Raw genomic sequence first — 72,089 nt, 5'->3', positions numbered from 1 at the left:
CCCACAGACTAATATAAAATAAAATGCTCTAAGATGAATTAATGAATTCAGTTTTTGAGAATGTGAGGTCTGGGATTGAAGTTACTACTGTATTTTGGGGCAAATGGCTTAAGCAGGTGATGATATGATTGGCAGGGGGAGTCATGGAGAAGCCTTGTAAGGGACCAGCGAACGACGGGTGGAAAAGACCATCAAGAGACTGACTCATGCAACAGCCAAAGGGGACTTATTGCAGATCCAGTGTGCTGGGGCTCAGTGCTCACTCAAGAAGGGAGAGCGGCCCAGAGCCCCGAGCAGGGGTTAAGCAGTTCTTAAGTACACTTTTTGTGGAGGGCGGGGGCTTTGCATACATCAGAGCAAATCATCATGAGGCGCGGGAAAAAACAAACAACAACTCTCAAACATGATTAATACATTCATTGGCGGGAACAGGTCGAGCGGGGGTGATAGGTCAGTCCTAAAGCGGGGTGTACATTCAAACTGATTGGTTTAGGCCCCAGAGTGTGTATCTGCTGAGCTGCTCGGAGTACAGGTTATTAAGCAACTAGGTAGTCAAGGGGGGAATCTGACACACATCTAATGGGCAGTTCTGGGAATTGTCTTAACTGCCACAGGAATTTCAGGTTTTGAGTGTAGCTTAGAAACTTTACAATACCTGGTCCTTTACATTTTAACTCAGGCTTTGCAGCTTAGAAGCAGCTTTACAATGCCTGGTCCTTTACATTGTAACTTCAGTTTCTTTTATCCTTTCAGCCTCTGCTAAGCTCTAACCAGGAAGGAAGGCAGAGTCAGGGGTACTAACTCCTAGAGTCATTGGGCAGAGATACACAAACATGACCTGAGCCTGCCATCTGCAACTGCATTTTGACTAGCTAGGTGAACAGGCCTTTTCCTGTAATCCTAGTGTACACAATATAATCACATAATTTGGTCATCATCACTTCCCAGAATAACCCACAACACACTTAGAATATTTTATAAGCATGCACCACCTTTCCTGTTGGTAAAATACGATTACTGACAATTTCTAATATCTCTAGCTGTTTCATTTTCATTTTTGTTTGATGACTGTGATACTAAAATACCGAATCTAATTTTGTGAGAGATATTATAGAGGCAGAGCTCTGTTCTAGGTAATCACCAATAACTTTCCCAGAGGTTCACTCAAGGACCTAAAGGAGCTTTATTAATTTTCAGGTGCACATTTGGAGGAGGTGGAAATATCCTTGGGAACCTTCTAGTAGCACTCTTCTTATTCCCTCTCACAAGTTCCCTTGTCTCCAGGGATGCCTCATTTCCTCAGGCTACACTCTGCTCATTCAGGATCCAAACACCAACTTCATGAACAGAATCATCCCTGCAGGCCATGTGGCACAAACCCTACTCCCCATCAATACATACTTCCCAAAGGAATTTGTGTTTTAAAAGACAATAACCTTTTAAAAAATATTGTATTCAGCATTAGGAGGTGTCACGAGGGGGTAAAATTATAATATATGCAGCCCACGTGCTTCTTCCCCTTTCAATGTTTTATTCACTCAAATTACTCTATACAATTTCACTCTATAGATTCTTAATCAAGAAATTGAAAATCGTTAATGCTAGGCACTGCAATAGACATAATCAATTCACAGCAAACAATTCTAGATTAATTCTAAGCATTGCAAAACACACTTAATCATGATAGGCTGATGACAGACATTTCCTCTGTGTGCTAAGTTCAAAAGTCTTAAGCCTTAGACTTTAAATCCAAGGAAGATGCACACTCACTCATACCACAGTTATCAGATCCCGAACCAAAGAAGGCTTTTCCTGGCATGGAGTGGACGACCGGTTGAGGAGAGGGTCCCAGGGAGGACTTGAGGCTCTCACCAAGGTCCAGAGGAGGAGTAGAGTTTGAGTGGTGAGGATCACACAGAGGCTCAGGGAACAATGACAAGTGATGAAATGTCAGCTCCTCATCAGGCTCTCCAGCCCGAGTGCATCCTTGTTTTGGCTGGCTGAATCCCTGTTCATTTGCTCTATCATTTATACTAAATTTGAGTTTTTTTGACCCCCCTTTCAATCCTTCTCAGCTACCAATGGATTTCTCAGTGACATCATTTACCCTGGGCTCAGAAACATCTGGTCTGATGGTCTCTACCCTTATGTTCTTGCCCTTCCCTCTTATCAGAGGAGGACAGCCTGCCAGAGGCTTCACTCTCTTTATCAGGGTGAGGGGAAATAACTTGTCTGAGGCCATACTGCAGGGATCTGAGGGTGTGCCTGGTAAAATTGCAGGTTTCATTGTTCCCTGAGTCTCTGTGTGATCCTCACTGCTCTCAAACTCTACTCTCTCCTCTGGACCTTGGTGAGAGCCTCAACTCCTCCGTAGGACCCTCTCCTCAACTGGTCGTCCACTCCATGCCAGGAAAAGCCTGACTTGGTTCCAGACCTGATCACCATGATCTGAGTGAGTCATGATTAAGTGTGTTTTACAGCGCTTAGTATTAATCTAGAATTGTTTCCTGTGAATTTATTATGTCTATTGCAGTGCCTAGCATTAAGGATTGTCGTTTTCTTGATTAAGAGCCTGTAGAGGGCTGCGGCTGTGACTCAGCGGCAGTGCACGTGACTAGCATGTGTGAGGCACTGAGTTCAATTCTCAGCACTACATATAAATAAATAAAGTCTATCAACAAGTGAAAAAAGATATATATAAGAAGAACCTATAGGGTGAAATTGCATTGAGTGATTTAAGTGAATAAAGCATTGGCGGAGGCAGAAGCACATGGACATTCTCTGTTTCTCCCCCTGGACTGCATAAGTCGCACCTTTTGCCATCGCAATAGGGCTCTGACTAAAGCTGGTACAAAAATTGATGGTTAATTTTTCGTGATTTAAAAATTGATATTGAAGTGGAATCATTCACAATGTGTTTCTTATGCCTGTGTTCTTTAACTTTCCTACTAGAGTCCTCCTTATATTTGGTTATGTGTAGTGATGGTACATTTTCATTAATATGCAGCATCCTAATAAATAGAGACAACTTGTTATTTGTCAAAGTGCAAATAATAAGACTGATCATTCTGCCTAAATTTTGGGTATATCTATATATATGTATGTATACACACAAACACACATATTCATATCTCCATTAAGTTCAATTTTTACAAAAGAAGGTGTAATGCCAGATTCTGGGGACCCCAATAGACCTCCAGGAGCCGAATTCAATGCAATCACATAAGAGTCTTTATTGCAAGTGAGCCTGGACTCACAACCATTTCCAATGCAGTGGTCCTGAGGACTGAGTTGTGTCCTTTGTTTAGTGAGATTTTATAGGTTTTGGGGGATACTCTATGTGACACAACAACATTTCATACTGTGGGAAAATCAAACAACAACTCTTATCATTGATTAGCACATTGACTGGTGGGAACAAGTTGGGTAGGTTTGATTGGATATTTCAAGAGGTGAATACATTTGAACTGATTGGTTTAGGCCATGAGGGGTTGCAAGAGGTATATGCTAAACTGCAGGGTTTCCTAGTCATATTATCAATCATGAAACTACTGGGAGGTCAACTGACATTTCAGGTATTTTCCTTGGCTCACGCTGATTGGTGGTTGCTAGGGGGTTGCTATGGGTCTTCAGGCTCTTTACAAGAACTAGCATAACTAAGTCTGGGACACCTGGTGCCTGCAGATCTCTGCTGTTATCTACAGACAAACAACTCAACAGAGTGGCTATGTGGTTTTTTCCAAAGACAAGGGTCACGCCCCCTCCCTTTGGAAAGGCCTTGAGGTAAAAGCTGATTTTTCAAAAATGAAGTCACATTAGTTTCTCAAAGGAATAGTACTTTGGGGATATAAGGTATGTATATGTCCAGCTATAGAAGAGATTGCCAAATAGTCTTCCAGTGAAAACCCAATTCTGACTTCTACTTCCAGTGTGTTAGATTTGAAGTTGTTACATATCCACACTAGTATATTGATATACTTAATAATGTTAACAATTTTTACTTAATAATGTTAACAATTTTTCTTTTGGTCATTTTACTGTACGAAGTTTTAACTTTTACTGAACTGAATACTCATAGTTTTATAACCAGTTCTTTGCTGTGTCTATTATAATCCAAATGCAGAATGGCAGGCCAATTAGAGGTTATATTTAAAAGTATGTGGTCTTTCACAACACAAGTGGTCTAGCTGACACCACCATCGATGCCATTTCAGACCAAATCAATTCAGAGACACAACACAGTTCTTTTGTACAATGATTAAGGCCTTCATTGTTTTATTTATTTATGTCTTCAATATCTCCAATAGTGTGAACAGGAAAAATTGATAGTAGAATTATAGGTATAATAATGGAGAAAATGCCAACTGGAAAGAACCTTACAGATAATCTAATTTGAGCTCTTTTACAGAGGAGGACTTATGTCAAATGAGGAAGAGTGAGGATGTCCTACATAGCACTGACTTCGAGTTTCTTTGGGTATTTATTCCCTAGCATGCTTCTAGAGAGAGAGATGTTCCAGGAGTTAAAAGCTGCTGTCTTGAACAGGTAACTTCTCATTTCCTTGGTTACTGATCATGATTACTGCTATTTTCTAACAAATGCAGTTATACAGCCAATCCCCAGTACCAATCTGTGCTTTTACTAGGTTATACAGACATCAAACCTACCATTAAGTGCTATTGTTATGTTCAGGTATTTTTGTGTTAAGGCTGAAGAAAATAAAGGGAGATAGAGAAACATTCCTGTACTTTGAACTCCAGTGACACAGTTATTGGCAATATCATATGTGACAATACAATTTTCCATTAGTCACTGCTGATCTATGAGGAAGATGTGATGTGGAGGGATGGGCAGTGAAGGGCCTGTTAGGGATTGAAGTGGACAGGCCAGAATGAATTAAAGACCTTTAATACAGGTTCCCCCATTAGCGTAGAATCCCAAGATGTATCAATAACTCAAGGCTATGTGCCTAAATTCTTACTGAATTCATGCATATTCTAAGAAATATTCAGAGTAAGTGATTTTTTAAAATATTAGTTTAACAAATTCAGGGAGATGAAAACGATAACTTATGAATTGGTTTTCTTATACCTTTAGACATGTATCTTTGAGCATAAGATGCACACTTGTGCAGTTAGACTTTTCTTCTGGTTATTTCATACTTTCTACTTATGATTAAAGGAACCAACTAGCAGATCAAATCAATCCTTCCATGATCTAACTGCAGAATGTCATGCAGAGGAAAATGAAATGTGTTTACACACTTCAGTTCATGAATCTTCTAATTTATTTGAACTGTCATAGTGTTTCAAGTAGAGTTTTCTCAGTGCTGCTGCTCATAAGAAAGATGTATAAGAGACTATGTGTAAACTGAGAATATATGGCACAAGCAGAAACCCTTAAGCCTGTTTTTGGAAAGCAACACTGCCTACATTCTTTCCTGTGTGTTTTTTTTCCATTACTATACTTTAATACAACCTATCATAGGGTCCCACTAACACCACTTTGAAAAGCATAGGTGCCTTCTGAGCTCTACTTATTTTTTGGGGAATTCTCATACAGGACATTTATAATGACAGCTACAAAAACTACAATTTTTTAATTCTTTAAGCTTGTACTGTTTTAATGGATAATTTAGAATTTCATAGAGTTGTATGATCCTTCTAACAGATGACCATGTTTGCATTTTCTCAACAAGATTCTTTTAGTGTTTGGACATCATAAACTTGAGCAGAGCCAGATGCAGCAGCTGAGTTGTCTTCTAATTACTTGGAGGAATGCTTTCACTTAATTTGCACACTTTTGTTTATTCACTTAGAATATACAACCATTTTATATGTTTTTGAAAGCTGTAAAACATTCCAAATACATTGCATTTCCTCAATTCACTATAATTTTATATCTAATGAGCATTAAAATGTTATTCTATGGATATAGCTCAGTTGGTAGAGTGCTTGCCTCATATGCATAAGGCCCTGGGTTCAATCCCCAGTAACACACACACACACACACACACACACACACACATACACACACACAAATGTTACTCTATGGATTGATTTTTGTTATTTATTGATTTTTCCATTTTGTTTCTCAGTCCCAATATTGTGAAAGAATCAAAAGCATAAGACATGCTTTCTTCAGCAAAGAATGCCACAGTTTCTCATTGAAGTTGATGATTTATTAAACTGAACAATTGAAAGAATAATGCCTTCAGATGAGTATTATTTGTGAATCACAAAGGTACCCACTTAACCAGAACTGATAATGGGAAGAATGCAAGACAAGCTGAGTGGAAGTGACAGAGTTGAGAATTTCATTACAAGGTTGACTTCATTTATGTCCTTCATTTACAATTCTTTTTTTCATTTCATTGTATTGTTAATTTGTAGTGGTACCTTGTCCTCCACAGAAAATCTTAACTAAACATTTCCAGAAATTCACACTATAAGACCATCAGCAAAAAAAAAAAAAAAAAAAAAAAAAAAAAAAAAAAAAATCTCTGTAAAAAAGTTTAAATAGTTAAGTTTCCCATTTCCTGTTGCTCTCCCTTACTTGTCCATGGGCCTGAAAGAGATCAGCACTCCAGAAGCTGAACGCCCCTTTATTAGCTTTTCACAACATTTATGGACTGTGTAGTATTGTAAAGGTGTATAATAATTTGTAAAATTTTTCAAGTGGGAAGTGTGTTTGCAAATGCAAACTGTGATAAGGAAGACCAAAAGTTTTACCAAGTTCTCTGACATTGGGCCAGGGAGATTCAAAGAGTCATTTACTTTCCAAAGATAAGAGAAGGTGTTGCAATTGGGCTCCATCGTAATAGCTGGCAGGGGGAGGGAAGAAAGTGGAGAAGCAGCTCTCTGTTTCTCAGGGAGAGACTTCATTAATACTAAGCTCAGTAGAATACCAAATTTATTTCTCCCTTGGTACTCAATCAACTCAGTAGAAAAAAAAATGAAAACAAACAAGAACTTGAATAAAAAGTTTTAGAGAAGATTAAGTAGATATTTATTTAAAGAAGACATACAAATTACCAAGCATATTATAAAATTTCAACTTCAACTATCATTACTGGAATGCTAATCAAAAGCACTTGGCTCCATATTCCCTATATTTGCACTTTATTTTATCTACAGACATTTTCTTGCCCATTTCTGGATCTCTAATTCCCATCTCTATCTGGAATTCTTTATTCTCCCAACCAACTTCCACTGTATCTCTACTCATTGCATTAATCTAAAACTAAAAACCTCCATTACAAGAAATCTTTTCTTCACTGAAGTCTATATTTAGAAACTTGCTTTTAAATAGAATATCTAGCTTTTTGAGTTCATGGTGTGCTAAAATTCAATGTGATTTACTTTTAAGTTAAATTAATTACTGTTTCTAATTTCCCATAAAAATATAGCTTACTTACATTGAAATTATTTTGCTAGGAAAATCACGGCACACACTAATGCAAAAGGCCCACACTAAAAAACCAAGAACTCTTAAGATAATTGAATGAATAAATCTACACAAAATGAATGACACTTTACTACACTGAGATACAAAATGAAGAGTTTTCCAAAACTAGAGTATCACATTTAAATTGAAGACAAATAGTGAAGCATAGAATGTTGAATCATCTAAAATATTTGGCATGTGAAAATTCAATAAAATCAAAATTATGTTAAGATACTAGTGATGACTTAATATTATAATATGTGTTTTGAAGAGAACAACATGATCATGAATTTATTTTATAATATGTATTTGTAGGAAATTAATTAGAATAAAACTTTATTTTTCAGTTTTTTCATGCTCACTTTCACATCTTTGTTCTGTAGGCTATAAATCAGAGGATTCAGCATGGGAGTCACAAGGGTGTAGAACAGTGAGGTCATTTTGTCTTCATCTAGAGAGTAGGCAGAACTCGGTCGGAAATTCATGAAGAGCAAAATGCCCTGGAGAATTATAACTACAGTTAAGTGGGAGGTACAGGTGGAGAAAGCTTTGAGCCTCCCCTCCACAGAGCGGATCTTTAAGACTGATGAGATGATGTAGCCATAAGAGACAAGGACTATGGAAATGGTACTCAGTTCAATGAATCCAAAAATGGTGAACAGTACCAGCTCATTGATTTGTATACCAGAACAGGAAAGGAGGAAAAGTGCAGGTAAATCACAGAAGAAATGATTAATCTCCTTAGACCCACAGAAACATAAGCGGAATGTTAATGTAGTGTGTATCAAAGTATCTGCCAGGCCTACAAGGTAAACGCCAGCCATGAGCAGTGAATACACCTTAGTGGACATGTCTACTGCATATCGAAACGGGTTGCTGATGGCTTTATACCTATCAAAGGCCATCACTGCCAGCAACAGACATTCAGAATCAGCAAAGATACAGAAGGTCAAGAACTGCAGAGCACATGCAAAGAATGGAACTGATTTGTTCTTGTCAAATATGTCGACCAGCATCTTGGGTCCAACTGCTGTGGAATAGCAGAGGTCACAGAAAGAGAGGTGGCTGAGGAAAAAGTACATTGGTTTGTGAAGCTGGGGATCCACTCTGATTAAGAAGATCATCCCAAGGTTTGCCAGAAGATTAATGAGGTAAACCACAAGAAACATGATGAAAAGGGTCACTTTGAGGTCAGCATTACTAGTAATTCCCAAGAAAATGAATTCATCCATTCAAGGATGAACAATTTTTCCTGTCCATTCTTCTCCTCTCTTGTCTAAATGCTCAAAACATAATAAATATATATTTGATTCATTTTTTCTTCCAGAATATAATAGGACAGAACATATCTTATAATAGTATTTTTTATCCTAAAAAAATCAAGTCATGTGTTCTTCTCTACAAAAAGACATTGTATTCTTTTTTCTCATTTTTTAATTTTTTTATTGTTGATGAATCTTTTATTTATTTATTTATATGCAGTGCTAAGAATAAAACTCAGTGCTTCATAAATGCTGGGCAAGCACTCTACCACTGAGCCACAGCCCCAACCCCTATTGTGTGCTTTTGACGAAAGACATGAATAGATAGTTGAAGAGAAACTGTGTAATTCATGAGGTATATGACTTTCTACATCATTTATATCTCTGGAACTTTCACTTTTTTATAAAATAATATTTGATACACTCACATTTCAGTAAGTCTTTAAAATAATATTTAATAAACAGTCTTAGATTTCTTAAACACTGATATAAATGATTAAGTATTTGCTATGTTTGAAAACATCCATTTAGATGTAAAAAATAAAATGCATTTTTTCAAGATCAATACTTGTGATTGGTTTTAAAGACCACTGTGTGAGTTGTAGAAACAATGAGTACTATACTTGATCTATGTGGTCTTTTATATTTGATGACACACAATGTAAGTTTTTTTTTTTCTTTCCAAAAAATATATTGGATTGACATAAGGCTCACTGGCTATTTGTAAATATCTTCTTAACAGAGAGGGTAAGTTTTCCTGATCATTGAAAAAATAATGGTCAAACAGAAATTATAAACTCCTCAATATTTGACACATAATCTTTCATTATATCATATAATACATATACGATATATATTTTTAGAAGCACATATTTATTTAGAAAGTGAAAACAGATGAGGGCCAATTATTCATCCATACATATATAAATTTCCTTTCTTTAAGTGTATTATATTTATTAATATGTAATCTTTGTGCATGTGTGTATGATTCTTAATTGTACTAAGATACCGTGAGAATGCATATGTGTATATTTTTCTTTGTATGCTTTCTTATTACTGTGGTGCTTCTACAATCAATTAAATCATCCTTAAAATTTTAAAAAACCTTGCAATCCTATATATCCCTAGTCAATGATAAAATAAGTAAAGGCTTGGATATCATCCTAAATATAAATAAAATAATGTATTTTGTGAATACTGTCATGTTCACTTAGAGTTTTAGATTCTGAAACGAATACAGTATTTTTGATCATTAAACTTTAGAATTCATAAAACTACATTAGAAGGTAAAACTTGATTCATTTACAAAATTCCCATTTGTTTTCTAAAGTGATATATATCTTTTTTAATCTTACAGTTTTAAATCTAGAAACTCAGGAGCTTACCAGAGATGAGCCATTCATTGATAACTGAGCACTGAGCAGATACCATTGTATTTTAACAGGCAGCATTTGGGAGTTAAACTCTCTGAAGCCACTTCCCTCAGGCTTTGAAATCATTCAAACATGTAATTACATTTCTGGTTCTGTATTGTCCCCTGTGAATACATGAACATCTTTAGTAAATGTTGAACTGAAATCAGAAGTCACTGAATAGTGTCTGTAAGAAAGAAAACTGCAAATTAATTTGTCCTATAGAAGAAATAGAATGTGTGCATTTTTTTTTTTTTTTACAACACAATGCCTTTATTTTTATGTGGTGCTGAGGATGGAACCCGGGTCCTGCCTGTGCTAGGTGAGCGCTCCACTGCTGAGCCACAATCCCAGCCCAATATGTGCATATTTTACATTATAAAATGCAATCTGTATTATTCTTGTCCAGCTGAGTCAGAATCAATGAAACTATTAGCCCCATGGTGCTGTTCATAAGAAAGAGGAACAAATTATGTGAGTAGTTTGAGAATATGTGGCACAGGCACAAACCTTTAGACCTGTTTTGGAAAGCCACATTACCCCAGTTCTTATCCACGTGCTTTTTTCCTTTACTACACATTGATACAACCTATCTTAGGATACCTCTTATGCCACTTTGAAAAGAATAGGTGCCTCCTGTGCTTTACTTATATTTTTAGAGTTCTTACCTGGGATAATAATGACAACTAGAAAAGTTACAATCTTTTACTCCTTTAATCTTGTATAATTTTAATTGATAATTAAGAATTTCATAGAGTTGAATAATCCTTCTAACTTATTGCCATGTTTGCAGTTTTTCAACAAGATTCTCTTAGTGTTTTGGACATCATGAACTTGAGCACAGACAGATGCAGTAGCTGAACTATCTTCTAAGTACTTAGAAGAATACTCTGTATTTAATTTTCACATTTTTGTTTAATCACTAATTTATAATATATGACCATTTTATTTGTTTTTGAAATCTTAAAATATTTACTCAAAATATATTTCATATCCTCAATTCACTATAATTTTATATCTAATGAGCACTCAAATGTTACTCCATGAATTCATCTTCATTTCTTATTGTTTTTCCATTCTGTGACTCAGTCACAATGCTGTGAAAGAGTCAAAATCATAAGGCATGCTGTCCTTCAGCAAAGAATGCTCACAATCTCTCATTGAAGTTGAAGATTTAATAAACAGCAATGGAAAGAATAATTATAAGGAATAATAATAAAGAGGAGACAGACACGGTGCAGAGGCAGGGAAATTGGCAAAGTAGCTTTTTGTCCAAGAGGCTATTTTTATTTATATCAATAGGATACATTAGGTCATTAGTACCATAGCCACATTATTGTTTAGAGTATCAGTAAGGTTACTTATTTTGAAGTTATATTTCATAGTTACAATGTACAGTGTCAGGAGTTTGTGGCAGTTCTCAAGAAGGTCCATTGTCTAAAGTTACTGTTAGGTGGGCAGCTCCAGGAGCACCAGAGCTTGATGAAACATTGTAGTTATCTAGCAAACAAGTTCTTCTATTCCCAGGAGTTATGTGCCTATAATCAAGGTCAAGGCTGGATGAGGCTCTAAATCAGAGGCATTTCAGGGCATTGCCATACTAGCTAGACATAGCACATATGTTAGATATATTATTAGATCCTAAGAGAGATTACAGGACATTCTAAGGGTGGGAAACATGGTGCCTGTTCCCTACCTGGGAGTTTTCTCACCAGAGGAACGCTTCCCTGTACATTTTCAAAGACAGAATCCCTACAAATAATATCTTTAGGAAAGTACTATTTGGGAATCACAAATGTACCCACTTAACCAGAACTGAAAAAGGAAATAAAGGAAGAAAAACTGAATGGACATGATAGAGTTGAGAATTTCATTACAGGGTTAACTTTATTGATGTCTTTCATTAACACATTTTCTTCATTTCATTTTATTGTTAATTGACATAAAATTGACAAAATTGTTCAGGTATGGTGTGACATCAAGTCTTAGATAAAAAATGAAAAATGAAACTTTGAAAACACATAAGCCTAGTGAAATATTTTCTTTCATTGATAGATAATGGTCTTTTATGAAGTTAGTTTTAAACTTTACAATCAGTACCATATAGATTTTTTTTTAGTTATTCAGACTATAACCTTTGTAGCCCTAAGTCATGTCAAAAGATCTTTATTCTCAAATGCATACATGCATCCATATGCCTAATATTGTTTTCTTGGGTAACTGGAAAGGAGTGTGGATTTATCTGTTATTTAGTACATACTATTATATAGATCAGAAAATGTGAAGATGAAAAGAAGCATTACCACTTACACTTTTATAAACTTTATATACTGGTCTGGGATCATGGGAATTTTTAACAATAGGTTGAAAATAGTGAAATAAATCTTGACTCTTAGATATGGAATATTGCTCTTACAGTATCCCAGTTTTACAAATATTATAATAATAGCAGCCCATCCTGTGACTACTTAGAAATAACATATTTCTTTATTCTTTATTCTTAAAAGTTTTTACAAAAAAGCATCAATTAAAAAAGGATCATATATACATTACATAGTAATAAAAGAAAGGTGACTATCATTCATTATCTCAAAGAAGGTGATTATCATATGTATTACCTCAAAGATCCATGATTTATTTATTGTAAAATAGTCAAAATCTTTTATTCTGCTTCTTTTGAAATGCATATGCATTATTACTGGCTATAGTAACCCTATCATTCAGTATAATACCAAATTTATTTCTCCTTTTATACTCAAACAACAACTCAGAGGAAAACAAGCAAGGAAAAAAAAAGAACTTGAATAAATTGTTCTAGAGAAGATTAAATAGACGTTTCTCTAAATAAGGCACACAAATAATTACTAAGTGTGTGAAAAAAAAATTCAACTTCACTTGTCATTAGGGGAATGCAAGTCAAAAGCACTTTGCTCCATATTCCTCCATATTCCTTATATTTTGTACTTTATTTTATTTAGAGTCATTTTCCTGCTGCCTCTGGCTCTAATTCTCATCTTCATCTGGAATCCTTTTTTTCTCCCCACCACACCTCACTGTATCTCTAATCATTGCATAGATCTGAAGATAAACATCTCCATTACAAGGCATCATTACTTCATTGATGTCTAGATTTTTTTGTATTTGCTTTTAAATTGATCACCTGGACTTATGACTTCACCATGTGTTATAGTTCAATGTCACTTACTTTTAAGTTAAATTAATTAGTGTTTCTAATTTTCAATAGAGTATATAGCTCATTTGCATTGAAAAGTTTTATGCCATGAAAATCAACGATGCACACAGTAATGCAAAAGGCACACACTGAAAACATAACAACTCTTAGAATAATTAAATGCATAAATCTACACCAAATGAATGATACTTTAATACACTATATACAGACTGAAAAGTTTTCCCAAACTAAATATGACCATATTTAAATTTAAGACACATAATGAAGTATAGGCTGTTTAATAAATTAGAAACAATTGATATGTGGCAATTCACTAAAATAAATATTATAATAAGGTATTAGAGACAATTTCACATTATATTACGGGTTGTGAAGAAAAAAACAATTATAAAATTCTGTATAATATGTATTTGTAGGGAATTTATTAAAATAAAATTTTATTTTTCAGCTTTTTTATGCTCACTTTCACATCTTTGTTCCGCAGGCTATAAATCAGAGGATTCAACATGGGAATCACAAGGGTGTAGAACAGTGAGCTCATTTTATCTTGATCCAGAGAGTAGGCAGAACTTGGTCGGAAATACATGAAGAGCATAGTGCCCTGGAAAATTACAACTACAGTTAAGTGGGAGGCACAGGTGGAGAAAGCCTTAAGCCTCCCCTCAGCAGAGCGGATCTTTAAGACAGATGAGATGATGTAGCCATAAGAGACCAAGACTCCACAAATGGTAGTCAGTTCAATGAAACCAAAGATGGTGAATATCACTAACTCATTGACCTGTGTGTCAGAGCAAGAGAGTAACAGGAGAGGAGGGACGTCACAGAAGAAATGATTAATCTCCTTAGACCCACAGAAACATAAGCGGAATGTTAGTGTTGTGTGTATCAAAGCATCTGCCAGTCCCACAAGGTAAACTCCAGCCAGCAGTTGGGAGCGCACTCTGCTGGACATGTCTAGTGCATAGCTCAAGGGCCTGCTGATGGCTTTGTACCTGTCAAAGGCCATCACTGCAAGCAGCATGCACTCAGCATCTGTAAAGGTACAAAAGATGAAGAACTGCAGAGCACAGCCAAGAAAGGGAATTGATTTCTTCTTGGCCAAAAGGTCCACCAGCATCTTGGGTCCAACTGCTGTGGAATAGCAGAGGTCAGAGAATGAGAGGTGGCTCAGGAAAATGTACATTGGAGTGTGAAGCTGGGAATCCACTCTAATTAAAATGATCATTCCGAGATTTGCAAGGAGAATAATGAGATAAACTACTAGAAATGCAGGAAATAGAACCACTTTTGTTTGAGGGTTATTGGTGATTCCCAAGAGAAAGAATTGACTTAATGTTGAACAATTTCCACTTTCCATTCTTCTGATTCTTGTAATAATCTGTTGTAGACATCAATATGGGAATGATAAATTAGGAATCATTTTTTATGCATACATGCAAAATGTTATTTTGAGGCAGAACATGATTTCTTTCTGTACATTGCTTTCTTTAACCTCAAAAAATAGTCCATAGGTTCACTGATATGAAGCATTATCATATTTAAAATGAATGTCAAAGTGTCTAATATAAGAACTTTATTAAATTTGCTTCCAAATTTATACGCAGTTCCTGACTATATGACTTTAGACTTAAATAAAATAGGCATGGGCCATTGGCATACACAGCATTTGCAATGTGTTACCTCTATTAATATTTGAATAAAAGTAGAATAAACTTAAATTTACATGTACCATACCCCTTGCAGAAAGATTTTATAAAGGAGTGGATTTCTAAAATATGCATAATCAAAAGTTATACAGGCCTATTTTGTTGACAAATAAAGTTAGTCAAACACTTGAAAACACACAGGTCTATCAGGAAAAACACCATTGGTTATTACACTGAGGGGTTTACTTACTTGAGTATGAAGGTGTGAAACCAGTTACTTACACACTTGTCATGACTTTATTCCTCATTGCTGAGTCAGGTCATGTTTTTCTGTTACTCTTAAGCATAGCCACTCAGAGACATACCCAAGATGAGAAAGTCTGTCTGTCCTTATCTCTGATGCCTGAATGATAAGTGGACCACATTTTATTTCCACATAGTGACTGTTGGGAGTTAAATCTCCTAAGCCACTGCTGTCACTTCTTTGTGTTATTCAAATATCATTAATTAGATTCTTTTCTGAGTATTTTCTCCTGAGAATACTGAAACAACTTCAGCATGCCCTTGTCACAAAATTAATCAATGTCAGAAATGGACCAGGACTTATTTACCAGTCTGTTTCATGGCTCTCATAACCATACCGGCTATCTAATGAAAGCAGACTTCTATTGAAACTGATATGTATTGGTGACTGTTGGGTCCCCTTCTTCATCCACCTGATTCTTTATTTCTGAGAAAACTTCTTGCACTACAATTTAGAGACGTGGTAGCTCACAGGCTACTTTCAATAATCATTGTCCGATTTCTCCTCACTTCCATACCAACTCCCTCATTTCAACTCATGATCTCCACTACATACTGGTCCTCTTTCAAATATTTGTATATCTCATCCCATGTTAGTGCCTCTACATTAGCACAGTTATTAGCACAAAAGTTTGCATGAGTAATGAATGAGTAAATGTAGGTTTTAAAACATTTTAATGTGAGGCTATAGATAAAAAAAACAGCAATGAATGTTTCAAGATTTATTTCTACTATCTTAGTTCATATATAAAATGAATCTCTTTTTTTAAAAAAATAATGCATGTTAGTATGATGTTTTCAAAGAAACCCTAAGATTTAATAGTTTTTTTTCCAAAATAACTTTTGTGTACTATTATTTATAATAGGTACTGGAAGTATAAAATTTTGTGCACACTAATTTATTGTGTACAGCCACCAAGGAATGGTCTTCCTCCTTAAACCTTGCTTATCATCCTTGCCTTTTATTTTATTTGACTCTTTTGTAGGTAAAAAGATTTCAATCTTGCATTACATTTTTCCCACCATAAGAGTGCAACTATTCTTCTTTCTGTAAATGTACTCTGTTAGTACCTTTTCATTTAGCACTGAATTTATGAGGGTAAATGTTATTAATTTAAATGTATAACATTGTGGATATCTTACAAAATGCCACTTGTTTTCACACAATATTCAACTTATTTCCATATATAATATTTCATATACTGTTTTTTTTAATTCTATTTCTTAACAACTTCATTATACCGATTCCAAAAATTAGATACCCAAGTGATCAGTAAACTTCTGGATTCCTATAAGCATCATATTTGGACTCTAAAGTGCCTATTCTCAGTAGATTTCTCATTACAGTATAATAGGAAAAAAAAAGAATACTCAAACTATAATAGGGAATAAAGGATACCTCTTTGAAAAAAATTATCTTGATTGTTATCATGAAAAGTCATAGTATCTTTGTGCAGATGTTCAGATTTCTAAAACAATTAAATTGTCATCCAAGTCTCATCTCTACACTGAGCCAGATTTTTTTCCCAGAGATAAAGTACAGAGAGAAGCAGTAGGAAAAACTATCAGACTGATGTTTTTCATTTTAACAGAATACTTCCATATCATTATCTTTGGTTTGCAGAGGTCTTCCATATCACAAAATTCCAAGAATCATATACAGCATAAAAAAATGGTACCCCAGCGTCTGTGCCATGTTCTGAGTGAAATTTAATAATGTGTCAATTATTTCAGTATGAACATATTTCTATGTGTTGTTTAAAGATGTTGACTTTAATGCACAATTATATAGTATATATTTATATAATGATATGTATATATTTTAAAGCATGTTTAGTGCAATACTCTATTTTTAGTAAAACAAATGAAAGTGTTATATGTACAAAGTTAGTATAAAAACTGATAGATATAAGGCCATGTAGTACAGATACTGCAAGTAATTTTAGTGTCTTCTCAAGTCTTACTTCTCAGTAGACTGGGATAGGATTTCCTGAAATCTAGTCTATACATTAACCAAAATATAGTTTTAGTGCAGGGATCATTCTTGGTTCTTTAGCACAGTAGATTATTTATGTGGTAGATCTACCTATGAGATATTTCAAAATGACTAGTAAAAATTAACTTTCCAACACATAAAATGATTAATTTTTGAAGATATATAAATGATTATTACCCTTATTTGATATGCACCAATTAAATTATGATAATGTACCACACAAAGATGTAAAATGTTAAATAAAACTAAAATCATTAAAATGCCATTAATTTGGGAAAAGGGTTCTGGTTAATTAGTGTCACATTACAATCTCTTTTCATGCTTCATTTTTATTCTTTGAGTGATGGTGCTGATACAAATATAATAAATCTACTGCTCTAGGGGGTATTGTTGAAACCAAGCCCAAATTAAGAAATTGTAATTATTAGAACACATTAATCTGAAGACACTAACATGCCTATCTTTTTCTCTATTGCACTTTTGAAGGAATGGGAATTATTTTTCGTTTAGATCCATTTTCCTATCAGGTGTTCCATTTCCAGTCTCCACGGATGACAATTTTCTCGAAGATGCACTGGCTTAGGCAGGACCTAAATTTGCCTTTCTAAACATGATTGCCCTTCAGGCAAAGTAGTATAACTTTTCTCCAATGCTTTCTTTAAAACAAGAGTAAAGCAGCCTCATTGTGATTATTAAAAGTTGAATGATTATACTTCTAGCAGGCTTGCTATGGATAACAACTAATAATAATAAAATTCTGAAATTAAAATCTAATGCTGAGTAAATTTTACTTTTAGAAAAGCTTTTGAAGTGTGATGTGCTCATACATAATATGTAATTATAAGAATAAAATTGGAATACTTTAAGAAATGTGATAAATACACTAGTGATAAGGGCCAATGAACAAAGAACAAACAGAAATTCAGGGTCCTTTGAAAGCTGCCTCCTAAGCCAATATAATATTATATCCAGGAAGTAATTACTCTTGCAATTTATTGTAAATTTTAGTTTGATATTTTTTTGAACCATGCCTAAGTGGATGCCTACAGTGTGCACTCTTTTCACAGTTTTATCTAACATTATATCTGTGAAATTCATAAAACTTTTTACTATACAGCTTCAGGAGCCCAATGTCATCATTCTCATTATTGTAAGGTGTTGCTTTACACAAATGTATCACTTATGTATCTATTGTATTGTTGATAGGAGTTATTATCTCATTAATGTCATTGTAAATATTCTCATGTATTTATCTGGGTAGAGACTTGTTAATTTATCTTTTGTAAAGAAATAGGGTTCAGAAATGTTTGTGTATGATTGTACAGAAAGATCATACTTCATGTCATAATTTTTTTTAACCTGACAGAGAGTAGTGATGATACCAAGCAACTAGTGTCAGTTTCAGGAGTTCAATCACTTTGAAACACTGCCCTATTAACTGGTTTCTTACTCAAATTCAGAATTTCATAGACATGTCAAGTTAGTGGATATACAACGTTATTAGTGCTTTTGGTGGCTGGGGTAAGCATCCTCCAAGGCCCATGTACAAAGCCTTGGTCTTCAGCCCATGGTGCTGTTGGCAGGTGCTGGATCCTTTAAGAGGTAAGGCCTATTTGGATGTTTTTCAGTAAGTGGAAGCACAATTGATGGGGACATTGGGACCCTAGCCCTTCTTCTTTCTTGCCTTTTTAGCTTCTTGATTGCCATGATATGATCAAATTCCTCTGATTCTCATTTCCACCACAAAATATTACCTCTCTAAAGGCCCCAAAGTAAAAAAGGAAAACTTTTTTAAACTTTAGGGGCCTTTAACTTAAGCCAAAGTTAAACTTTACCCCTTGACATTAATTATCTCAGATATATTATTACTATGACAGCAAAGAGAGTTACACAGCCATCTTCTGAGAATAAAGAATAGAACATACTGGAATAAATGCTTTCTGACTTACAGATTCTTAGTTTGCAAATGTCAAGAAGAGATAAAACTTTGTCTAGAAATTTCTGGAACACATCTCTAGCATTTCAGGGGAATGAAAGGGAATTTCCTTTTCCTTAATTAAATTCCTTGTCTTGGAAATATTTGAATATCCAGGGATCAAAAAACCATTCAGTATATTTCTTTTTGTTGATCCCCTTCATCTTACTGCAAACCTGGTAGTGGTCATTTTAATTGGTCTGGATTCCTAACTTCACACACTACTGTATCTTTTCTAAGCCACCATCTCCTCTCCTAATAAGAGTTGAACAACCATCAGAGCTGGGATACTGGTAGGCTCAATTGCCAAAACCTGGTCAACTCCATTCTGTGGCTGTGCTATGCAGTTCTTAATCCTTCTGTACAACAATGAAGTAACTATTTTTGTTTTCAAATATATTTAAACAGTGCAATGGAGTTTACATATAATAGAATCATAATTCATAGAGGCAGAATGTGGCACCTGGAAAGGACATTACAAATAATCTACATTAAGTCTCTTGTTATGTACAAGAAGAGTAAAGTAGACTGTGTTTTAGGTACTTACCACTATGCTATCTCTGTTACATTCTCATATTTAACTGTTATAGTATTAAGAATGAGTACAGAAACAATTCTACCATTAACCCTGTCAACATAATAACCAATACTGTGTTTATTTCAACAATATTTGCCATCAGTCATCTGTTGACATGAAAGAAGAAGGTGCTTTAGAGATATCAAAAGGAGTAGGGAAGGATGAAGATTGAGCTAGACAGTTTGTAATAGATCCAAGTCTTTGGTGCTGCATTTCACAGCTCTATAGAATCCCAAGATAGAAGAGCAAATGGGGACCATCTGCCCAAAGTTATGTTTCAGTAATCAAACCACTGATAACAATTTCAAATAATACATTTTCAACCTCTTAAATTTCAGGGAGATGAAGTTCACTATCAAACCTGTTTATAAGATTTTTTTGTTATCCTTTCATAAGGCTTTAATTTTTGTTGTCTTATTTCACACCCACTTTATCTAACATAAGGGCCAATGTAAAGCTTGAATTACTAACAAAAGCGAACATCGGAGAGGGATCTGAGTTAAAATTTTACCCTAAGTTTACTGGGAAGTCACATTTATCCCTTTTGCCTAAACCTGAACATATTTCAAAGATGCTTTCACCATGTTATTGTTCAGATTAAGCATTATAACAAAATATCATAAAAATTGTTGGCTCGTAAACAGTAAACAACAAAAAATTATTCTTTAGTGTTCTAGGTGATAGAAATCTAACATTTAGACAATGTGAGAATCAGCATCTGGGGAGATTCCTTTTCTGATTCAAAGACAGGACTGTTTTTACTGCCCTCCCATGGCAGAAGTGTCTAAGGAGATCTCCAGATGTGTTTTATAATTACACTATTCCCATTGTGGAGTACCCTGCACTCCTGAATTTATCACTCCCAGAAGTTAATAATACCATCATTTGGGGACTTAGGGTAGAAAACCACGGGGGAAAGAAAAAGAACTATAGCCATGCACAGAAGACACAATTTCAAAAACACAATCAGGAGTTAATTCAGAAATTATTATATAGGTGGAAACACATAAGGCTTTGTAATGAAACAAGAATCCTTATAGGTATTTTCCCTCATGATATCTTCTCCTGCCTTGTGAGTATACTCATATTACCTAGGAAGCAGAAGCACTTATGGGCTTCAACAAGATTCAGAAATACTTAATACAGAGATGATTTACACTGGCAGGTCTAAAACCCAAGTTAAGCATTGGTTTTAGCAGCTGTAGTTCTGATGAATAACTAAATATATCCTTGTGTGTTTTCTGAACCTTCAAATCATGACCGTGTTCATATTTCTTCAAAAAGCTGACTCAGTGGGTGAGCTCTCAGACAAGTAGAACAGAGAATGCTGAAACATCAGCTATCAAAGACACACAGATATGAGGTCTTTACTGTTGAGGAAATGAATGTCCATGTGTTCATAGGTTTATTACTTACTATCCATAACCATTTTATACACTTTAATAAAGTAGTAGCCTGTGTGTATGTTTCACAAACCAAAACCTCAGCTAACTTTGCTTTCATAAACCAAAACCTCAGTTAATTTGTTTTGTTAATATCTAGTGAACACTCAAAAATGCTGTTTTCTGGTCTCAAACTTTATTTTTTCTAAGTTTTCCACTTTGTGCCCAAGGTATAAGGCTAGTGTTTTGGAGAACAGGGTGGAAGTTCTCTACTTGATCGAAATATGCTTACATTCTTGTATTGGAGCGATTGCTTTAGATACAGGACAACACTGCTTAAGAAGTTCAGTGATAAAAATAGAAGAAGAAGGAGAAGGAGGAGAAGGAGGAGAAGGAGGAGAAGGAGGAGAAGGAGGAGAAGGAGGAGAAGGAGAAGGAGGAGAAGGAGGAGAAGGAGAAGGAGAAGGAGAAGGAGAAGGAGAAGGAGAAGAAGAATTTAACCAGGGCAGAGATTGGAAAGAAAGCAAAAACAAACTTCCTGGAAGGACAGAGAGGGACCTGATTGTTGATAACTGAAGCATACACATGTACTTTTATTTATCAAGGCTTTTAAATTTATTTCTTGCATCCCAACCTGCTTGAATTTTCCAGTTTTATAGACCCATGTACCTCAAAACTTCTCTGTTTTCAAACACTCCATTAGAATTCCTTCCACTCCCTAATGCACTCTTTTTAGATCTGAGACTCCGTAAATCCATGGAAGGAAGACATTTCCATGCACTCTTAATGTATATATTCCCCTGTGGACTATATCTTACTGTATATTTATATATCATATTGAGGTCATTGGGAATTTTTTTCTCTGCTCAGTTAATTAATGCCTACTACTTCCATAGAATATAAGAGTCACTTTGTATATAAACTATTGAATATGCTACCGAATGCAAAATCCTTTAATGTGCAAAGGGTCAGTTAGCAAAAACATTTTTTTTTTTAAATTTGGGTAAAGTTAAATTTTAACAAAAAGTTGAGTATATGAAATATTGGAACTTGAAAAGCTCAGAAACATTGTCCACAAAGACAGAGCACCATTTATTAACACAAGAAAAATAATAAAACATGACATATGGAGATTTTAAAAATTTTCTTATGATCATACCTTAATACAGAATAAATGCCCATTTTACTAAATAACTTAGATAATACAATTTTGTATCTTGCATATCATGGGATACAATTCTGCAAAACAACCACTTTAAATAAATATGTATTTTTATAGATAGTAAAATTATTTAAAACTACTCTTGCTTGTAAGTTTTTTCAGGGCCTCTTTAACATTCTTGTTGCGCATGCTATAAATCAGGGGGTTTAAAATGGGAAAGAAAAGTGTGTAGAAGAGTGACCTCCATTTTATGTTGATCTAAAGACTATGAAGAACTTCTCCAGAAATACGTAAAGGGTATAGTGCCTTGGAAAACTGCAACTGCAGTTATGTGGGCGTCACAATTGGACAAAGCTTTGAGCTTCCCCTCAGCAGAGCAAATCTTCCAAGAATGATGAGATGACGTAGCCATAAGAGACAAGGATTTCAGAAATGGTACTGAGTTCAATAAATCCCCAAAGGACAAATAGTACCAGCTCATTGATTTGCATGTCAGAACAGGAAAGGAAGAAAAGTGAAGGGAAATCACAGAAGAAATGATTAATCTCCTTAGATCCACAGAAACATAAGCGCGATGTTAATGTAGTGTGTATCAAAGCATCTGTCAGGCCTACAAGGTAAACGCCAGCCATGAGCAGTGAACACACCTTAGTGGACATGTCTACTGCATATTGCAATGGGTTGCTGATGGCTTTATACCTATCAAAGGCCATCACTGCCAGCAACAGACATTCAGAATCAGCAAAGATACAGAAGGTCAAGAACTGCAGAGCACATGCAAAGAATGGAACTGATTTGTTCTTGTCAAATATGTCGACCAGCATCTTGGGTCCAACTGCTGTGGAATGGCAGAGGTCACAGAAAGAGAGGTGGCTGAGGAAAAAGTACATTGGTGTGTGAAGCTGGGGATCCACTCTGATTAAGAAGATCATCCCAAGGTTTGCCAGAAGATTAATGAGGTAAACCACGAGAAACATGATGAAAAGGGTCACTTTGAGGTCAGCATTACTAGTAATTCCCAAGAAAATGAATTCATCCATTCAAGGATGAACAATTTTTCCTGTCCATTCTTCTCCTCTCTTGTCTAAATGCTCAAAACATAATAAATATATATTTGATTCATTTTTTCTTCCAGAATATAATAGGACAGAACATATCTTATAATAGTATTTTTATTTTTATGCTTTTGTATCAAAGCATCTGCCAGGCCTATGAGGTAAACCCCAGCCATGAGCAGTGAATGCACCTTAGTGGACATGTCTACTGCATAGCGCAAGGGGTTGCTGATGGACTTGTACCCATCAAAGGTCTTGTCTTACTGTCAAAAGCATATGGTACAGGGTCTTTTTGTACAGTAGAATATATGACTAGATATTTTTCTTAGCATAAAAAAATGAAAAGATACAAAATCTATTCTGTCCTATTTATATTCTAGTTGGAAAAAATGGATTGAATATGTATTTACTATGCTTTGAATATTTAGACAAGAGAGGAGAAGATGGACAGTGAAAATTGTTCATTCTTGAATAACTTCATTTTCCTGGGAATTACTAGTAATGCTGACCTCAACGTGACCCTATTCATCATGTTTCTCCTGACTTACCTCACTAATCTTCTGGAGAAGAATGAACAGGAAAAATTGTTCATTCTTGAATTGATCTTGGGAATTACTGATCTCAAAGTGACCTATAGTGCCATGGAAAACTATAAACATGGGTCTATAAAACTGGAAAATTCAAGCAGGTTGGGATGTAAGAAATAAGTTTAAAAGCTTTGATAAATAAAAGTACATGTGTATGGTGCAATTTTTGAAGATCACTACTAGTGATTGGTTTTATTTTATTTTATTTTTTTATTCTTTTTTTATTATTAGTTGTTCAAAACATAACAAAGCTCTTGACATATCTTATTTCATACATTTGATTCAAACAGATTATGAACTCCCACTTTTACCCCGTATACATATTGCAGATTCACATCCGTTCCACATCCACTTTTTTACATACTGCCATACTAGTGTCTGTTGTATTCTGCCACCCTTCCTATTCTCTACTATCCTCCCTCCCCTCCCCTTCCCTCTCCTCCCATCTTCTCTCTCTACCCCATCTACTGTAGTTCATTTCTCTCTCTTAATTTTTCCCCTTTCCCCTCACTTCCTCTTATATGTAATTTTGTATAACAATGAGGGTCTCCTTCCTTTACCATGCAATTTCCCTTCTTTCTCTCTTTCCCTACCCCCTCTCTTTCCCTCGCCCCTCTCGGCCCTGTCTAATGGTGATCTTCTTCTCATGCTCTTCTTCCCTATTCTGTTCTTAGTTGCTCTCCTTATATCAAAGATGACATTTGGCATTTGTTTTTTAGGGATTGGCTAGCTTCACTTAGCATAATCTGCTCTAGTACCATCCATTTTCCTACAAATTCCATGATTTTGTCATTTTTTAGTTCAGAGTAGTACTCCATTGCGTATAGATGCCACACATTTTTTTTTATCCATTCATCTATTGAAGGGCATCTAGGTTGGTTCCACAGTCTAGCTATTGTCAATTGTGCTGCTATGAACATCTATGTAGCAGTATTCCTATAGTATGCTCTTTTAAGGTCTTCAGGGAATAGTCCGAGAAGGGCAATAGCTGGGTCAAATGGTGGTTCCATTTCCAGCTTTCCCAGGAATCTCCATACTGCTTTCCAAATTGGCTGCACCAATTTGCAGTCCCACCAGCAGTGTACAAGTGTATCCTTTTCCCCACACCCTCACCAGCACTTGTTGTTGTTTGACTTCATAATGGCTGCCAATCTTACTGGAGTGAGATGGTATCTTAGGGTGGTTTTGATTTGCATTTCTTTGACTGCTAGAGATGGTGAGCATTTTTTCATGTACTTGTTGATTGATTGTATGTCCTCCTCTGAGAAGTGTCTGTTCAGGTCCTTGGCCCATTTGTTGACTGCTTTATTTTTTATCTTATTGTTTAATTTTTTGAGTTCTTTGTATACTCTGGCTATTAGGGCTCTATCTGAAGTGTGAGGAGTAAAAATTTATTCCCATGATGTAGGCTCCCTATTAACCTCTCTTGTTGTTTCTCTTGCTGAGAAAAAACTTTTTAGTTTAAGTAAGTCCCATTTGTTGATTCTTGTTATTAACTCTTGTGCTATGGGCATCCTATTAAGGAATTTGGAGCCCAACCCAACAATATGTAGATCGGAGCCAACTTTTTCTTCTATCAGATGCCATGTCTCTGATTTGATATCAAGCTCCTTGATCCATTTTGAGTTAACTTTTGTGCATGGCGAGAGAAGGGGATTCAGTTTCATTTTGTTGCATATGGATTTCCATATGTTGAAAATGCTATCCTTCCTCCATTGCATGCTTTTAGCCCCTTTATCAAATATAAGATAGTTGTAACTTTGTGGATCTGTCTCTGTGTCCTCTATTTTGTACCATTGGTCCACCCACCTGTTTTGGTACCAGTATCATGCTGTTTTTGTTACTATTGCTCTGTAGTATAGTTTGAAATCTGGTATCGCTATTTCACCTGATTCACACTTCCTGCTTAGAGTTGCTTTTGCTATTCTGGTCTTTTTGTTTCCATATGAATTTCATGATTGCTTTATCTATTTCTGCAAGAAATGCCATTGGGATTTTGATTGGCATTGCATTAAACCTATAGAGAACTTTTGGTAATATCGCCATTTTGATGATGTTAGTTCTGCCTATCCATGGATAGGTAGTGATTGGTTTTAAAGAACACTGTGTGAGTCAATACAATGAGTACTATGCTTGGTCTATGTGGTCTTTAGTATTTGATGGGACACATTATAAGTATCCTTTTCTTTCCAAGAAGTGTATTAGGTTGACATAAGGCTCACTGCCTATTTGTAAGTATAGTCTGGAGGCAAAGGGGAATTTTCCTGATCATTGAACAAATAATGCTCAAACAGAAATTATGGAACCCACATAAAAAGCACATAAACTTGCATGATATCAGGATTTTAGAAGGATATATTTATTTAGAAAGTGAAAACACGATGAAGACCAATTAATAGTTCAAACATTTATGGGTTTTTGATAAACCCAGCCTAATTCCTTCTTAAGATTGGGAACCATCTCGTCAAAAAGGCATCAAAAGTGAATTTTGGCTTTACTATAAATTTACTGTGATTTCTAAACTTGTTTGGAATGCCTGCCCGTGCCTTGAACTAACCCGTGCCTAGCATTCCATGACCAGATAACAACCCTTTCTGAAACTTTAGTGACACCTTATAAATTCTGACTTTCCCTGGCCAGATAACAACTCTTTCTGAAGCTCTAGTGGTGCCTCATAAACTCTGATGTTGGGATCTAAATTTACTCCCTAAGCGCTGGACCATTATTAACCTACTACCTGCCTTGTGTTATGCTTGTCAAAATCCTGTTATCTGTAATTTCTCAAGACATCCCCTCTTTTTTGCAACTTTCTGTGCTATAAAGCTGTGCTCCTAGAGAGCTGTGGGGCTGTCTTCTATTCCCATGGGTTTTAGGAGAGACAGTCTGAAGATGGTCGGAATTACAAGCTTGCTTTGATTTGATTTAAATTGGAGTTAGTGGTCTTTTCTTTGTGTCATGGTTTAACATTTTGTTTCCTTAAGTGTATTTATAAATATGTAATTTTTGTGCATGTGTGTATGATTCTTAATTGTACTCAGGTATGTGAACAGTGGAGAATGGATATCTGTATATTTTTATTTGTATGCTTTCTTATTACTGTGGTATTTCTATGATCAATTAATTTAAAAATTGTATTACTGTACATACCTACTCTATGATAAAATAAGTACAGTCGTTCTTATCATCCAAGATATAAATAAAATTATGTTATTTTTGAATATTATCAAATTCATTCAAAGATTTTTGTTCTGAGAACACTTTATTTTTGATGATTAGACTTCAGAATTTACAAAACTACTTTAGAAAGCATAACATGGTTCACTTATAAAACTCTCATTTTTTTCAAAAGCGGTCATTTTTTTATTTTAAAAATTTTTTATTAGTAGTATTTTTTAGATTTGTGCTGCTAGGACTGAACCCAAGGACTTGTGCATGTGAGGCAAGCCCTCTACCAACGGAGCTGTATCTCCAGCCCTACATCATTTTTTTTTTAACCATACAGTTTTAAATTTGGAAACTCAAGATCTTTCCTGAGAGGAGCCATTTATTGGTAACTGAGCACTGAGCAGATACCATTGTATTATAACAGGCTGCATTTGGGACTTAAACCTAAAGCTACTTCTCTCAGGCTTTGAAATCATGCAAGCATGTAATTACATTTATGGTTCTCTGTTGTCCCCTCTGAATACATGAGCATCTTTAGTAAATGTTGAATGGAATCTGAAGTCACTGAATAATATCTGTACAACGAAAACTGCAAATTACTTCATCCTAGAGAAGAAATAGAATATGTGCATATTTTACATTATAAAATACAATCTGGGGCTGGGGATGAAGCTCAAGTGGTAGCATGCTCTCCTAGCATGCAAGGGGCACTGGGTTCGATCCTCAGCACCACATAAAAAATAATGTTGTGTCCATCAAAAACTAAAAAATAAATATTAAAAAATTCTCTCTCTCTTTTTTTTTTAAAAACATACAATCTGTATTATCCTTGTCCAGTTAAAACTGAATTAATGAAATTATTAGCTCCAGTGCTGCTCAAAAGAAATATGAACAAAAGTATATGGGTAAATTGAGATTATGGGGCACAAGCAGAAACCATTAAGACTGTTTCTGAAAAGGAACATTGTCCCCATTCTGTCACATGTGCTGTTTTCCTTCACTACATATGAACTACATACTATGATATAAACTGTCATAGGGTCCCACTAATGCCACTTTCAAAAGCTTACATCTCTCCTGTGCTTTACTTATATTTTGAGAGTTCTCACCTGAGATATTTTATATAATGACAGCTAGAAAAGCTACAGCCTTTTAAGTCTTTAAGTTCTACAATGTTAGTGGATAATTCAGAATTTCATAGAGTTGTACAATCCTTCTAACTCATGGTCATGTTTGCATTTTCTCAATAAGATTCTCCTGATATTTGGACATCGTATACTTGAGCAGAGCCACATGTAGTACTGAGCATAGATTAAGTTCTTAGATGAATGCTTTCTACTTCATTTGCACACTTTTTTTTATTCACTAACTTAGAATATGCAATCATTTTATTTGTTTTTAAAAACTATAAAATATTTACTCAAAGTACATTGCATATCCTCAATTCACTAAAATTTTATATCTAATGAACACTCGAATGTTACTCCACTGATTGACCTTTATTAATTTTTCCATTCTGTGTCTCAGTCACAATGCTCTGAAAGAATGAAAAGCATAAGGCATGCTGTCCTTCAGCAAAGAATGCTGACAGTCTTTCACTTAAGTTCAATTTAATAATCAGAGCAATGGGAAAAATGATGCTTTTGGGGGAGTATTCCCTATTAATCACTAAGGTAACCATTTAACCAAAACTGAAAAGGAAAAGAAAGGAAGAAAATCTCAGAGTTGAGAATTTTAGTTCAAGGTGGACTTTATTAATGTCCTACATTTACAATTTTTTTCATGTCATTTTATTGTTGATAGGAAATCAATAAATTTATTGTACAGTGTGACATAAAGTTTATATAAAAATGAAATATTGAAAACACATAACTCTCATGATATCTTTTTTTTCCATTGATAGATAATTGTCTTTTGTGAAGTTGGTTTTAAAATTTGCAGTCAGTAGCATATAGAATGTTTTTAAAATTATTCAGACTATAATCTTTGTAATCCCAAATCATGTCAAAATCTCTTTGTTCTCAAATGCATAGACTGTACCTAAATGTTGTTTTCTTGGGCAACTGGAAAAGAGAGCAGATTTAACTGGTATGAAGTATGCACTATTTTATCAGTCATAAATGTAAGACTGAAAAGAAGCACTGACACTTAGACATTTATAAATTTTATATTGTGGTCTGGGATCATGAGAATTTTTCTCAATAGACTTAATATAATGAAATAAATCTTGGCTCTGAGATACAGAATATTAGTCTCACTGCATCCCACTTTTGCCTTTATTATAATAATAGCAGCCCACCTTGTAACTACTTAGAAATAACATATCTTCTTTATACTTATAAGATTTTTACAAAATTAAAAATTGTATCAATTGAAAAGAGTCATATATACATTGCATATTTATAAAAGCAATGTGATTATTATTTCTATTATGTCAAAGAAATGGATTACCATATGCATTATTACAAAGCCTCATGATTTCTTTATTGTACAATATTCACAATCTTTTCTTCTACATATTTTGAAATATATAATACATTATCACTGACTATAGTAACCCTACTGTTCAGCAGGACACCAAATTTAGTTCTTCTTTTGTACTCAGACAAATCAGCATAAAACAAATAAATAAGCAAGTGAACAAACAAAAAAGACCTTGAATAAAACATTCTAGAGAAGATTGAATAGACATATCTTTAAAGAAGGCATACAGATAATTATCGAGTATTTTAAAAAATTCAACTCTGATAATCATTAGAGGAATGCAAATCAAAAGCACTTTGCTCCATATTCCTTATTTTTTTGTACTTTATTTTATTAGAGTAGTTTTCCTGCCCGCCTCTGACTATAATTCTCATCTCCATCTGTAATCCTTTTTCTCCCCACCATATCTCCACTGTATCTCTAATCATTGCTTAGATCTGAAGCTAAATATCTCTAATACAAGGAATCATTTCTTCATTGAAGTCTACATTGAAATATTTCCTTTTAAGTAGATCACCTGGCCTTGTGACTTCATGGTGTGCTATAGTTAAATGTGAATTACCTGTAAGTTAAATTGGTTACTCTTTCTGATTTCCAATAGGATATATAGCTCATTTGCATTGAATTTTTTTGTCATGAAAATCAATGCACACAATAATGCAAAAGGTACACACTGAAAACCCAATAAATCTTAGAATAATTAAATGCATAAATGTAAATCAAATAAATGATGTTTTAGTAAAATATATACAGGCAGAAAAGTTTTCTAAAACTAAAGAATATCATATTTAAATTGAAGCCACAGGGCCTGGGTTATGGCTCAGTGATAGAATGCTTGCCTAACATGCATGAGGCATTGGGTTGGGTCCCCAGCACCATATAAATAGATAGATAGATAGATACATAGATAGATAGATAGATAAATGGCACATAATGAAGTATAGGATGTTTAATAAACTAGAAACTACTAGTATGTCGCCATGCATTACTGAGATTTCTCAAACTATAGGTTTTAAACAAAACAACACCATTTTGAAGTTCTGTATAATATGTATTTGTAGGATATTTATTAAAATAAAGTTTTATTTTTCAGCTTTTTTATGCTCACTTTCACATCTTTGTTCCACAGGCTATAAATCAGAGGATTCAACATGGGAATCACAAGGGTGTAGAACAGTGAACTCATTTTATCTTGATCCAGAGAGTAGGCAGAACTTGGTCGGAAATACATGAAGAGTATAGTGCCCTGGAAAATTATAACTACAATTAAGTGGGAGGCACAGGTGGAGAAAGCCTTAAGCCTCCCCTCAGCAGAGCAGATTTTTAAGACAGATGAGATGATGTAGCCATAAGAGACAAGGACTCCACAAATGGCACTCAGTTCAATGAAACCAGAAAAGATGAATATCACTAACTCATTGACCTGTGTGTCAGAGCAAGAAAGTAACAGGAGAGGAGGGATGTCACAGAAGAAATGATTAATCTCATTAGACCCACAGAAACATAAGCGGAATGTTAATGTTGTGTGTATCAAAGCATCAAGCAGACCTATGAGGTAAACCCCAGCCATGAGCAGTGAACACACCTTAGTGGACATGTCTACTGCATAGCGCAAGGGGTTGCTGATGGCCTTGTACCTATCAAAGGCCATCACTGCCAGCAGCACACACTCAGAATCTGCAAAGTTACAGAAGGTCAAGAACTGCACAACACATCCCAGGAAAGAAATTGATTTGTTCTTGGCAAATATGTCGACCAGCATCTTGGGTCCAACTGCCGTGGAATAGCAGAGGTCACAGAAAGAGAGGTGGCTGAGGAAAAAGTACATTGGAGTGTGAAGTCGGGGATCCACTCTGATTAAGAAGATCATTCCAAGATTTGCAAGGAGAATGATGAGATAAACAACTAGACATATAGGGAATAGAATCACTTTCATCTGAGGATTACCAGTGATTCCCAAGAGAAAAAATTGACTTAATGTTGAGCAATTTCCACTGTCCATTCTTCTCGTTTTTTTTTAAGTACTCTGTTATAGATATCAATAAGAAAATGACAGATTAGGGGTTGCTTTTTATGCATATATAAAAAAATATTATTATGAGGCATTTCCTAATTTCCTTTATTATATTTATTATTATTATTGTTACTTATTACATTATTTTCTTTTCCTTCAGAAAATAGCCTACACAAACATAAGTGTCACTGATAAGAAACATTATTATATTTTTAAAAAGAAGCTAAAAAGTCTAACATAAGAACTGATTAACTTTGCTTTCAATTTTATATATAATTTCTGACTATATGACTTTAGACTTAAATAAAACAGTAGATGGGCAATTGGCATATATTGGCATTTGCAATGTGTTGCCTTTATTAATGTTAGAATAAAAGTAGAATAAAATTACATTTTCATGTACCCACATCCCTTGGAGAAAGATTTTGCAAAGGAGTGGATTTCTAAAATATAAATAAGTAACAGTGCAACAGTCCTTATTCAAATGACAAATGAAGTCAGTTAAACTACCATAGGTCTATCAGGAAAACACTATTGGTCATTACACAGAGGGGTTTATTTACTTGAGTAAGAAGGTGTGAAACCAGTCACATACACATCTATCAAGACTTAATTTTTCATTAGTAAGTCAAGTCATATTTTTTCCATTACTTTTAAGCATACCCACTCAGAGACTTACCCAAGATGAGAAAGTCTCTCTGTCCTTATCTCTGGTGCCTGAATGATAAGTAGATCACATCTTATTTTCACCAAGTGACCATTGGGAGTTAAATCTCCTAAGCCACTTCCGTCAATTCTTTATGTTATTCAGACATGATTAATTAGATATTTTTCTGAGTATTTTCTCCTGAGAATACTGAAACAAATTCAACAGAGACTGAACTTTTATTTCTTTGCCCTTGGCACAAATTAATCACTGTGATAAATGGATCAGGACTTATTTAACATTCTTGTTTCATGTCTCTCATGACCCTACACAAATTAATCAATGTCAGAAATGGACCCAGACTTATTTAAAAGTCCACTTAGTGGCTCTCACAACTGTACCAGCTATCTGATGAAATCAGACATCTACAGAGCCACAAAAATTTATTTCTTTTTTGGAGGGTTCCAGGTCCTGCTTCTGCATTTCTGAGACAGCTTCTTGCACAACATTTTAGACAAATGGTAGTCTACAGGCTACTTCTTTCATTAATTATGGTGTGATCCAGCTCACCTCCACACCACCTGCCCTCATTTCAACTCACAGCCTCTTACTACAGGCTGGTCCTCTTTCAAATGTTTGTGTATTTCATCTTATGTGAGTGCCTCTACATTAGCACAGTCATTAGCACAGAGTAATGAATAGGTAAATGTATGTGTTTTAAAATACTTTAATTGTACACTATATATATTCAACAACCAGCAATGAATATATTTCAAGATTTATTTCTGCTAACTTAGTTCACATGTAAAATGACTTATTATTTTTTAATAATGCATATTGGCATGATGTTTTCAAAGAAAACCCCATGATTTAATATTTTGTTTTCAAAAATAACTTTTGATTACTATTATTTACATTAGATACTGGAAATATAATTTTCTGTGCACACTCATTTTTTCCTGTGTGCCACCAATGGATGTTCTCCCTCTTTCTTACTTGAGTAAGCATGTATAATACCATTTACTTACATATCTTTCAAAATTAATTTCTCATTAGTAAGTCAAATCATATTTTTTATATTACTTTAAGCATAGTCACTTAGAGACTTACCCGAGATGAAAAAGTCTGTCTGTCCTTATCTCTGGTGCCTGAGTGACAAGTAGATCACATGTTATTTTCACCTAGTGACTGTTGGGAGATAAATAATCCTGTCTTTGACTTTATTTGACTCCTCTGTAGGTACGAAGATCTTAATCTTGCATTACATTTTTCCCACCATAAGTGTTTCTATTCTCCTTTCTGTAAATGTGTTCTTTAAAAAAATCCATTCAGCACTTATTTTATGAACCCCAAAATTATAATTAAAATATAGGCCATTCTGAATTTCTTGAAAAATGACATTTGTTTGCACACACTATTCAACTTATTTTCATATGTAATATTTCACATACTACTTTGTCTTTCTGTCTCTTAACAACCTCATTATATAGATTCTAAAAGTGAGATACCTGAGTAAATCAGTACACTTCTGGAGTCCCATAAAATCATATTTGGATTCCAAAACACCTATTCTCCTTAGGTAACTTATTACAGTGTAATAGAAAAAAAAACAGATATCCCCTTGGAAAAATATTATCTTGGTTGCTTTCATGAAAAGTTATAGAATCTGTGCAGAGATTCAGATTTCTAAGACTTTGAAATTGTAAGATGATGGAAATTGTAATCCAAGTCTCATCTCTACACCTAGGATAGATTCTCCCAGAAATTAAGCACAGATGGAAGTAGTAGGAAAAGCTACCAGACTGATGCATAATCTGTGTTATTAACTTTAACTGGATACTTCCATATTATTAACTTTGGTTTGCATAAGTCTTCCACATCACACAATTCTAGAATCACATACAACATTAAGAAAACTCCAGGATCTGTGCCATATTCTGAGTGATATTTTTTTAAAATAATGCATATTGGTATGATGTTTTCAAAGAAAACCCCATGATTTAATTTTTTTTTCAAAAATAATTTTTGCTTATCATTAATTATAGTACGTATTGGGAGTATAATTTATTGTGCAGACTCATTTTTCTTGTACAACCAACAATGAGTGTGCTTCCTCCTTCAGTCTTGCCAATCATCCTTGTCTTTGACTTTATTTAACTCCTTTGTTGATGCAAAGACCTTAATCTTGCATTACATTCTTCCCACCATAAAAGTGTCTCTATTGTCCTTTCTGTAAATGTGTTATTTGAGTATCTTTTCATTCAGCCCTGAATTTATGAGTACCAAATTTATTAATTTAATTATACACCATTGTGGATATCTTACAAAATGCCATTTGCTTTCACATATTATTCAACTTATTTCTAGTTTTATTTCATTTTTTAAAAATTTATTTTTAGTTATAGTTCAAAACAATATCTTCATTTTATTTATTTATTTTTATGTGGTGCTGAGGATCGAGCTCAGGTCCGCACATGTACAGGGTGAGCCTTGTACCGCTGAGCCCCAGCCCCAGCACATTCAACTTATTTCTATATATAATATTTAACATACTATTTTGTCTTTCTGCCTCTTTTCAACCTTATTATACAGATTCTAAAGGTGAAAAACATGAGTGATCAGTAAACTTCTGGAGTTCCATAAACATCATACTTGGACTCCTATTCTCATTAGGTTTCTCACTACAGTACTGAAAGAGAGAGAGAGGGAGTGAGAGAGAGAGATCTATGAAAAAAAATCTTGTTTGCTTTCATGAAAAGTTATAGAGTCTTTGTGCAGAAATTCAGATTTCTCAGACAATGGAATTGTCATCCAAGTCTCATCTCTATACCTAGGCTAGATTCTCCCAGAGATTAAGTATAGAGGGAAACAGTAGAAAAAGCTGCCAGATTGTTGTATAATTTGTGTTATTCATTTTAACTGGATATTTCCATATCATAAATTTTGGTTTGCAGAGAACTTCCACATCACACAATTCTAAGAATCACATAAAACGTTAAAAAAAATGGTGCCCCAGTGCCTGAGCCATGTTCTGAGTGATATTTTATAATGTGTCAATGGTTCCAGTATAAACAGATATTGATTAAAGATGTTGACTCTAATGTGAAACTATATACAGTATGTATTTATATGATTTTATATGTACTTTAAAGCACATTTAGTGCAATACTCTATTTTTCTAACTAAAACAAATGATAATTTTCTATGTACAAAATTAATATAAGAGCTGATAAATAAAAGACCATGTATGTACACAGATACTGCAAGGAATTTCAGTGTCATGTCTTACCTGGTAGTACCCTGGAATAATATTTCCTGAAACTTAGTCTATATATTAAGCAAAACATAGTTTGACAGAGGTATCAATATTGATTCTTTAGCACAGTATTTATTGGATAAATCTCCCTATGCTGCATTTCAAAATGAGCAGAAATGAACGAACTTCCCACTAACTAATAATGTCTAATTTTTGAACATATATAAATGCTTATTACTCTTATTTGATTAATATACATTAATTGTATACAACAATTGAATTACCATTATAGATCACACAAAGATGTACAATAGTTTAAATAAAACTAAAATCATTAAAATGTCATTAATTTTGGAAAAGGGTTATAGTTGCTTAGTGATGCATTATTATTCTTTGAGTGAGGGTGCTGATACAAATACACTAAATCTACTGCTTTAAGGGGTATTGTTGAAGTCAAGCCCTAATTAATAAATTGTAATTTTATACACCCCTTAACCTGAAGACACTGATACATTTATGCTACCCAAGAGGTTTACATGCTCTTTTTTCTGTTGCACATTTGAAGGAATGGAAATTATTCTTCATTTAGATCCATTTTCCTATCAGGTGATGCATTCTCAGTCTCTTGGGATGGATGACAATTTTTTCCAAGTTGCACTTGACTTAGGCAAGACCTAAATTTGATTTCCTGAACATGACTCATCATCAGAAAATATAACTTCTCTCCAATGCTTTCTTTAAAACTTGAGTAAAACAGCCTCATGATAATTATTAATAATAGAATGATTATATATATTTATTTTTTTAGTTGTAGGTGGACACAATTTCATTATTTTATTTTTATATGTTGCTGAGGATCATTCCCAGTGCCTCACACATGCTAGGCAAGCGTTCTTCCTCTGAGCCATAACCCCAGCCCAGAATGATTATATTTTTAAAGGGATTTGTAAGTTGTTGAATATGGCTCTATTGAACGATGAAAGAAAATGACAGAATATAAGCAATCAGAAATAAGCCAATTGAAAAAGCATTTGTTTCTGAACTATTTCCTTGGTGGCCATAGTTCTCTTTAAACATGTATAATATTACATTGGCAGCTGTCTGCTTGTGAGCTCTTTCCTTCAGAGAGCTTTGTCTGACAATAAAACATGGACTATTATGATGTAATGGTGATGTGAGGCCTATTTGGATGTGTTCCAGTAATGTGAGAGTACAAATTATGGGGGCATTGGGACCCTATCCCTTCTTCTTTTTATCCAGATCAGATACCAGAGCACTAATAGAACCTCAGAGTTTTCTGAAAGCACCCTCCTAAGCCAATATGATATTCTATCCAGGGAATAATTATTCTTGAAATTTCTCATTAAATATTAGTTTGATATTTTTTTGAACCATGCCTAAGTGGATGCCTACAGGGTGCACTGTTTTCACAGTTTTATTTGTGTCTATGAAATTCATAAAACTTTTTACTATACACCTGCAGGAGCCCATTGCCATCATTCTCATTATTGTAAGGTGTTGCTTTACACAGATATATCACTTATGTATCTACTGTATTGTTTATAGAAGTTGAATTATTATGTCATTAGTATTATTATAAATATTCGCATGCACTTATTGGTGTAGAGACATATGTTGTTAACTTATCTTTTGTACAGAAATAGGGTTCAGAAATATTTGTGTATGATTGTACAGAAAATCGCATTTCATGTCATCATTTTTTTTTTTTACCTGATAGAGGAGTAGTGATGATGCCAAGTAGGTAGTGTCAGTGTCAGAAGGTCGAACACTTTGAAACACTGTCCTATTAACGGGTTTCTTGCTCAAGTTTAGAATTTTATAGACCTGTCACGTTAGTGGATATATAACGTTATTGGTGCTTGTGGTGGCTGGGGTAAGCATCCTCCAAGGCCCATGTGCAAAGACTTGGTCTTCAGCCCATGGTGCTGTTGGGAATTGCAGGATCCTTTAAGAGATGAGGCCTATTTGGATGTTTTACAGTAATGTGGAAGTACAATTGATGGGGACATTGGGACCCTAGCCCTTCTTCTTTCTTGTCTTTTAGGCTTACCAGCTTCAAGAGGTGAGCAAATTCCTTTGATTCTCATCCCTACCACATATGATTGCTTCTCTACAGGCCCAAAACAAATGGAATAAAACCTCTTAACCATGAGTCAAAGTTATTTTTTTCCCCTTAACATTAAGTACCTCAGGTATGTTATTACTATAACGAAAACACTAAGTTACACAGCCATTTTCTGAGAATAGAGAATATAATATATTGGAATAAATCCTTTCTGACTTACATATTCTCAGTTTGAAAATGTCAAGAAGAGGTAAAATTTTTGTCTAGAAATTTCTGGAACACATCTCTAGCATTTCAGGAGAATAATTAAGAATGAAGGGGAAATTCCTTTTCCTTGAGTGAATTCACTTTCTAGGCAATATTTGAACATCCAGCGATCAAAAAACCACTTAGCATATTTCTTGTTGTTGATCTCCTTCATTTTACTACAAACCTTGTAATGGTCATTTTAATTGGTCTGGATTCACAAATTCACATACACATTAAAAAATACTCTAACTTTCAAAAGTACCATCTTCTCTCCTAGTAACTGCAACTGAAGAACCATTGGAGCTAGGATACTAGTAGGCTCAATTGCCAAGACCTGGTCAACTCCATTCTTCAGCTGTGCCATGCAGTTCTTGATCCTTCAATGAAGTAAGTGTTATTTTAAAAAACATATTTAAATAGTGAAATGGATTTACACATAATAGAATCATAATTCATAGAGACAGAATGTGGCACCTAGAAAGGACATTGCAAATAATCTAGATTAAGTCTCTGTTATGTAAAAAGAGAGTAAAGTAGACGATGTTTTAGGTACATACCACTATGCCATGTCTTTTGCATTATTATATTTAAGTGTTATAGTATTAAGAAACAACTCTACTATTAACCCTGTGAACATAATAACCATTACTGTGTTTATTTCAACAATATTTGCCACCAATCATTTGATGGCATGAAAGAAGGAGGTGCTTTAGAGATATCAAGAGGAGAAGGGAAAAATAAGGATTGGGCTAGACAGTCTGTAACAGATCCACGTCTTTGGTGCTGCATTTCACAGCTCTTTAGAATCCCAAAGCAGAAGAGTCAATGGGGACCATCTGCCCAAACTTCTGTTTCAGTTATGAATTCACTAATAATAATTTCAAATAATACGTTTTCAACCTCACAGATTTCAGAGAGATGAAACTCACTAACAAACCTGTTTATGAGTTTTTTGTCATCCTTTCATAAGGCTTTAATTTTCCTTGTTGTTTTTTCACACCCACTTTATCTAACATAAGGGCCAATATAAAGCTTGAATTACTAACAAAAGTGAACATCTGAGAGGGATATGAGTTAGTTGGATGGAAAAATTTTACCCTTAGGTTATTGAGAAGCCGCATTTATCCCTTTGCCTAAACCTCAACATATTTCACACAATGCTTTCACCATTTTATTGTTCAATTTGAACTGTTACAACAAAATTCCATAGAATTGTTGGCTTGTAAACAACAAAAATTATTTTTTAGAGTTGTAGAGGATGGAAGTCTAACATTTAGGCAAAGTGAGATTCAGTGTTTGGGGAGAGCCTTTTTTTGATTCAGACATAGCTCTGTTTTCACTGTCTTCCATGGCAGAAGGGTTCAGGGTGATCTCCAGGTCTATTTGATGAGGTCACTAATACATTGTGGAGTTCCCTGCACTCATGAATTTATCACTGCTGGAGGGTGATAGTAATATCATTTGGGGATTTAGGGTCACAACACATGGGCGAAAGCACAAAGAAATATAACCACATAGAGAATGCACAATTTCAAAACATCAGGAGTTAATTCAGAAATTAATTTATAGGTGGAAACACATAAAGTTTTTTTTTTAATAAAGCAAAAATCCTTTGTAAGTACTCTCTCATGATATCATCTCCTGACTGTGACTGTACTCGTATGACTAGGAAACAGAGGCACTTAAGGGCTTTACCAACATTTTGAATATTTAAGACAGGGATGACACACCTTGCAGCTCTAAAACCTGAGATATACATTGATTTTAGTTTTAGTAGTTGTAATGGATAACTATAAATATCCTATGAGTTCTCTAATCCTTAAAATAGTGGCCACGTCTATATTTCTTCAAAGAGATGACTTGGTACATGAAGCCTCAGACAACTGGAGCAGAGAATTGAAATGTCAACTATCAAAGACACACAGATGTGAGCTTCTGAGGAGATGAATATCCATGTCTCTATAGAGTTATTACTTCAGTATTCATAACTATTTTATATACTTTCATAAAAATAATAGCCTGTGTGTATGTTTCACACATCATAACCTTGGTTAATTTTGCTTTCTTAATATCTGGTAAACACTCAAAATGCTGTTCTCTTGTATTTTATTTTTTTCTTTGTTTTCCCACTCTGTGCCCCAGTGTGAGACTAGTGATTTGGATAACAGGTTGGAAGTTCAGTACTTGACCAAAATACGCTTACATTCTTGTACTGGAGATATTGCTTTAGAAAAAAGGGCAATATGGCCTAAGAGGTTCTATGTTAAAGGAGGTTGGGGTGGAGATTGGGAAGAAAGCAAAGAAAAACTTCCAGGAGGTGATGAGGATCTGATTATTGTGAATGCCAATGCACATATATAATGTTACTTATCAAAACTCTTCTTCTTGTTTTTTACATGCCAGTGTGTTTGGATTCAGTGGTATCAACCCACATACCTCAAAACTTCTCTATTGTCAAAACCTTAACTAGAATCCCTTCCAATTCTTATTGCAATTCTTTTTTAGATCTAAGAGCCCATAAACCCATGGAAGGAAGATATTTTTCCTGCACTCTGAAAAATGCCTTACATATTTCCATGTGACTATATCTCACTGTATTTTTATATACTGTGTTGAGGTCATTGGGAATTTCTTTTGTGCTCAGTTAATTAATGTCTGCTACTTCCATAGAATATAAGAGTCACTTGTAAATAAACTACTGAATATGCAGCAGCATGTAAAATGTTTTAATGTACAAAAAGTGAATTAGCAAAATCATTTTCTAAATTTTGAAAAAAAATTGAATTTAATGAAACATTTGGCATATGAAATGTTGAAACATGAAAGGATCAGAAACATTAATTCAAGAGAAATAAAGAAACATCACAAATGGAGATCTAAAACCTTTATTTACAATCATACCTTAATACAAATACACATTTAACTAAATTGAATTATATAATGCAATTTTGTTTATTGCATATCATGAAATACAATTTCAAAAACAACCATTTTAAATAAATATGCATATGTATAGATATTGAAATTATTTAAAATCACATTTTGCTTTTAAGTTTTTGCAAGGCCTCTTTCACATCCTTGTTGCGTAGGCTATAAATCAGGGGGTTCAACATGGGAATGACAAGCGTGTAGAACAGAGAGCTCATTTTATCTTGATCTAAAGAGTAGGAAGAACTTGGCCGGAAATACATGAAGAGTATAGTGCCCTGGAAAACTGCAACTGCAGTTAGGTGGGAGGTGCAGGTGGAGAAAGCTTTGAGCCTCCCCTCAGCAGAGCGGATCTTTAAGACTGATGAGATGATGTAACCATAAGAGACAAGGACTCCAGAAATGGTACTCAGTTCTATGAATCCAAAAATAGCAAATAATACCAGCTCATTGATTTGTATGTCAGAACAAGAAAGGAGGAAAAGTGGAGGTAAATCACAGAAGAAATGATTAATCTCATTAGACCCACAGAAACATAAGCGGAATGTTAAAGTCGTGTGTATCAAAGCATCTGCCAGGCTTGTGAGGTAAACCCCAGCCATGAGCAGTGAAGACACCTTAGTGGACATGTCTACTGCATAGTGCAGGGGGTTGCTGATGGCCTTGTACCTATCAAAGGCCATCACTGCCAGCAGCACACACTCAGAATCTGCAAAGCTACAGAAGGTCAAGAACTGCAGAGCACAGCCCAGGAAAGAAATTGATTTGTTCTTGGCAAATATGTCAACCAGCATCTTGGGTCCAACTGCTGTGGAATAGCAGAGGTCACAGAAAGAGAGGTGGCTGAGGAAAAAGTACATTGGAGTGTGAAGCTGGGGGTCCACTCTGATTAAGAAGATCATCCCAAGGTTTGCCAGAAGATTAATGAGGTAAACCACGAGAAACATGATGAAAAGGACCACTTTGAGGTCAGCATTACTAGTAATTCCCAAGAAAATGAATTCATTCAAGGATGAACAATTTTTCTTGTCCATTCTTCTCCTCTCCTGTCTAAATGTTTGAAACATAATAAATACATATTTGATTCCTCTTTTTTTGTACCAGAATTTAAATAAGACATAACACATTTTATATCTGTAATTTTTTATCTTAAATAAAATCAAGTCATGTGTTCTACTCTATGAAAAGACATTGTGACCTTTTTAAAACATTTTTGATTGTTCATGGATCTTTATTTTATTTGTGTTTGTAATTTTTTTTGTTGTAGATGTACATGTGCCTTCATTTTATTTATTTATTTTTTAATGTGATGCTGAAGATAGAACCAAGTGCCTCACATGCATTAGGCAAGCACTCTACCACTAAGCCACAACCCCAGCCCTATAATTTTTTATTCTAAGAAAAATATCAAGTCATGTGTTCTACTCTACAAAAAGACATTTTATGCTCTTGAAGTAAGACATGACTATATAGAAGGAGAGAAATTTTGTGATTAATGAGCACATGACTTTCTATATCTTTAATATCTCTGGATCTTACCTTCCCTTTTTATAAAAAAAATTTGATATACTAAAATTTCCATAAATGTTTAAAATAATATTTAATAAACACAGTCAAATTTCTTAGACAGTTTAGGCAGTGATACAAGTATTAAATATTTGCTGTTTATAAACATTTTTGTAGATATAAAAAAAGTTACAATTTTTGCTAATCAAAAGCAGTGATTGGTTTTAAAGACCACTGTGTGAGTTTTAGAAACAATGAGTACTATGCTTGGTCTATGTGCTCTTTTGTATTTAAGACACAATATAAAATTATTTTTTTCTTCTTCCCAAGAAATGTATTAGATTGACATAAGATTCAGTACCAATTTGTAAATATAATCTGCGGACAAAGGGAAGACCTTCTAATTATTGAAAAAATAATGCTCAAACAGAAATTATGGAACTTTCATATTTAACACATAAACTTGCATTCTATCAGGTTTTTAGAAGGACATATTTATTTAAAAATGAAAATCCAATGAGGGACAATTAATAGTTCTACATATATAGGATTCTTTTCTTTAAGTGTATTTGTATTTATGAATATGTAATCTTTGTACATGTGTGCATGATTCTTAATTGTGCTAGTACATGTGGACAGTAGATAATGGATATATGTATATTTTTATGTATATGCTTTCTTATTACTGAAGTGCCTCTATGATGAATTGATTAAATGATCAAAGTTTAAAAAACCTTATGTTCCTGTATATACTGATACAATGATAAAATAAGTAAAGGCTTGCTTATGATCCTAGATATAAATAAAATAAATATTACTTTGTGAATGCTATGAAGTTCACATTCACTCAGAGTTTTCCAGTTCTTAGAAGACTACATTTTTTATCATTAGACTTCAAAATTTATGAAATTACAAAATAAGAAATCATAGCTTGATTCATTTACAAAACTCTCCCCCTTTTGTTCCAAAACAGTAATTTTTTAACCTTATAGTTTTAAAATAGTTTTAAATTTGGAAACTTAGGAGCTTACCTGAGGTTAGCTGTTCTTTGGTAACTGAGCACTGAGAAGTACCATTGTATTATAACAGGCAGCATTTGGGACTCCAACTCTCTGAAGCTACTTCCCTAAGGTTTTGAAATAATGCAACCATGTGATTACATTTCTGGTCCTATGTTTTCCCCTGTGAATACATGAACATTGTAAGTACATGTTGAACTGAAATCTTGAAAATAGTCACTGAGTGATATATGTCAGAATGAAAACTGCAAATTTGTCCTATAGAATACATAGAATAGGTGCCTATTTTACATTATAAAATATAATCTGCATCTTCCTTGTCCTGATGAAGTTGAATGAATAAAACTAATAGGCCCTTATTTAGTCATTTCCACTTTCTTTCTGTTGTTCATCTTTTCTTTCATTTTTTCAGCTCTATCCTTCACCATCTAATTGCATTTTATTGAGATATAATTCATATACTATACATTTTACACTTTAAAGTAAGCACATTTGTGGATTTGACTATGTTTGGAAGGCTATGCACTCTTTACCTTCCATTTGCAGGACATTTTTCATCCCTTCTGCAGGAAATTCAGGCCCATTATTGGTCACTCCACTAGCCCCTCCCCTCAGTCCCTGGCAGCCTCTATCTACTTTTTAAACCCATGTGTTCTCCTAATCTGCATGTCAACTATAAGGAGAACTACGCAATATGTGGCCTTTTGTGTTGCTTTTTCACTTGTTTTACCAGTTTTTGAAATCTATCCTTTGCATAGCAAGTAACAGAATTTCCTTCCCTTTCATAGCTAAAAATTTTTTCTTTTATGTGTATAGTACATTTTATTTGCCCTTTCATCAATTTCAAGATATTCTGAGTAATGGTGTAAACATTCATTTTCATGGAATCTTTAAGGGTCACTTTCACCCAGTATTGCCATAATCCCATTTCCCATCCACACGCCATCTATCCACATTTCTCAGATTGTATGAATAATTCACATTCTCTACTTTTATTACTTGTTATGGTTTGGATGTAAGGTGTCTCCCGAAAGCTCTTATGTGAGACATTACAAGAAGGTTTATAGGAGAAATGATTGGGTAATCAGTGAATCAATCCCCTGGTGGGATCAACTGAGTGGTAACTGAAGGCAGTAGAATATGGCTAGAGGAAGTGGGCTTTGGGGGCTCTGTTTAAGGTACACATTTTATATCTAGACAGTGGATTCTCTTTCTCTGTGCTCTGATCATCATGTGAGCAACTTCTCTCTGCCATACTCCTTCTCCATAAAGTTCTGCCTCACATGAGCTCCAAAGAATGGACCCACCCTTCTATGGACTGAGATTTCTGAAACCATGAGCCCTTAAATACACTTTTCCTCCTCTAAAATTGTTCTTGTCAGGGCTGTAAGTCTCAGCAGTGAAAAAGTTGATTAAAACAGTATTTTCGTTTTAAATTAAACTTTATTTATTCAATTAAGAATAAAATTTTAGGAATAATATTCGTGTTTCATTTTTTCATGTTCCCTACAGTAGCTAATAAAATAATTTGTAAAAGTATTTGTTTACCAAGTATTTACTATTAACTATTTTAACCTGTTGATAATGGACTATAGTGTAAAAGAGTAGAAGCACGTTGCCTTTGCAGGGTTTTTTTATACTAGTAGTATACATACATGTAAAAATAATTCCTTTAAGAATTATGCATCAATAATGATTTGTTGAAATATAGCAGAGTTCTGCATTTTTCTATAAAAAATTTAGTTTGCTGATATCCATATTCGTTCTTCACAAAATTAAGATTTACTGATAGTTTGACCTTGATATTTTGCAAAAACCCTCCCAGAAAAAAAGTAATAATCTTCTCTACATACCTTGAATCTTGGTCTATCACTGTGGTATCTAATTAAATTGGGCTACTTCAAAATGTTCCAGAAGTCGCCCTGCATTCACAATGTCTGACTGACCTGTTACTCTCCTTCTATATATGTGCTATTCAAGTACTGTTTTATTCACCAGCTTCAGTAGATATGTGTTCCATAAAGAAATGGAAAAAAGATCTCACATAAGTTCCTTGACTAAAAATGTTGAAAGTTAAAAATCAAACAATTTAAAATGAGAACTTTCAGAATTCTACATGGGACAATGACCGTGTTGTCATATTTAAGATGGCTATACACTTTGGACACATTTCTTTTAGAGACATGTGGCTTTTTATTCATCCTTTGACATTTCACTGTCATTTAATTGACTCAACCAGCAAAGATGGAACAGATAACTCTATGTCACGCCAGTTATATCCTTTAACAAATTAGATCTCTCAGCCATTAACTGCTGACATCAGTGTACACCACAGGACCTGCTCTGAGACTACAGGGGGAGGAAAAGAGAATGAGATGAGGGTGTTTTTTTCTATACACAATCACCATGGTGTCAGTTATGAGGTAGTAGCCTAGATGGTCAGCTGAACACCACCGGGTGACCACAGTTAACATGAGGAAGAGCAGAAAAGTTGCCCCTCTCATGGTTATCCTAAATATATTCCAGGATAGTGGTTACACAGCAAAAGATAACTGAAGTGGTGTGGATAGAATATATTCAGAGAGAAATATTTTAATGCTTTTATCAGTGCATTATAGTAATACATAATTATGGGGTTCACTTTGATATAAACATACATGCAAGAAATATAATTTGTTCCATTTCAATCCCCAGGGCTTCTTTCCATGTCCTTCTGGCTGCCCCTATTCCCCTTCAACTGGTCTTACTTCTATTTATTAATTGCCTTGTCATTTTGTGCTTTATATATATACATAAAGGTGGAATTCCTGTGGTATGCATGCATTTAAATTAGAGGGTGATATGTTGAAACAATTATTAAGTGCTTAAAGTTACCCAGATATTATTCACAGCAATTAACTGTTAATTCAGTGAACCATGTAAAAATTAAAGATCACCATTTTGCATGTATTTTAAATGAAGGAGAGAATTATTAAATAACTTGCTAAAAATGCTATTGTGTAGCCAGATACCAAAAGGCATGCAAGTCAAGGAAAGCTGGTTCTCTCACTTAGTAATCTACCCTTGTGAAGGAGATGTCCTATACATCACACCTAAACACCATTCACACTTTTTATGAAGAATTTACTCTATTCATGTAGGCAACATGATATAACTCATTTTAACATAAAGCCCAAGCTAATAATAATTTAACAGTTTGTTCCATAAAAGCAATTTAAAAACTTTTTAATATTCACTTATAACTTGGTATTATAAAATGCATTTTACTGAATTTAAAGCAAGCTACATCCAAATGGAGGAGAAGCTCAGTGGTAGAACATTTGCCTAGAATCTGTGAGACCCTGGATCCAATCCCAGCACCACCAACAACTAAAAGGTGTTTGATAAAGTCTCAAGTCATTACCACCAGGATGTCAGTTATGAGGCAGTAGCCTAGATCGACTATTAGCTGAGACCCATAGGGTGACCACAGTCAACATGAGGAAGAGCAGAAAAGATGCTCCTCTAAAGGTTATCTTAACATATGTTAAAGTTCTCATTTTAAATTATTTTATTTGTAACTTTCAACATTTTTAGATAAGGAACATATGTGTGATCTCTTTTCCATTTTTTTGCTGTGCACATATCTACCGAAGTCAGTAAATAAAACAGTACTTGATAGCACATTTATAGAAGGAGAGTAACAGGTTAATCAGACATTTTGTCTTTCCTGGTAGAGTTGTTGTAAATTCCTAATAAGAATTTTTACTTGAAAACTTGGCTTAATCTTTAAACACATACCTCACAAAGAAACTATCTTTGATTTTAAAAATTTCTTAGCTGCATCTCTTACATCATTATTCCTCAAACTAGGAACAAGTAGATTCAGCACTTTGATGATAATGGTGTAGAACACAAATAATTTTATCAGGGTCAGGTGACAGGCACAGGTAGAGAAGGTTTTCTTCTTTCCACCAACAGAGCGGATCTTTAAGACTGAGTAAAGGGTGAAAAAGTAGGAGGTGATGAGGATGAAAAAGCAGATAATTTCCACTGAGCTGCTATATGTGGAGAGGAGCCACTCATTAACAGATGTGTCTGTGCAGGAGAGCTTAAGCAGGGGCAGGAGGTTAAAAAAAAAGAACGTGGTTAATGACAATTTTTTGTCACAGTACTTCAGAATAAAGGCAAAGGATGTGTGAACCAGGGAGCTCATGCTGCCTCCAACGTAGCACAAGATGATCCGCCAGATGGCAGATGCAGTGCCCCCTGACATCATGCATGTGTAGAGTAAAGGGTTGCAGATGACAACATAGCAGTCATATGCCATGGCAGCTAAGATAAAGGATTCAATATTTGCAAAAGTGCAGAAAAATAAAACTGCAGGGCACACCCATAGTAGGAAATAGATTTGGTCTTTGAGAGAAAATTGATCAGCATTTTGGGCACAAAGACTAAGGAATAACAAAAAGGGTAAGTTACTTAGGAAAAAATACCAGCTTTGAAGGTATGGATCACTCCTGATTGACAGCATCAATCCATACCAATAGTATAAGAAATACAAGAAATAGAACAATCTGCAGTTCAGGGCAAGTTAGAAAACCCAGTAGAATAAATTCAGTGACCAAGGCATAGTTTTCACCTGTCAGTTTCAACCTCTGTTTTGAACCTACTAGGCTGTGTGGAGGCTTGGTTATACTGTGCCCAGCCAGACTGCATCAGACCTCTTTATTGCTTTCCTTTTATGATAATTCTAATATGCTGAAGTGTTATATTGATGGAAAGAGAAAAATAATTTAATACATTTATGAAATTATTTTATAAAAACAAAAATACAAATAATCAAATAAGATACCATGCCCTAACTTCTGTCAAACAGAAATTCTAAAAGATATACCAAAATTTAGTAGTTAAAATTTCATGGTGGCATGTTTATTTTATTTTTCTGATTAGTAACAATGTTTACAATTGGATGTTTTGGTTTCCTGTGTGCAGGGATTAGTGTATAATTTGGCTTACACTTTTAAATATGATGTAAGAACTGGCTGAGAGATTTGAAGGAAATATAAATTAATGTATGGATAAAACAAATTATATATATATACATATATATGTAAATAAGAAATAAATTGTGTGAATTAGAACACTAATTATAGAACAGTTTTCTATTCTTTTCATAATTCATTCAATATATAGTAATATGATGCATCTTTTAAAACTATGAATGTAGTGGCATAATTAAACATACTCTAGCTAATTGTGTTTTAAAATGTCTATGAATTAGAATTAAAACTAATGAGGAATCCAAGTGTGATGGCAGCATCAATGTGGTATTGCTAAGGCAGAAGGATCGTTGAACCCTTGGGTTTTAGACTAGACTGGGCAACATAATGAGTATCCATTGCCAAACACACAAAGAAAAAAAATAGACATCAATAAATATCAGGTGTGAGAATGGTTCACTGGAAACAGATTTGTAGCCTTTAAACTTACATTAATCATTTATTTTAATAATCTAATAATTCCTTTTAGAGAAATGTAAAAGGGAAGATAAAAGGCAGGTGAGTGGAGGTAGAGGATGAGAGTAAACTGTGGGTCTGTATATTTAAATGGATTTAAGAAAATGATCAATCAAAATACTGAGATTCAATAAAATCTCCTCAATACCATAACAAGAATAATACTGGTAAGAAAATAAATTAATTCAAACTACTAAGTAGGCATTTGTTCTTTCATCTGTAAAAAAAAAGGAAAAAAAAGAATTTAAGCAAAACGTATTTTAGCAGCCCATCACCTCAACCACTCAGCCATCTCATTGTCTCAAAAGATATTTTAGACACCTACAGAAGCTATGCCACAGAGTGACACAAAATTGATTACATTGCAAAAACAAGAAAAAGTGATAAATACATTTTCCCCACCTACTGCGGACACAATTTGGTGGTTTTTGCTCTCAGATACATAAAAGTTGAATTTTTGTAACATTCGGGCCAGCCCCATGATTACAGAAACAACTTGTCCAGGTAAGAACTACTTTCTGATTGCCCAGGTGAATTGATTTACAGTTAAAACTGGGGCTCTTACATGCATTTTATAGGAATGCTAATAATTGAATTGTAAGCATATACTCTTTCAACTGACACCTAGGTAATAGACAATGGGATTTATATCATTGTGATTCTTCTCTAAAAGCATATTGGGAACAGTAATACATTTGTTGTTTATGATAGCTTTTTACTTTTGTTATTATTGGTGGTGTTTTTAATAAAATTTGGAATTCTGCAAAAGGCTTTCTTGATTGCTGAGACTGTTTGAAAATAATCAAATATTTTAAAATGTGTGTATTGTATTTAAATTGTGTCAGGTATCTTATGAAAGCTCAATAAAGTTACTTATAATCCCCTATACTGAAGATGTTATATATTTTGTAGTCCTTAAGGGGTGAACCAATTAGAGGTTTCTATAGTATTTGGCATCAACAGGAGCTTTGTGAGAAGGGGACCAATCAGAGAGAAGCATCTTATGCCAAAGATCCTGATATGATAGCAAAGCCGCAACAGTTAAGGTAGGCAGGTCATCAATAGAATTGCTTGAATACAAATTGTATTCATAGTTATACTAAAACAATAAGATTTAGGTGCTAAGTGTTATTGGTGGAATTCCAATATTTTTATAAGCTCATATTTTTCATATAATGTCAGTTTATATAATGTCATATATATCAAGTCAGTTTACTTATGTTTCCTCTATGTATCAAATCTTAGAACCTTTGTCTTTTTTCCTTTCTTCTTTGTGGTACTGAAGATCAAATCTTGGGTCTTATACCTGCTATGTAAGTGTTCTAACACTTAATTGTACCCAGAACTGAAAGGAACTTCTAAAACTACATTACAAATAATAAATTAATTAAATTTCTCACTATAAAAATAGGAAACTCCTTATGATCAATAAACAAGAGGAGATTTGCTAAGAACAAATACAAGTTTCCACAATTAAGGGCTTTAAACAACCCAAAATAATATCTTCAAGAAATGATTTAAAAAATAGAGAAATGATGATAAAAGGATAATGAAATTCACAAAGGAATTGGAATTCATGGAAAATAATCACATGGCATTGAAAAATATAATATCCAGTATAAGCAGCTCATTGAATAGGCTTCCCAGCCCACTGATTAAAAGGACACAAAGAATCTGGTTACAAATCGACATTCACAAACAATGATGCTATACCTTATTGTTTACTGTAAAGGTTAATTTTATATGTTAAATTGGAAATTGGCTATTGGGTGCCCAGATGTTTGGTAAAATATTATTGAGATATTTTTCCTTGAGGATGTTTTTGGATGATATTAGCATTATAATGTTCTGTTGATCAAGGCACATTATTCTCCCTAATGTGGGAAAGCCATTTCCAGTCAGTTGAAGATGGCATATAGCAAAGGTTCTCTCTGCAAACTACAGCCAAAGCTTTTCTTCATCTGTTGGATTTGAATGAGGTGTGAGCTTCTCCTGGGTTTCTGGCCTATTCACCCTTGAGTGGAACTCATCCATCTGCTCTTTCTGTTCTGAGGACATTGGATTCACAGTGGAACTAAACCGTTTGCCCTTCTGGTTATCTGACTCACCAATACACCCGGAAGATCTTGGGACTTAGCAGATCTTTTAATAACATTGATAGTCTCTAAAACTAAGTTTATTTCACAAATAAACAAATTATTATTAATATATATACATCTTGTTACTTATAATGTATATGCATTCTATTTTTTTTGTTTTGATTCTTTCTTTTTCTTGATAACTCTTCATGCTTTTTCTTTGTCTTTTAAAAACTCTTGAGATTAGATTGAGTCTGAATGTTTTCTTTATCTTAAGGTTTAAAACTTCATCATCTGTGCAAAGGCCACTTGTCATAAAATGTATTTTCTGAGGTCATAAGATATAAGATATGAGCATCTCTGGAAACACTTTTCCTATCATGATATCCCAATGAAAAGGATGAACTATTTATTTAGGGTCTTCATTTGATCTCTGATGCACTGGACAACACTACACCTGTGGTATTGCTATTTAAGTTTCTCAGGACTCAAGACCTAATCTGATGTTAATTGATGGGTTTTACATATTGATTTCAAATAGTATCTTACCAGGGGCATAGAGCATATTGCAATGTTAAACTTATAGCAATAGTGAAAAATAGGTACTTACTCTAATAGTTGTGAATGAGTAGGCTTATTATTCTGAGTAACTGATAATGTGTAACATCTCTTTATTTTGAATGATTATCTCAACAAATTCAAATATAAAAAACAACATAGCTAATAATTCCTCCAAGAATTTTATCAAAATGTTATCAAAATAGAGGCAACAATTTTAATAAAGTTTTTTGAATATTTTCTTTGCTACTTCCATTACAGGTAGATATTTGCACCTAATAGTAGTCCTGGGAGTTAAGACCGAATACATTACAAATGTTATGGAAAACATACTACATAAAATTTAATGAGTCAACACTTCCTCACAAAAATGAAGAATAAAATTCAGTTTTCTGAACTCCTAGGAAAACTATATATCCATGACATTATTAATCCTGATTCACTAAATTTTGAAAAATGACCATAATAATCTTCATCTTTATCGTTACAGACATATCCGCAAGGTCATTCTCATGAACCAAGTGCCAAATTCTTGTTTTACTATAAAACATTAATTGGCAAGTGATATATGTATACATATTTACATCAACAGAGTAAACAACAATATGTAAAAAAAACATGTCAGATATTTACAAGTGCAAAAGAATCAATGAAGGAGAAATATAACTATGTAGAGTACAGGAGGTAACACTACTTTTATACATGTTTACAACTACACAAAAGTTATAGAATAGAATAATTTTCAGTTAAGTGAAGCAACATTAAAGAAAAATCAATGAAAAGAGCTGATTGTTTGAGAATCAGTTATTGGGTAGATGAACATTTATGGTGCTATTGATAGAAACTTTTCTCTATAATATCAGTTCAAATATTTCATAAACAATTTAAAATTGATTAAAAGTATGAAAGATTAGATAAAGTAATGAAAGGAAACCATGTAAACTTCACAAAATCCTAAAAATAGCTTCCAACATTTCCTTTGCATTTTCATGAAAGTACATTCTTTACAAAATATGCAAAGGTATAGGAGTGAATTTGGAGAGTGGAAAAGAGAGAAACAAAAAAATCTAAAGAAAATTATTTTGGAGAAATTATATCAAATGTGAAGAAATATGTGAAAATATAAAACCATTTGACAAAGGAAATTGTATTATATCAGAAACTCTCTCAGAGAGTTACTAAGAAGAGATGTAAATGCACATAAGCTTTTGGAAGGCTATGATGCAGGAAGTATTTATTCCACATTTGCACATAATCATTCCATTGCTTACGATGCCAATATATATGTATATGTATATGTATATGTATATGTATATGTATATGTATATGTATATGTATATATATATATGTGTGTGTGTGTGTGTGTGTGTGTGTGTTTTCCCCTAGAACACTATAGCAAACCAAAGTCACATTCACTTATCAATTCACTTATTTAATCATTTCATGAAAAGCATTCATTATCAATAGCAATTGGTAGCTACTATTCTACACGCTCCGTGACCAAAGACAATTGTCAGCATACATAGGAATGGACATTTAGAACTATTTAATTTTCTATTACATTTAACTATAAAACATGCACGGATTTTTAATTCTGCTCATATATTTATACAGTAAGAGCGATGCAAATTAAAACTTTATATAGGAGAAAATATTTTCTCTAGGTGAGGATAATTGAAGATAGATGATCCTGTCAATTATATTTGTGTGCAGAGTAAATTTCAAGCTAAAATTTTAGCATAACAAAAATACATCACAAGCTTGAAGGCATCATTATCCTCTCAAAAGGAGAACTCAGAGAGTTGAAATGTTTAACTGTGACAATAAGATAAAACAACCTCAAGTAATCTCAGAAAACTATGTTTTAAGAAATAATCTTTTGAGTGCAGCAATCACATCCTGATTCCTGAGGCTGTATATCACAGGATTGAACATGGGAGTCACTATGGTGTAGAAAAGAGAGAGCAGTTTGTTAGTTCCTGCAGAATGGTTGGATTTGGGACTGAAATAGGTAATGGAACCAGATCCAAAAAATAAAACTACAACCAGCAGGTGAGAGGAGCAAGTAGAGAATGCCTTAGCACGTCCTTGGGCTGTGGGCAACCTCAGAATAGTGGCAATGATCTTGATATAAGAGACAAGTATCAATATAAAAGGTACTGTAGCAACCAATATCACTACTACATGGACAGACACCTCATGCACTGAAGTGTCACCACAGGCTAGCTTAAGAATATTGGGTAGGTCACAAAAGAAGTGATTGATTTGGTTAGAATGACAGAAATGCAGTGAGAATATCCAGCATGTTTGCCCTATCTGGACTGTTATTCCCCCGAGCCAGGAGCCAGCGGCCAGAAAATGGCACTTCCTTGGGTTCATGATGAGAGGATAGTGCAGAGGGTTGCAGATGGCCAGATAGCGGTCATAGGCCATCACAGCCAGGAGGAAACATTCTGCAGTTCCCAGTCCAAGAAAGATGCACATTTGGGCAGCACAGCTCAGTAGGGAGATGCTCCTATCACAAGTCCAAAGACTGACCAGATACCTGGGGAGTATGACTGAAACATAACAGATTTCCAGCATAGAAAAATGTGACAGAAAAAAATACATGGGTTTGTGCAGTGCAGGATCCAGCCTGGTTATTATGACTATGAGACTGTTTCCAATGAGGATAACCATGTAAATGATGGAGAACGCCACAGTTAGAAGGCCTTGGAGGTTTGGGAATTCAGAAAATCCCAGCAGAACAAACTGCACCACAGTGGAGACATTGTCATCTGCTTCTATCTCCTCATGCTTCATCTGTGGAAAAGATTTAACCAAAGTACAAGTCATTTCACTCTATTGGGCTTTTGTGTTCTTAAGTATAATCCAATGATTGTTAATATTCTGATATTCCTGTTCCACAGAAGAACAAAAACTCTTGCTTCCTGGTACTCTATGATTATAATTCTGCATATTTTTATTATAAATGCACCCATATGAAAAATTTTAGACTTTTTATGTAAGAGTTTCTTTATAATAATGGTATTATTAATTTTGGTTGAATATCCAGAACATTAGAATCTAAATGTACAAAAATGATACCAATGATTCATTTCTTTAAGTTGCAATATTTTGTCATAAATTCTGATATCTATTCTCATATCTATATTATAATATCTATTTTCTACTATCATCAATTCAAAAGTATATTTTATTCTTCAAGTAAATATTTTTAATTATATCTAAATAATTTTCTTATATGAATGTAGATTGTTCATATGAGTTATAATTTTTTTTCTGGTATTTCCCAAGTTGTGATCTTCTTTGATTTTCTGTATATTTTGGTAAATTTATTATTAGAAATAATAATATATTGATAATCAGATACTTTGTTATAGTATTTACTTTTGGATAATGAATTTGTATTTCCATGTAAGATCTATGAAATTGTAATTTATACATATTATTCAGTTTCATAGTGTTGAGAAAAGGAAATCCTAAGTGTTCTTCCTCTCTGGGAAAGCTTAACAGATAAAATTAAGAACACATACATCTATGTTCCAGAAAGCAATCTAACTACAATGTATTCCTTCAATTTACACAATTGTTTATGGAAAAAGCATCAACCTTATCTTATTCCTGAGATCATAGTAAATCATTAAGTCCACACTGTGTTATTTGGTGCTGATCTTGTCTGCTCCATTAAACATTTTCCCTTACACCTATATGTGAGTGCATTCATGTCTATTATTATAAGGGAGTATGATCATTTGTCTTTGTTATATTATGTCCTTATTTCTAGACCTAAATTATAAGTTTCTTGGTATTGTCTACATATTTCATGTATACTGCATTGTATATTTGCTTCACAAAATTTGATTCACTTACTTACTGTATGAAATACAAGATATTCCACTCAGTTGTTTTATTTGACGCATATAAAACCACAAGAAATACTCATTGCAAAATATAAAACCAGATGCCCAGCAGCATATTAAGCATGTCTTACCTGTGTGTCCTTGTTCATGTCCACGTGGTGGAGATGGGAGTGAAGGTGTGCAGGAATTATTGTAGTTTCATTCACTCTTACAAAGGTAACATTTCATCTCACTTATTTGGTGTGTATTAGATAGCATTTACTTAACACATAAGGTGTTCAGTAAATTTAAAGATGAAAAGGAGTAACTTATTTCAAAGTGTATACAAACCTCTAACCATGTGCTAAGTCTGGTCAGTCTGTACAGTGACCTCATTTTAACAGAAGTGAGGAAGTAGCTATGTTGTACACAAAATTTGGGCATCACAAGGATTTTCTATAACTGAGAAAATGAAAGCTAATGAGAATTTATTTTATTATTTATAATATTTTGGACAAAATATTAAAGAGATTATAAAATTACCTTAATCTAATCTCACAGAGGCAAGAGTAGAATGTGGTTCACAGAGGCTTGGGACATTGGGGACTAGGAGGTATGGGGTGAGGTTGGTCATGGTGGAGAGTGACAATAGATAACACCATTGAATTTTTACTCAAAAGAGACTTTGAAGGTTTTAAAGGAATGATAAATGTTTGAGAGAGGCTTACTCTCATTTGAATATTACACAGGAAAAGACGTGTTGAAGACTCACATAAGTATGTACAATTTGGGGCATCAGTTACAAATAAAAAAAAGGGGGAAACGAGAAATAGATGCAGACACAAAATGAGAAGAGCTATAGCAAAATTTTTAGATAATTATCTGTACCTAACCTAACACTGACATTTCTGAGGTCTGATTTCAGGTTAAGACAACACAAGAAGAGTTTCACTCTTCTGCCTTGGAACATTTAGGTCATATTTTATTTACTTAATCATTTCAAATTAATTCAATCTAGAGCTACTAGGATAATGATCAAAATGTTCAAGGAACCCCTTTGATAGTAGCAGGATAAAATGCAACCTGTTTCTATAGTATTTATGTCATAGCTTGTTTATTAGATACATAGAATTGACCTCTTTGACAATATTTCCAGACATTACATATGAAATATTTAAATACATACCACATAGGAATCACTTAGTTTTAACATTTAAAATGACAATAAGTCTTTAAGATATGGCCTCATTAGTTTAAAACACACTTTACATTTTGATCTTATTTGATCTTACAATTATCAAAGCCAGCAAAGTACAAAGCCCATCTGAATTAGTGCTGTGAAATAAAAAGTACATTATTCAAAATTTTCTACAAGTGCTCTTTGCTAATTCTAAACATACAGATACCTGCAAAAATAAATGTATTTTAGACAAGAGTATGGGTTTTTACCTGTTTGTTCAATGTCAAACATGATGCTTACCTTTCTTGACTGAGTAAAATGTAAGGGAAAATGAAAAAAGAAGATTATTTTACATGTTGGGTAATTTATTTTATTTGAAAAGAGGCTTACTGCCTTTTCAGATATAGTCATTCTCAGAAGTAAAAATTCTCATTAAGTAGTAAATAGTCTCAGCTCTAGGGATCAGTTCCTTTTCCAAGGAGCCTTCTAATTGACCTTAACCATTCTGCTGCCAATCAAAAGTGTTTGTGCAAAAACTTGTCAACACTAACTCTTTTTAAATTATCAGTCTTTCTTTATTTCATGATCATTAAGAAATATGAGTCTTGAAAACAATAGAATGTTACAACTGACTATTATTTAAGATATAAACTGAAATGTTCTTACAAAGATGCAAATCTACCAAGTACAATGGTGCATGCCTGTTATCCCTGAGGCTCAGGAGGCTGAAGCAAGAAGATTGTGAGTTCAAAGCCAGCCTTAGCAATGGGGAAGTGCTGAGCAACTCAACAAGACCCTGCTTATAAAAAAAAAAAGCAAATCTGAAATGTCTTAAATTAGAAAATTTATCTTTCTATCATTGAAAATTGATATGCGAAATTTGTGGTCTCTGCAGGCAGTTATATCATCTTTAACTTGATTTTTCCATGGGCTCATACACCCTGACCAGGCAGATCACAACATGCCCCATATTATGGATCATATTATGGATGGTGAACTCTGAGGAAAGTAATGCATAAGAGCTATAACCTATTCCTTCCAGGTGGACAGACTGGAAAAGGCATGCAGAATTTCTTGATACAATTCTTCATATAAAATTTAGTCACAATTGAAGCCACCCAAATAAAATTTCCAACTGAACTGCCATGAGACCAACTAAGAAACTCTATTATTATTGAGTTTTATTTTATTTTGATTGTCCAAAAAAATGCAAAAATGCAGTAATAACTGCATGAAGTTCACAGTCAAGGACCAGCTTAGGTTAAAGGTGGCTTCTCTCATGTAAAGGTTATAAAATAATGGAGTAGATATCTATCTGTAACACCTGGAAAAAGAAACCCATTTAGACAATTAATTATAAAACACATTATAGTGGAACTTTTGATCTAACTATGGTAAACAGGAATACATTTCTTCATTGTTAAAGACTAATAGAAAAACTTAATTCATAAGTATCAATAGTCTGAATTAAACTATCACTATTCAAAGGGATTATTTATCAATTTTGAATTTTACCATCTTGTGATGTATTTTATCTTAGTTCTAGCTATTGAAGCACATTTGTAGCAATATCCTATTCTGTCTATTTCTTTGTTAGGTAAGTGATTTGAAATGTTCTTCCTAGTTTGTGCTTTTATTCCCTTAGCAATGTCAATATGAGAACAAACTATTTCTATTATAATGATGTCCACTTTTTAAATGTTGTCTTTTATGGATTATGCATTGGGTAACATAATGTAGAAATCTTGCTTATTACAATTTACAAAGATTTATGCCTTTGTTTTCTTCAACTAGTTCTATAGTTTAAGATTTTACATTTAAATATGTTAGTTTTTATTCATTTTTTGCAATGTGATAAATTTTAGATTTTTTGGTGCATGCATTTTTGGATGTGTATACATAGTTAATTCATCCAAATTACATTTTAATAGAAACACCCCTTTTTAACTGAACCATTTATCCTATTGTCAGAAATTCATTACCTATGTTTTCTTCTGGTAAATTTGAACACAGAAAATTGAAAAATCAGGGCAAAAATTTAAACTACAATTATTTTTTAAAATCTTGTATGCAACAAGAGGCATAGAAAATAATTTGAAGTGTTTCAGAAAATAAAACTAACTTCGTAAGAATTTTTAAAATAGGGTAAATTTTAGAAAGTGGGGCTGGGGGTATGGCTCAGTGATGGAGAGTTTGGCCAGTATGTGCAAGGGCATGGGACTGATCCCCATCACTATAAAAATAAAAAATAAAAATAAAATAAAAATAAAAAATTTTATGTGGCTGTACCCATCAACCATTCTCAGCTCCATGAAACATCTGTTAGGAGTGGTACATGCCAAGAGACTGGCAGCTCTGTTATCACTACTAGAAAAGGCTAATACTACTTAGAGCAACTTGGAAACATATTCCAGTATTACTATTGAAACTGTAATAAGTTTAGTGGGAAATTGTAACACAGAACAATATTACATCAGTTTTTATGTTCCTGTGTGATCTGAAATACATAGGAAAGGAATTCAACAAAGATGACAGGAGAATGGGAAATATAAAGTGAACATTGACACACACACAAATAATAATAATAATAATAATTTCTACTGATCTAAAGACTGGGTGCAAGAGAGGTTCCATATACATTCAGAAAACTCCAAAAGATCAGTGAGAAAATCACTCATTCCTGGTTTAATATGAACTTACAAATGCAGGAAATAGAAACTGAATCCCAATGCAAAATTGTTAAGCTTCTGAAATTATAAGGCATCCTCTAATCAAAGACATATGTATGGGCAAAAGGAAGACTTCCTTGCTCAAGATGAATAAACATGCATATTAACTGATCTCTAAATTATACTCACTCATAAGTGATATAGAGAAACTCAGTCTTACAAATACAAGCATGAACAATTTAAAATAAAGTGAGAGGAGTGCAGAGACATCAGCTACTGCATTCCATAAGGAAAACAGACTCAACAAAGTCAGGCTAAGCAAGTTACAGAGAAAGAGTGACAATCACCTTCCAAGTGGGCAACTTGAATCCACAAAGTCTAAAACATATTTCCACATTGTTCAGTTTCAAAGTTTACATAAGCAATGAAACATGAAAGAGTGAAATGCACAGAGAAAAATAAAAACAGCAAGACACAGAGAGTAGACACGGTGGTTAGTGCGGACAACCTGAGGGGCCAGGGCTCCCTTCTTCACTCCAGCCCTTGTTTGTGGACTGAGGTCTTTCCCTGGTCCAATGGGTGTAGTACCTTGAGTTCTGTTTCTGCCTGAGTTTGCTTAAAGTTCTGAAGTTTACATTGAAAAGAGCAAGAAAGGAGCTGGGGGATACAGACCATCCAGCATCCCATTCTAGAAAAGTTATCACTCTAGGAAAGGGAGGCTTTGGTTCTTGTCAGCAGCCCTTGTTCAGTGGTGTTAAGTTCCACCAGCTCAGGGACAGGTGGAGGTGAGAAAGAAGGCCTTAGATTAGAGTTTACTCTAACTATGTCTGAGAAAACTAGTTTAACTTTGTTGAATGTGTGCGGTCCTGGGGATTGAACTCAGGGATATTCTACCACTGAGCTACATCCCCCAGTCTTTTTATTTTTAAATAGAGTTTCACTAAGTTGCTCAGGCTGGCCTTAAACTTGCAATCCTTCTGGTTCAGCCTCCTAAGTAACTGACATTATAGGTATGTGCCACCTTGCCTGGCTAGAAACCGATTTAATTTTGTAAAGAAGAGAATCAGGCCAAAATTTGTTTTAAAATACAATAATGGTCTTCATGAACACCAATTATTGTATGTCATTAAAAATGTAAATATATATATTTGTATAGCTCCACTGAAAATATATCAATAAATAAAAGGGAAGGCAATCAGAGGATTATTAGCAATACAGAGACATGTAGCCAAGAAAAGTCTAAGATTACACAACCCTGTAATCCAATCCATAAGTAAGTCATTAAATGACATTGAATTTTAAAATTTTAAATTTTAATTACTTGAGCACTACTGAAGTTGGAGATAACTCATTCAAGTAATGTCCATGAAATTCTGATTGAGAGCTAACAGGGATGTATTTAAAGTATATGGCCTTGTGAAATCCATATCATCTCTCTGGTCTCATTGTCAACACTGTTCCAGGTCACACCAGCCCAGGAATATGAGTGCAACTCCTTTGGAAGCTGATATAGTGGGTCATCGTTTCTATTTTCTAAATATTTTTTTCAATAGAGGGGAAGGTCTGCATAGGATTGGAATCATAATTCATAAAGATAGAAAAGTCAGTTGAAAGAGATTTTAGAAATAATTTAGGTCGATTTCCTCTTTTTCAGAGAGGGGGCCAGAGTTCCAGAAAGGAAGATTCATTGTCAATTACCTCAGTGATTTAGAGGGGCATTGAAAATCCCCTTCACAGTGGGCTTCTAGAGAGAGGCAGGTAGTTGTCTAGGAAGATTAAAACATTGCTGTGCCTGATTTGAATACCTGATTTGTTTGCCTGATTTGTATGCCTTATTTTTTTTTACCAAGTGTTTGGACATTATTTCTGTTCAATTCTATTCAATATACTTACATAGTCAATATACCAAAAGGTACCATCACATCATTTTTTGATTTAAGAATTTTAGTAGCAAAAACAAAGGAAGACATCAAATGATGGAAGATTTACTGGAATATTAACCCACTACATACAGCCATTGGTAATATTTTATTAGTGAATGTTATTTTTCATGAGTCATTGATACTTGCATGAGAAGGATGTGATTTGAAGGTACTAAGAGAAGAGAATAAGAATTTCAATAAGCAGGCTGTGTTTCTCAAATCTTTGTTGCTGTGTTGACATTTTTGTACAACACTGTGATAAAAGAGGTATTATTGGACATAACTACAAGTTGATTTTTAAAATTTTTGACCTTTAGGATCTCCTAAGAAAACTCTAAACAATTTGTTATTCTTTCTAAAAAATTCAGAGAGAGAGAGAGAAACAAGGATAGAATTAATAAAATCAATAAATTCTAGTTTTGAACTTCCAGTTATACAACTTTGAATATTTTTTATTGTTCAGATTCAGCAGATCCTATAACAACTCTAATACATACTTTAAATAAGTATTTAGATGCTGCAGTACAGTGATGTCATATTGGGGGAAGATGGGTTAATTAAATGACTTGTAACAGCATCAATATTAGCAGCAATATGTTAATGTCCCCTGGTTCTTGTAGGTTTAATGTATTTCAAAGTTTTTAGTCATGTGCTGCTTATAAATATCAATTCTAAAATAAATTAATTAAATAAAATATGATACAGATGGAAACATTTAAATCCTTTTATCAAAAACTTGTATTCTACAACAGAGGTTGTAGTTCAGTGGTAGAGTGCTTAACTAGAGTGTGAGGTACCGGGTTCATTTCTCAGCATCACATATAAATAAATAAAATTAAGGTCCATTGACAACTAAAAAATATATTAAAAACAAACAAACAAACTTGTATTCTTCATCAGTTTACTCCTTAGGATACAATCTAACATATTACACAGAGGGACTTCTTTGGCTTTCATTGAATTTTTTTTTTTTGGTGCTGGGGATTGAACCCAGGCCCTTGTGCATGCAAGGCAAGCACTCTATCAACTGAGCTATATCTCCAGCCCTTCAAGAATATTTTCAACCAGAAACATTTAAAAGCATCATCTAGAAAACCTAAGACATTCATTAGCTTTTAGCTTCTGTAGTTGTAACAGATATTAGAAGATTGTAATAAATAATTCATACATGGTACTTCAAGGCCATATCTATACTTTCTCAGCAAGCTAAAAAAAAAAAAAACAAAAACCTCAAGTTGGCAAAGATGAAGTAGACAAGTATCATGGACATGCAAAGATGAATGCTATCTTCTTTCAACATATTTTCTATTCATATTTTTACAGATTTATTACATTGGTAGTCTCAACTGTTTTATGTAATTCATTAAAATTATAAAATGTATATGTTCAAGGCACAAACCCTAGAAAATTTCTATTGTTTTATTGCATATAAAAGCACTGAAAGTGTCTTTTGTTTCTATTTTTCCATTTTTTTATTATTATTAGTTGTTCAAAACATTACAAAGCTCTTGACATATCATATTTCACACATTTGATTCAAGCGGATTATGAACTCCAGTTTTTACCCCGTATACAGATTGCAGAATCACATAAGTTACACATCCACTCTTTTACAAACTGCCATACTAGTATATGTTGTATTTCAATTTTATTGTTTCTTTCCCCAAATCTTGTCACAAACCCAATGCAGTTGTATTAGATGGCAGGGAGGGATCACTTAGTTCTTGCTCAATAGACCCTCACAATCTCATTTGGGAAGCAAACTTTTCATAGATACCTTTTAGAGAGAGTCATCTGTGATCTACCAAGAAAAAGGGCATTTGAACCATTCATTTCTTTTTTTTTTTTTTTTTTTTTTTTTTTGGGGGAGTAAAATTTATTAAATTGTGTTGTTTATATATGTGCAAATATGCCACAATGAAACCACATATTATGTATAATTGAAGTGCACCAAAAAATTTTTTTAAAAATTTTTTTTTTTTTTCGGAGAGTTTTCCTTTATTTTAATGTTTACTTCTAAATTAAAGCTAGAATATAATTCCAGCCTTTGACTTTGGAAGCGGTCATGACTGAAGGGTTTTTTTTTTTTTTTTTTTTCCCCCCTCCCCTCCCCTCCCCTCCCCTCCCCTCCCCTTTTCTCATCCCTGTTTAATGTAAATCTTCTTCTCACCATTCATTTCTAAAAACAAGACTTACCCTGTCAAGCGTTCTCTAATTGCCACATTATCTTCCTGGCATCCTTTTTTTTTTTCCAGTTTTCATTTCTTTGCAATTCTGTCCAAGGCAGACTCTCCCCTGGATTTAGATATTTTGTTCTGGGGTCATTTCCCCAGTCTTTTTGTTTCATGAAAGTTTTGATGCTTATTATAATTTGAGTATTAATGGCTAATCCTTCCACTAGTTTATAAGTTGCTTTGCTCTAAAAATACCTAGATATTGAAAATTTGATGGATTTTAATATGATTAAAATAATGTGTAAATGAAAGAGCTAATAAAACCTTTCAAACATAGATCAGGAATTTATACCACAGGGAGATAACAACATAGATAAATTCAGGACATATAATGGAACATGATGGGTTAGGGAATAAAACACTTTTGTATCATTCATTACTCCAAATTTGAAAATTCTTGTTTTTCATGAACAATGATATATAATTTTAAGATAACAAAAATCATTATACAAATAAAAAAGGTGGAAGTTCATCATAAATATTTAGAACAATATTCTATTTTTAAGCTTTTGCAGGGCCTCTTTCACATCCTTGTTGCGTAGGCTATAAATCAGAGGGTTCAACATGGGAATGACAAGGATGTAAAACAGTGATGTCATTTTATCTTGATCTAGAGAGTAGGAAGAACTTGGCCGAAAATATATAAAGAATACAGCTCCCTGGAAAATTGCAACAGCAGTAAAGTGGGAGGCACAGATGGAGAAAGCTTTGAGCCTCCCCTCAGCACAGTGGATTTTTAAGACTGATGAGATGATGTAGCCATAAGAGACAAGGACTCCAAAAATGGTACTCAGTTCAATGAATCCAAAAATGGTGAATACTACCAGCTCATTGACCTGTGTGTCAGAACAGGAAAGGAGGAAAAGTGGTGGTAAATCACAGAAGAAATGATTAATCTCATTAGAACCACAGAAACATAAGTGGAATGCCAATGTTGTATGTATCAAAGCATCTGCCAGGCCTATGAAGTAAACCCTAGCCATAAGCAAGTAACAAACCCTGCCAGACATGTTAACTGTATACAGCAAGGGGTTGCTAATGGCCTTGTACCTATCAAAGGCCATCACTGCCAGAAGTACACACTCAGAATCTGCAAAGGTACAGAATATCAAGAACTGCAGAGCACATCCCAGGAAAGACATTGATTTGTTCTTGGCAAATATGTCCACAAGCATCTTGGGCCCAGTTGCTGTGGAATAGCAGAGGTCACAGAAAGAGAGGTGGCTGAGGAAAAAGTACATTGGAGTGTGAAGCTGGGGGTCCACTCTGATTAAGAAGATCATTCCGAGATTTCCCAGAAGGCTAATGAGGTAAATCAGTAGAAATATGCTAAAAAGGATCACTTTGAGGTCAGCATTACTAGTAATTCCCAAGAAAATGAATTCATTCAAGGACGAACAATTTTCCACGTTCATTTTTTCTTTCTTTCTTCTTGTCTAAACTTAAAGAAATGATTTAAAAAATTAAAGACACATATTTAATCCTTATATACATCCAGAAAATATCTGTAAAGCCAAACACACACACACACATATATATATATATATATATATATATATATATATATATATATATATAGAGAGAGAGAGAGAGAGAGAGAGAGAGACAGACAGACAGACAGACAGACAAACATAGATATAGATATCTTGTTTGGAGGATCTATCCTCCAAACAAGATCAAGATTGATGTGTTAATCCTTAAAGAGACATTATGTGTTTTGACAATAATTAAAAATAAAATCTTGAAGTGTAGCTGAGAATAAGTGATTGCCATCAAGATGCCTTTTTTGAGGCATCTGAGTTTTACTTTAATTTCTCTGGGTATTGCCCGTCAGGAGCAGCCACATACAAGCTGAGCGCCCCCTAGCTTTGAGTGATGGAAATGTGGAGACCCCTATAGGGAGCAGGTGGATCTCCATCATTGCTCAGCGGTGAGTGAAGCAACGGGAGTGGGCTGCCTTCTTGTTCCTTTGTAATAGTACCCCTTACCTTGTAAGAATGGAATGTTCTACAGAACAGCACCCCTCAATAAATAAGATGGTTTTAGGAGTGTTCTATCTCTCTTTTTTTCTGCCTCTCTCGCTTCCCTTGTGGGAGCTGGGGCTGAGGAGCCCTCGATGAATCCCAAGAAAGGGGTATTCTCTCTGTCTCTGATTATTTAACACCAACCCTATTTATCTGGGGTGACCCTGACTGATTTAGTCCCATGTGGTGGCACTTGAACTCCTTTTCTGTAGGAAATATATTTTTATAGGCTGAAATCTGAGTAAATCTTTAAAATGTCCTGGAGTGAACCCACCTCTTAGATGAGAGCAACTTACAGAACTATTTTATGTTCTTAAAATCATTCATGTTGACAGAAAAAAAATTACAATATTACAATCCTCAAAATTCATGATTAGTTTTAAAAACCACTGCAGGTTCTAGCAACAATGGTCATATCACTAACCTCTAAACAGGAAAATCATTATTCTACTCACCTTGGGCTGTGTGATCTTTATTATCTAATTAGATATGAAAAAAATACTATTTTTTAGAAATGTTTTATGATTTTGCCACAATGCTCATGGACTACTTACAGGGATATTCTGCAGACAAAGGATGATTCTCCTGATCATTCAGAGAGAAATGCTACAATAGATGTGGAACCACCATGATTTAATGAATACAACTGCATTATATCATATTTAAGTAAAATTTATATTACAAATAAAAACAGGGTGAGAAACAATAATAAAGAGTTTAACAGACTTATTTTCATTAAATATTTATGTATCTATGCATACATAATTTTCTATGGGTGTATGATTCTCAATTGAAATTGAAATAGAAAGTGGGTTTCAATATATGTGGATGGCTTTTTTTTTTTAACCAAGTAACATTGTATTCAGTTCACATGAACTTGAATTTTCACACATTGGATTTGCTTTGTGTCATTTCTATTATCTTTTAATAAAACAACAACAAAAATACTAAAACCCTTAAATTTATTTATATCCCCACATAATAACAAAATTAGTAAAAGCTTGGTTTTTGAATCCATATTTAAAAAGAAACAAGTAAATGTTACTTTGTTAATACTAGTTTCAACCAATCTTCTAGTTCTCAGAAGAATACATTATTTTTGATTATTAAAATTCAGAATTCATGGAACTACATAAGAAAGCATAAACTTATTCATTTACAGCTTATTAATTTGTTCCAAAGAGTTTTCTTTTCTTTTTTTAATCTTATTGTTTTAAATTTGTCAACTCAGGAGCTTACCTAAAATGAGCCATTCTTTAGTAACTGAGCACTGAGCAGGTAGTATTGTATTATAACAGGCTGCACTTGGGACTTAAACTCTCTGAGGTTATTTCCCTGAGGTTTTGGAATTATGCAAACAGAATTGATTGCATTTCTGGTTCTGTGCTGTCCCCTGTGGATGCATGAACATGTTTAGCAAATGTTTATTTGAAAGCTTGAACATATTCACCAAATGATCTATATCAGAATATAAACAGAAAATTAATTTTATGTTACAATTTTTTTTCATATTTCATATAGTTTCTACTAAAATGATTTGTAAAGTTATTTACTTACCACCTATTTGCTGTTAACCATTTTGTAATGAAGAAATAGAAGCACACTGATTTGGAAGATTTTTTTAATACCAGTTGTATGGATGTGTGTAATGAAGATTAATTTAAAAAGTAACATATTTATGCTATAAACCCTAATCTGTATCATTCTTGAACAGATGTAGCAAAATCTAACTGACTTCTTGTTAAATCATTTCAAGATCCATTCTATTGCTCAGTTTTCTTTTCATTTTTCAGAATTTCCAACTTTCTTATTGAGAATTATTACATTTCAATTGAGTCTTTATTGACAATTAATTCACACATTGTAAAATTAATATTTTTAAAGAAACACTTTCTTGACTTTTATCGAATTGGAAGGTTGTGTATACTTTGCACTCTGCTTGCAGAACAGCTTTCATTCCGTCGGTAAGAAACTCATACCCATTAGTACTAATCCACTCATGCTTCATGGCAGTGCGGAGCAAACATAAATCAACTTTCTGATTCTATATGTTCACCTGTTCTGGACAATGTCATTTTGTGGCTATAATGTTATTTTTACTATTATTATTATTATTATTATTATTATTATTATTTGCTATGCATCAATTAAAAACAATCAAGGTTGTTTCTACTGTTGTTCATTAAGAGCAATGATGTTGTAGACATTCATGAAAGTTCATTTTTTGTCACCAAGTATTGCCATATTTCCTACCTTATGTCATCCTTCCACCTTTCACTGACCTTACAATTAATTTACATTCTCTACATTGAGCACTATCATTTTGAAGTAAGTTCAATTCAAGAATTTCTCTACTACATTTAAGGTTTTTTTCATATTTCCTATAGTTCCTACTAAAATGATTTGTAAAGTTATTTTCTTACCACTTATTTACTGATAACCATTTTAGCTTGTTTATAATGCAGTGTAATGAAGAAATAGAAGCACACTGGTTTGGGGGATTTTTTTTATACCAGTTATATGCATGTGTGTAATGATGATTCATTTAAGAAGTAACATGAATGATTTGTATAAAAGTGAGAGTTCTGAATTTATTCTAAGAATAATTTTACTTATTACTGTTGCACTTGTTCTTCAGAAAATTAATAATTTACTAAAATTTTGACTTTCATATTCTGTAAAAATCCTACAACAAAGATTATGGTAAAATTCTCCATATCACTTGAATCTTAGTCTGCCACCCTGGAATCTGGTTTTATTGGGCTTCTTTGAATGGACCTGAGAGCTAACACTGCATCCACAATATCCTCATGGCAATGACATTCATTGTCCTCTGTGTGTTGCTGTTCAAGTGCTGCTTTACTTGGTGGCTTTGCCAGAGATAGCCACAGAAAAGTTAGGAAAAGAGATCAGATCCAAACTCAACGGTTTGTGAAAGGTCAAGAACTAATAATAAATTTGGAATGAGTAATTTCAGAATTATACAATGGGTTGATGATTATTTGGGCAGATTAAAGATGACTACACTTTGGACACATCTGCTTTAGAAACACAGTACTTATTTATACTTCTTTGGACATTTTCCTGTCATTTAACTATTTGGTCAACATAAAATGGCACAAAGACATGCCCAGTGATTCTGGAGGCTGAGACAGGAGGATCCCAAGTATAAGGAGAGCTTAGCAACTTAGTGAAATCCTAAACAACTTAGTGAGATCCTGCTCTGTCCCCCCTAAAAAAAATTAAAAATAGCTAGGGATGTAGGACAGTGGTAAAATGCCCCTGGGTTCAATTTCCTGAACCAAAAAAAAAGAAAAAAAATAATAATGGCACAAAAAAAATACCATTTCAGGGTAGTTATAGTCTTTAACATTATCATCTGAAAATCAGGAACTGCTGAATATTAAAGAAGTTTAACATCCAGGGTGAACAGTGTGAGCTGTTTTGACAACATGGGAATAAAAACAGATTGTACTGACCCTTTTTTTCTAGCCATGTGAAGGTGACATGGCTAGGAAAAGACAATTTACAACCTAGCCCAACTATCAGCTACAGACCACAGTATGACCACAGTCAATACAAAGAACAACAACAACAACAACAACAACAAGAACAACAACAAAATAGCCCAATCATTATTAGTTAAAGATATGTGTTCCAGGATAGTGTTTGTATAGAAAAAGATAATTAGAACAGTCTACAGAGAATATACTGTGAGAGAAATTTTCATGAGAAAGGATTTTTGAATACCATGTGAGCATATATGGAATAATATAGTGATATTTTATATAAATATGTATATATTTATATTGCATATATTATTTCTATATATGTATGTGATTTCCACAAGCAGAAGAAGAAAATATTTGTAAACTGAGATTTGACAGAAGATACAGCCAATTTAAAAAAGCAAGCATGTCAATAAAAAATGAGCAAAGCTTTTGTGTTAGTCAATGTTTTATAGCTATGTCCAAAATACCTCATAGAATAATTTAGAGTAGGTAAGATTTATTTTGGTGTCACAGTTTGAGTGTTGCAGTCCATGGCCAACTGTCTCTATTGCTCTGATATTGAGGGGGATTAGAACATCATGGTGAAATCTCATGGCAGAGGAAAGCTGTTCAGCTCATGAAACCAGGAAGAAAAGAGTGTAAGATAGGGGACAGGGACAGGGTATAGTCTAAATAAATACCCAAGAGACTAACTTCCTACAGCCAAATCCCTCCTGAACTGTGTGTATACAGCTAAAATATTATAATCAACCTGGAATTCCACTAGACAATTTCTTAAAATGTTGAACATACATTTACCTTATTTTCCAATTCTAAAAGCTGATAATTTCTTTTAAGAAAATTGAATTATATGTGTATACAATGGTTTATAAATTAATATTTATAACAATTGAATTTATTATAGCAGACTAGTAACAACTCAAATCTATTAATGTGTCAGTCGTTATACCAATTGTGATGCACTCATACACTGGAATCATATTTATAAACAGAAGGAATAGTCAATAGAAACATGCAACCACATGCATGAAGCTCAAAATAATTATGGTGAGTGGAAGAAAGCATACATGAGATTTAATATTGTACAGTTCTATTTGTAAAAATGTGTACTAAATGAAAACTAACCTGTAGTAACAAAATGCCTATCACTGGTTACATGAGGTGGGATGAAAAAGAAAAATTAAAAACTGTCACAAGGATATTTTGGGATGTGACTAACGTACACATTATTTGTTTGGGGCTATTGGTTAACCAAGCAATATGGAAGAAAAAGAGCTGAAAGTTCAAAAAGGTCATTAGTGAATACCTTCATATTCACCAAATTATAGTATGTTATTGTCTGCATGGAATATATAGAAAACAAGGAAGCCTTTGCTAAACTCAAATCCTTGATTGATCATCTGTTATCTCTGAATTCTGTAACCACCATTCAATTTCTCTGTTGTCTATTCATTCATCATAAATAATCAGTGTATAAAATTCTGCAAAAACAAACAAGCAACCCAGTGGTACAGGATTCTGACTATGTCTCAAAAGAAAACTATGAAAGATGAACAGATTCAAAAATAAAGTTGAGGTGATGGATGTGTCAACTTACCCCTTTATTCACTTTCCTGTCTATATGCATCATACTGAATACCTTAATATTATTCAATAACCTAAGCAGTATGGCATTTTACTATTACTATCCTAGCTGCTTTGGAGGTTGAGGCAGGAAGATCACAAGCTTGGGGTCAGCTTTAGTGAATTAATGAGACTTTGTCTCAAAATGAAAAATAAAAAATATAGGTCAGGGACTGGGTTTGTGGCTCAGTGGAAGAGTGCTTGCCTAGCATGTTTGAGGCACTGGGTTTGATTCTCAGTACTGCATATAAGCAAATGAATAAAATAAAGGTCCATCAACTTTTTAAAAAGATATTTATTTTTAAAAAAAGGATATATCTCAGTGGTAGAATGTTCCTGGGTTCAATGCCAATAATAACACACATGCACACACACAAACACACACATACACACACAGACAACCACAACAAAATTTATTTTTTAAAAAATCTGAAAAAATATTCTTAAGTTGCATTAATAATGAACCCAAGTTCAGTTTAGAGGAACTGTTGGTTTCCAATAACAGTCTTCAGAAATATATATACTGCTGATCTTATTCCTGATCTACATATTCAATTTCAGAATATCACCTGACACACAGCCATTAAACAATGATAAACACTTCTTTTAGAGTTTTCTGTCTTTTTATGGAAATAGAAAAAATAGTTTTACAATTAAGCAACAATGAATTTAAGTTCCCTTAACAGCCATTTTTGCAATCATTTTTTATTAATAAATGCATGATATTATTAGAGGAGAACAAAGTCAACTTACATAAAAGAATGAACATATTATTCAGAGAATGGAGAAGAATAATGCCCCTAGAACTCTATAATTGTTGTGTACATGACTTGTCAACTTACATTTTGATGTTACTAGAAAAAAGGTCAGTAAGACTTGACCTTTGCATCCTGGGTGTTTTTGCATGAACCTGTGCTTCAGTATGCATGTGAACACATCTGAATTGAGGATGCAGATTTATTTGTACTTGCTATATTGTTTTTCTATGTAATTATTATAGTATTACTTCAATTTTATTCAATAAATGTACAAGGGTAATGTAAAATAGGAAGTGAGTATATCATTTTAAGCACTTAAGCTTAAAACTTACATCTCTAAATTCACTATTTTGGTATGAATTGATAATTAATTAACATCTTCTCCAAGATAAATGATGTAACTTTACCTATTAGAGATAAAAATTTTGGAAATATTTTTAGGGAAACTTAGAAGTGACAGAAGAAATATCTGTGGCCCTATTTTATGGCTTATTACAACACAGAATTCATGGTAACAGACACACCACTACAGTTTTTTTTGATCATGGCTTATTAAAACTTGGCATGATAATAATAATTATTCACAGCAAAACATTTTATTATTATAACTTAATTATATGAATGGAATGAACTATCCAAAATTCAATCATGTAGGTAAATTATTTTTAAAAAGTATTTACTCGATCTATTAAGTCAACAAGATAGAAACTATTTAACATAAAGCACAAGCTAATAATGATTAAACAGTAGTTTATTACCTAACAGAAACTTTGAAACTTTTAAATGTTTAACCTCTTTGAAATGTAAAAAGCATCTCTATGTTAAAAACAAGCATTTGATGA

General features: G+C 33.8%; 6 protein-coding genes and 2 pseudogenes across 6 annotated transcripts; all 8 read right to left on the bottom strand.

Moving 5' to 3' along the window:
- Window positions 1-7,769: 7,769 nt before the first annotated feature.
- Window positions 7,770-8,709, bottom strand: LOC101954711 (olfactory receptor 5W2). The gene is given in 2 exon segments (XM_005342173.2): window positions 7,770-8,675; window positions 8,677-8,709. Coding segments are annotated over 2 exon segments (936 nt in total). The 5' UTR covers window positions 8,707-8,709.
- Window positions 8,710-13,737: 5,028 nt separating this feature from the next.
- On the bottom strand, window positions 13,738-14,670 carry LOC101954427 (olfactory receptor 5W2). Its single transcript, XM_005342172.1, has one exon. The coding sequence runs from the start codon at window positions 14,668-14,670 to the stop codon at window positions 13,738-13,740; it is 933 nt and encodes a 310-aa protein (XP_005342229.1).
- A 7,810-nt stretch (window positions 14,671-22,480) lies between these two features.
- LOC106145623 (olfactory receptor 5W2-like) lies at window positions 22,481-23,422 on the bottom strand (annotated as a pseudogene).
- A 7,292-nt stretch (window positions 23,423-30,714) lies between these two features.
- On the bottom strand, window positions 30,715-31,647 carry LOC101978566 (olfactory receptor 5W2). Its single transcript, XM_005342171.2, has one exon. The coding sequence runs from the start codon at window positions 31,645-31,647 to the stop codon at window positions 30,715-30,717; it is 933 nt and encodes a 310-aa protein (XP_005342228.2).
- Window positions 31,648-40,931: 9,284 nt separating this feature from the next.
- Window positions 40,932-41,861, bottom strand: LOC101978273 (olfactory receptor 5W2). Its single transcript, XM_005342170.2, has one exon. The coding sequence runs from the start codon at window positions 41,856-41,858 to the stop codon at window positions 40,932-40,934; it is 927 nt and encodes a 308-aa protein (XP_005342227.1). The 5' UTR covers window positions 41,859-41,861.
- Window positions 41,862-47,130: 5,269 nt separating this feature from the next.
- Window positions 47,131-49,328, bottom strand: LOC144376637 (olfactory receptor 5I1-like; annotated as a pseudogene).
- Window positions 49,329-53,340: 4,012 nt separating this feature from the next.
- LOC101960465 (olfactory receptor 10AG1) lies at window positions 53,341-54,318 on the bottom strand. The gene has a single exon (XM_013366121.2). It carries the CDS (start codon window positions 54,316-54,318, stop codon window positions 53,341-53,343), a length of 978 nt encoding a protein of 325 aa, XP_013221575.2.
- A 9,494-nt stretch (window positions 54,319-63,812) lies between these two features.
- On the bottom strand, window positions 63,813-64,751 carry LOC101977994 (olfactory receptor 5W2). The gene has a single exon (XM_005342169.2). It carries the CDS (start codon window positions 64,743-64,745, stop codon window positions 63,813-63,815), a length of 933 nt encoding a protein of 310 aa, XP_005342226.2. The 5' UTR covers window positions 64,746-64,751.
- Window positions 64,752-72,089: the final 7,338 nt, after the last annotated feature.

The sequence above is a fragment of the Ictidomys tridecemlineatus genome, chromosome 4 (genome assembly GCF_052094955.1).
Source record: "Ictidomys tridecemlineatus isolate mIctTri1 chromosome 4, mIctTri1.hap1, whole genome shotgun sequence".
Taxonomy (NCBI): domain Eukaryota; kingdom Metazoa; phylum Chordata; class Mammalia; order Rodentia; family Sciuridae; genus Ictidomys; species Ictidomys tridecemlineatus.
The sequence above is the reverse complement of the archived record's forward strand: the minus strand, read 5'-3'. Positions and strand labels throughout refer to the sequence as shown.

Coding starts and splice junctions, on each gene's coding strand:
- LOC101954427 (XM_005342172.1), bottom strand. CDS start 14,670: ATGGAAAGTGGAAATTGTTCAACATTAAGTCAATTCTTTCTCTTGGGA.
- LOC101978566 (XM_005342171.2), bottom strand. CDS start 31,647: ATGGACAGTGGAAATTGCTCAACATTAAGTCAATTTTTTCTCTTGGGA.
- LOC101978273 (XM_005342170.2), bottom strand. CDS start 41,858: ATGGACAAGAAAAATTGTTCATCCTTGAATGAATTCATTTTCTTGGGA.
- LOC101960465 (XM_013366121.2), bottom strand. CDS start 54,318: ATGACTTGTACTTTGGTTAAATCTTTTCCACAGATGAAGCATGAGGAG.
- LOC101977994 (XM_005342169.2), bottom strand. CDS start 64,745: ATGAACGTGGAAAATTGTTCGTCCTTGAATGAATTCATTTTCTTGGGA.